This window comes from Lactuca sativa, chromosome 5 (genome assembly GCF_002870075.4).
Source record: "Lactuca sativa cultivar Salinas chromosome 5, Lsat_Salinas_v11, whole genome shotgun sequence".
In the NCBI taxonomy this organism is placed as follows: Eukaryota; Viridiplantae; Streptophyta; class Magnoliopsida; order Asterales; family Asteraceae; genus Lactuca; species Lactuca sativa.
In genome coordinates, this window is record NC_056627.2 from 367,050,620 (window position 1) to 367,122,708 (window position 72,089).

The 72,089-nt window shown below is 34.8% G+C and overlaps 3 protein-coding genes across 5 annotated transcripts; 2 read left to right on the forward strand and 1 right to left on the reverse strand.

Moving 5' to 3' along the window:
• The first annotated feature begins 19,453 nt into the window (after positions 1–19,453).
• Positions 19,454–23,589, forward strand: LOC111917622 (sugar transporter ERD6-like 7). 3 transcript variants are annotated; one of them, XM_023913285.3, is made up of 19 exons: positions 19,454–19,619; positions 20,022–20,191; positions 20,319–20,381; positions 20,461–20,550; positions 20,641–20,700; positions 20,779–20,844; positions 20,934–20,999; positions 21,103–21,178; positions 21,263–21,327; positions 21,405–21,497; positions 21,598–21,678; positions 21,789–21,873; positions 22,208–22,251; positions 22,334–22,396; positions 22,469–22,528; positions 22,646–22,699; positions 22,788–22,847; positions 22,941–23,055; positions 23,244–23,589. In XM_023913285.3, the coding sequence occupies exons 2-19, from the start codon at positions 20,033–20,035 to the stop codon at positions 23,357–23,359; spliced, it is 1,416 nt and encodes a 471-aa protein (XP_023769053.1). In that variant the 5' UTR covers positions 19,454–19,619; positions 20,022–20,032; the 3' UTR covers positions 23,360–23,589. The 3 variants fall into 3 exon arrangements, 2 of the variants coding, with proteins under 2 accessions (XP_023769053.1, XP_023769054.1); XM_023913286.3 differs by having other exon boundaries at positions 19,471–19,619; positions 20,048–20,191; XR_002858954.3 differs by lacking the exons at positions 22,941–23,055; positions 23,244–23,589 and having other exon boundaries at positions 22,476–22,528; positions 22,788–22,853.
• An 8,435-nt stretch (positions 23,590–32,024) lies between these two features.
• LOC111917595 (sugar transporter ERD6-like 7) lies at positions 32,025–41,676 on the forward strand. The gene is made up of 18 exons (XM_052763948.1): positions 32,025–32,177; positions 32,328–32,390; positions 32,480–32,569; positions 32,660–32,719; positions 32,828–32,893; positions 32,996–33,061; positions 33,154–33,229; positions 33,447–33,511; positions 33,598–33,690; positions 33,778–33,858; positions 33,956–34,040; positions 40,045–40,088; positions 40,152–40,214; positions 40,613–40,672; positions 40,831–40,884; positions 40,977–41,036; positions 41,116–41,230; positions 41,295–41,676. Exons 1-18 carry the CDS (start codon positions 32,025–32,027, stop codon positions 41,411–41,413), a joined length of 1,413 nt encoding a protein of 470 aa, XP_052619908.1. The 3' UTR covers positions 41,414–41,676.
• Positions 41,457–45,284, reverse strand: LOC111917620 (uncharacterized). Its single transcript, XM_023913284.3, has 4 exons — positions 44,124–45,284; positions 42,660–42,867; positions 42,372–42,501; positions 41,457–41,970 (listed from the first exon to the last, which is right to left on the reverse strand). Exons 1-4 carry the CDS (start codon positions 45,035–45,037, stop codon positions 41,690–41,692), a joined length of 1,533 nt encoding a protein of 510 aa, XP_023769052.1. The 5' UTR covers positions 45,038–45,284; the 3' UTR covers positions 41,457–41,689.
• Positions 45,285–72,089: the final 26,805 nt, after the last annotated feature.

Here is a 72,089-nt window from a genome sequence, read left to right on the forward strand (position 1 = left end):
ATGGAAACACACGAATGGGCCGAATCTCACCTGGGAGACGGAGAGTGACATGTTGAGTCGCTATCCGCATTTGTTTGTTGATGTGTGATTCCGGGGACGGAATCATTCTAAGGTGGAGAGAATTGTAACGCCTGTGTTTCCGGGCTTGCCATTTGTAGCAATATAATAGTCTAGGTTAACCTTTGTAACCCGTTTTGAAATAATAAGATTGTATTATTTGAGTATTATGTGTTTTGTGCTTAATTGCTTAATTATGTGGTTTGATTAATTAAGAATAAAAATAAGCGTCAAAATTTAAGTGTAAAATAAACTTAATATCTTTGGTTAATGTTGTAGTAGTTGAAACGAGGTTTCCGAATATATATACAACGCCCAAATCTGACTTCGTATGAGGAAGTTATGATTTATCGAAGTTCCGGCTTAGCGATATACAGCCTGAAATACTCGATTTGAGATCGAGCGGTTTTTAGCCGAAGCAATCTAAATGAGAATCGAAGGTCTCGTTGTTGGTATCGAAGCGATAAAAAGTTAGGCGAGAACGGACGTCAAACGAAGAAGTTATGAATTTATAACGAAGTTTTTCTGTCGCGGCCTATTAAAAATAAATAATAAAAATAAAGTCAAAATTAGCCGACGGAGTCTAAACGAAAGTTGTAGAGCGTGGTCTCACCTTTCCGAGGATATAAAGAACGTCGAAAACGGAGTTCGTATGAAGAAGTTATGAATTTCCGAAGTTTAGTAATCATTTAGTAATTAAATTTAAATCAAAATTCGGAAGCATTATCCGAAGGAGTCACCAATCTGATCCGAGGTACGCCCCGCGTACTCGAGTACGCCCCGCGTACTCCGAGGGATGTCGACACTAGCACTCGAGCACTTCGGATACGTAAGCAATGACGTTTTGGGCAGTACGCCCCGCGTAACGCAGTACGCCCCGCGTAACGCAGTACGCCCCGCGTACTCCGAGGCTCCAGCCTCTATATAAAGGATCCGAAGACAGCCTTCTTTGTTGTTCAATTTCTTCTCTTCTCTCTAGTCTTTTGCATCGTTTTTCGTGCCGAAGCTATCCCGAAGTCCCGGTATCATACTCTAGCCCCGAGGCAAGTCCCGAGACCCCGAAGATCCCGAGAAGTGCGGTTCCCGAGTCGAAGCTCTGCCCGCGAGAAGTTCGATTTTTGTGAAGATCTTCCAGATCTGCTGTGGATTACTACTTCTATAAGCCGTAGTGCTGTCGGATCATCTTCTGATCAAGTGAGTGTGTAGTTATTTTCTTCTAATACAATAATACGAAGTATTTTATATAAAAATACGTGCTATGTGTATATATTTGGTTGTGTTATGTGTGAATGAGTATTCACTCTCTTCTATCTTATAGATCTGCTTATTTCTTTATGAGATACATGTTATGTGTGTGTGTGCCTCATCTGTTATGTGATATATGTGTTGATTAAAGCATGCTATACAGGTTTTCTTTAAACTATGTATACAAATGTATATTTTTATCTACTAATATGTTGGGTAGAACATGGGTAGACAGTTGGTGTGTAATAAACAGATGAGAGGCCTCGTTGTTGTTTGATTGAGTCATCTAGCGGAGTTTAGATGACGACCACTGGCTATTCTAGACAGTCTTGTGGAAACATTAGCAGGTTCGCCACCTGTAGGTGTTAATGAACTTGGGTGTTCATTCGCTGTACTCCATCCCCCTCATGGTTGCCTTATTTGACTTATATTGCTGAGGTACCCCCGAAGCATGTGTTGTCGCCCCGATGAAATATTCTTAGACTAGGTCCCTTATGTTAGTTGTTTTAGGGACATTAAAGTGAGAATAACGGGAATGGGGTTGGTGAAAATTAAATATGATATTTATTGTGGGTTGAAAACCCTATATGCTCACCAGGCTCCCAAGCCTGACCCACTCAGTTTTAAATTGTATTACAGGTAGTGGCGGAAGGGCATGAGATGGATGAACCATCAAGTTGTTTTGTTTACAAGTCTGCATATGTTTATATTTGTTATATGACTTGTAATGTATTCGTTTATGCTTATTGGTCTGTATCGGAACATGACACCCCGAGTTTTGATTATACTGAAAATACATTTCTTTTATGAAATGCTTCGATAAACAATGTTTTATCATGTTTTGTTTTTGGGAACAAATTCCGCAAATCTTTCAAATCAAAAGGATTTACTCTGAAAATATTTAAAAGCATAAATGAAAATCGGTCTTTTCTGGCCGAGATTTTGGGGATGTCACAGTTGGTATCAGAGCATTAGTTTAAGCGAACTAGGAATTTGTAGGATTTCTAGACTTAAACTTAGAATGCTAAGTGAAGTTTGAGATGTGTGTCTGTTGTGATTTAGACACGAGCACTAGTTTATTTTAGGAAAGTTGCCTAAAATGCTTTTATGTGCTAAATGTTATATGTTGCCATATATATGATATTATTTGTTCGGATCTATGGTCTGTTGCCGACCGGATCTAGAAACCTTATGTGTGTAGGATTCTAAGCGTACGTCTACGATATTAGAATTAGGATGTAAACGTTTCGGAGTGATAAGGATGATTTGAATATCTATCATGATTGAGGATCTAATTTCACCTTATTCGGTGTAGATCAAAATGGTGAGAACAAGAAGTGGAGTTGGAAATGCTGACGAAAACAGGAATCAACCACCAGTGATTGAGCCAATACCTGTCGTAGCAGCAGCACCTGAGCCAATAACCATGGCTGGTGTGCAATTGATGATTCAGATGATGTTGGATCGTCAGATGGATGAAACTAGACGGTTGCTTCAACAAAATCGTGAAGAACTGTCGATTCGTGTGGAAGAGCCTGAATTGAATGAAGGGCACTCGGAAGGTGGAAACTTCAGTGGGTCTGTTGGTCCAGCCAACCCACCGATAGTTAGGCAAGATAACCATGATGGAAGGAATGATGGAATGGGATGCAAGTACAAGGACTTTTTGACTTGTAAACCATCGACCTTCAATGGAAAGGAGGATCCGATTGGGGTTATGGATTGGATCTCCGAAATGGAGCTAGCCTTCATGACGTGTGGCTGCAGAGGTAAGTTGCAAACTATCTATGTCGTGCGTCAATTCCAAGGTGGAGCTGTTCGTTGGTGGAACACTCTAGGGAAGACTTTGAGCCCTAACGAGCCACTGCAATTGTCATGGGCAGAGTTCTTGGTGCAGTTCAAGCGCAAGTTCTGCTCGGCTCAAAATCTGTTGGAGTTGGAGAATAAGTTTTTGACATTGACGAAGGGTAGCATTTCAGTGGATGAGTACACCAATAACTTCACCGATAAGATGGAGTTTGCCTTGCGTATCGTTCCAGACGAGCTGACAAAGGTGGATCGGTATGCGAAGGGACTTCCATGGGAGTACGAGGTGCCGGTACGTCAGGCACTTACTCTAGAGGAAGCTATCTGGGCTGCCAAGTCTGTGGAGAACATGATAAAGGGAAGAACCACCGTCAAAGTTGAGGTTGGTGAGAAAAGGAAGTTTGAGGGAACATCTGGTTCCGGTAAGAAAGGAAAATTTTCGAAATCTGATTCGAAAAAGTTTGGGGGAAAAGGAGGCGAAGCAAAGTGGTGTGATAAGTGTAAGAAAAGGCACTTTGGGAAATGTAGCGAGGATGTAACCTGCTACAAGTGTGGAAAGGTCGGACATTTTGCCAATGAATGTCCGAACAACAAAAGGATGTGTTTTGGGTGTAATGAAGAGGGGCATATTTTGAAAGACTGTCCGAAGAAGAAGGAGGCAGCTAGGCCCAACATTCCACCAAAGCCGAAGGCAAGAGCCTTCCAGATGACACTTGAGGCTGCTAAAGATGAAGCTGATGTCGCTTCAGGTACCTTTCTCATAAACGAATTACCTGCTCATATATTGTTTGATTCTGGAGCCAACTACTCCTTTATTTCGCATGAGTTTGGTAGAAAGCTAGCTTTGCCTATTGATAGACTAGATGATGCTTTATTAGTCGAAGTAGCTAGTGGCAAGTTTGTACCTGTTAGTCATCGTATGAAAAGCATCTTAATTGATCTGAATGGGAATAAGTTTCACGAGGAATTATTGCCTATCGAACTAAATGGTTTCGACATCGTGTTGGGAATGGATTGGCTTAGCGCCAATGATGCCGAAATTTTGTGCAAGAAGAAGATAGTTAAAGTAAACCCGCTTGGGAAAGATTCGTTTATGGTGTATGGGGACAAACGCAGAGTGAATTCTGGAATCATTTCTCTAATGAAAGCCAGAAAGTGTTTGACCAAGGGATGTATATCATATTTAGCATTCGTGATTGATGCTAAGAAAGAAAAGAAGGTGATGCAGAGTATTCCAATGGTGTGTGATTATCCGGAAGTATTTCCCGAGGATCTTCCTGGATTACCACCTGATAGACAAGTGGAGTTCAGAATAGACTTGTTACCAGGAACCACGCCAATAGCAAAAGCACCTTATCGATTAGCACCGACGGAGATGAAGGAGTTAATGATGCAACTTCAGGAGTTGTTGGACAAAGGTTTCATTAGACCTAGTTCATCGCCCTGGGGAGCTCCGGTGTTATTTGTAAAGAAGAAAGATGGAAGTATGAGAATGTGCATCGATTACAGAGAGCTGAACAAGGCAACAATAAAGAATAGATATCCGTTGCCGAGGATTGATGACCTGTTTGATCAATTGCAAGGTTCGAGCTATTTCTCGAAGATCGATCTTAGGTCAGGATATCATCAGTTGAAAGTAAGAGAGCAAGATATCGAGAAGACTGCATTCAGAACTAGATATGGACACTACGAGTTCTTGGTTATGTCGTTTGGACTAACCAATGCTCCAGCAGCGTTCATGGATTTGATGAATAGGGTTTGTAATCCTTTCCTTGATAAATCCGTGATAGTGTTCATAGACGACATTCTGATCTACTCGAAAAGCCAGGAGGAGCATGGCAGGCACTTGCGAGAAGTGTTAGAAGTTTTGAAGAAGGAGAAGCTTTATGCGAAGTTCTCCAAATGTGATTTTTGGATTCGTGAGGTCCAATTCTTGGGTCACATGGTCAACCAAGAAGGGATAATGGTTGATCCAGCGAAGATCGAAGCTGTGACGAAGTGGGAACAACCGAAAAGTCCCACGGAGATTCGAAGCTTTTTAGGATTAGCCGGATATTACCGAAGGTTTATCCAAGGTTTTTCTTCGATTGCTACTCCATTAACAGCTTTGACCCACAAAGGAGCTACTTATGCTTGGAGTGAGAAGCATAAAGAAGCATTCGAGAAGTTAAAGAAGAAGCTATGCGAGGCACCGATACTTTCTCTACCCGATGGAGTTGAAGACTTCGTTGTTTATAGCGATGCGTCTGGTGTTGGATTGGGTTGTGTTTTGACCCAAAGAGAAAAGGTGATAGCATATGCGTCTCGACAGTTGAAAGAGCATGAAAAGAATTACCCGACTCATGATTTGGAGTTGGCAGCGGTAGTTTTCGCTCTGAAAATATGGAGGCATTACCTCTATGGCACGAAGTGCAAACTTTTCACTGATCATAAGAGTCTCCAATACCTCTTTAATCAGAAAGAATTGAATATGAGGCAACGACGCTGGCTAGAATTACTTAAAGACTACGACTGCGAGATACTTTACCACCCCGGTAAAGCTAATGTTGTTGCTGATGCTCTCAGTCGGAAGGTCAATCTTGAAAGGAAGAGGCCAAGAGCGTTGAGAATTGAAGTTGTCTCGACTATTGTGGAAAGTATAAAGAAAGCTCAAGAGGAAGCTTCTGAGAAAAATGACCGAAAGGAGGAACGTTTGAGTAAAACGTTGGTGTTTGGTACTAACGGTCATGGACTGAAGGTATTCCAAGATCGTATTTGGGTACCTAAGTCAGGAGGAATTAGGGATCTTCTGATGGAAGAAGCTCACAAGACCATGTACTCGATTCATCCGGGTAGCACTAAAATGTATAGGGACCTGAAACCCTACTACTGGTGGCCGACGATGAAGCTTGATGTTGCAAAGTATGTGGCCGAGTGTGTGACTTGTGCGAGAGTCAAGACACAACATCAGAAACCGTACGGGAGTTTAGAACCTTTGCCTGTGCCTATGGGTAAGTGGGAAGACATTGCTATGGATTTTGTCACTAAACTGCCCAGAACAAAGAATGGTCACGACATGATTTGGGTGGTCGTTGATCGATTCACTAAGAGTGCGCATTTCATAGCGACCAGGGAGAAATGGTCTATGGAAAAGCTTGCGAATTCTTACGTGAAGGAAATTGTGAGGCCTCACGGTGTTCCGTTAACGATTGTATCGGATCGTGATAGCCGTTTCACCTCAAGGTTTTGGAAAAGTCTACAAGAGGAAATGGGTACCAAGTTATGTTTAAGCACAGCTTACCATCCGCAGACTGATGGTCAGAGTGAAAGAACAATACAAACACTTGAAGATATGCTGAGAGCATGTACCTTGGAATTCCTAGGTAATTGGGATGAACATTTACCGTTGGTAGAGTTTTCCTATAATAATAGTTTTCACTCGAGCATTAAGATGGCACCTTATCAAGCTTTGTATGGACAGAAGTGTCGTATGCCGTCTTGTTGGCTTGAGGCTGGGGAAAAGCAGTTTATGGGACCGGAGATGGTTCATCAAACTGCTGAAAAGTTGAAAATAATTAGGGAAAGAATGTTAGCAGCTCAAGATCGTCAAAAGAGCTATGCTGACAAGAAGCGAAGACCGATGACTTTTGAGGTTGGAGATTCGGTTTTGCTTAAAGTCTCGCCGTGGAAGGGACTTATAAGATTTGGTAAAAGGGGAAAGTTGAGTCCAAGGTTTATTGGACCTTTTAAAGTTCTTCAGAGGGTTGGGAACCAAGCTTACAAGCTCGAATTACCCGAAGAACTGAATGGAATTCACAACACCTTTCATGTGTGTTATTTGAGGAAGTTCACGGGAGAAGTTCCCGATATAATTCCAATTTCTGAATTGAGAATTGATGAGAACAAAAGGTTGATTGAAGAACCAGAGGCAATTGTTGACCGAAAGACTAAGAAGTTGCGACGCAAAATGGTTGGGTTAGTGCTTGTCCGATGGAAACACACGAATGGGCCGAATCTCACCTGGGAGACGGAGAGTGACATGTTGAGTCGCTATCCGCATTTGTTTGTTGATGTGTGATTCCGGGGACGGAATCATTCTAAGGTGGAGAGAATTGTAACGCCTGTGTTTCCGGGCTTGCCATTTGTAGCAATATAATAGTCTAGGTTAACCTTTGTAACCCGTTTTGAAATAATAAGATTGTATTATTTGAGTATTATGTGTTTTGTGCTTAATTGCTTAATTATGTGGTTTGATTAATTAAGAATAAAAATAAGCGTCAAAATTTAAGTGTAAAATAAACTTAATATCTTTGGTTAATGTTGTAGTAGTTGAAACGAGGTTTCCGAATATATATACAACGCCCAAATCTGACTTCGTATGAGGAAGTTATGATTTATCGAAGTTCCGGCTTAGCGATATACAGCCTGAAATACTCGATTTGAGATCGAGCGGTTTTTAGCCGAAGCAATCTAAATGAGAATCGAAGGTCTCGTTGTTGGTATCGAAGCGATAAAAAGTTAGGCGAGAACGGACGTCAAACGAAGAAGTTATGAATTTATAACGAAGTTTTTCTGTCGCGGCCTATTAAAAATAAATAATAAAAATAAAGTCAAAATTAGCCGACGGAGTCTAAACGAAAGTTGTAGAGCGTGGTCTCACCTTTCCGAGGATATAAAGAACGTCGAAAACGGAGTTCGTATGAAGAAGTTATGAATTTCCGAAGTTTAGTAATCATTTAGTAATTAAATTTAAATCAAAATTCGGAAGCATTATCCGAAGGAGTCACCAATCTGATCCGAGGTACGCCCCGCGTACTCGAGTACGCCCCGCGTACTCCGAGGGATGTCGACACTAGCACTCGAGCACTTCGGATACGTAAGCAATGACGTTTTGGGCAGTACGCCCCGCGTAACGCAGTACGCCCCGCGTAACGCAGTACGCCCCGCGTACTCCGAGGCTCCAGCCTCTATATAAAGGATCCGAAGACAGCCTTCTTTGTTGTTCAATTTCTTCTCTTCTCTCTAGTCTTTTGCATCGTTTTTCGTGCCGAAGCTATCCCGAAGTCCCGGTATCATACTCTAGCCCCGAGGCAAGTCCCGAGACCCCGAAGATCCCGAGAAGTGCGGTTCCCGAGTCGAAGCTCTGCCCGCGAGAAGTTCGATTTTTGTGAAGATCTTCCAGATCTGCTGTGGATTACTACTTCTATAAGCCGTAGTGCTGTCGGATCATCTTCTGATCAAGTGAGTGTGTAGTTATTTTCTTCTAATACAATAATACGAAGTATTTTATATAAAAATACGTGCTATGTGTATATATTTGGTTGTGTTATGTGTGAATGAGTATTCACTCTCTTCTATCTTATAGATCTGCTTATTTCTTTATGAGATACATGTTATGTGTGTGTGTGCCTCATCTGTTATGTGATATATGTGTTGATTAAAGCATGCTATACAGGTTTTCTTTAAACTATGTATACAAATGTATATTTTTATCTACTAATATGTTGGGTAGAACATGGGTAGACAGTTGGTGTGTAATAAACAGATGAGAGGCCTCGTTGTTGTTTGATTGAGTCATCTAGCGGAGTTTAGATGACGACCACTGGCTATTCTAGACAGTCTTGTGGAAACATTAGCAGGTTCGCCACCTGTAGGTGTTAATGAACTTGGGTGTTCATTCGCTGTACTCCATCCCCCTCATGGTTGCCTTATTTGACTTATATTGCTGAGGTACCCCCGAAGCATGTGTTGTCGCCCCGATGAAATATTCTTAGACTAGGTCCCTTATGTTAGTTGTTTTAGGGACATTAAAGTGAGAATAACGGGAATGGGTAATTGGGTTATTGTTGGTTGGTGAAAATTAAATATGATATTTATTGTGGGTTGAAAACCCTATATGCTCACCAGGCTCCCAAGCCTGACCCACTCAGTTTTAAATTGTATTACAGGTAGTGGCGGAAGGGCATGAGATGGATGAACCATCAAGTTGTTTTGTTTACAAGTCTGCATATGTTTATATTTGTTATATGACTTGTAATGTATTCGTTTATGCTTATTGGTCTGTATCAGAACATGACACCCCGAGTTTTGATTATACTGAAAATACATTTCTTTTATGAAATGCTTCGATAAACAATGTTTTATCATGTTTTGTTTTTGGGAACAAATTCCGCAACTCTTTCAAATCAAAAGGATTTACTCTGAAAATATTTAAAAGCATAAATGAAAATCGGTCTTTTCTGGCCGAGATTTTGGGGATGTCACACCATAACACCTTTCATGTTTGCTATCTGAGGAAGTGCTTGGGAGAAGAACCCGATATGACTCCACTTTCCAAATTAAGGATCGATGGAGATAAGAGGATGGTCGAAGAGCCTGAATCAATCTTTGATTGTAAGACAAATACGCCATAAGATGATTGGCTTAGTGCTAGTGCGATAGAAACATTCGGTAGGGCCAAACCTCACGTGGATGACAGACAGCGACAGGAAGAGTCGATATCCACATTTGTTTGTTGATGCATGATTCCTGGACGGAATCATCCTAAGGGGGGAGGGGGAGAATTGTAACATCTGCATTTCCTACTAGGCATAGTTATCAAACCTGTAACCATGTTGGTTAAGAATTGTAAATTTTTTAGAATAAATAAATGTAAATTATTCAAATATCTATGTGTTTATGTGGATTCTATAGATATTAGGATTATATGATATATGTGTAAGATCTTACGTCAAAACGTAATAAATAGGGCTAAAATATAAATTAAAAACAAAAGATAATTTAGGAAAAATAATCTAAACAAAAGTTGTAGTAAACAAAAAAGAAAAACCATGCATATAAAGAACAACCAAATCTGATTTCTTATGGAGAAGTTATGATTTTTCGAAGTTTAGACGCGATTCAGTACATCAGTGTACAACATAGAAACTGAAATGGAAATCTGTCGATTGTTAAGAAAAACAATCTAAACGAGAGTTTAAGATCTCTTCCATACATATATGTCGTTATAAAGACAGTCGAGAACGAATATCGGGGGAGAGAGTTATGATTTTTACACGGACTTTAACAGTCTAAGCATGTAAAAATATAACTTTAAAAATAAAGTCAAAATTAGCAGACATGATCTAAATGAAAGCTTTATATCTCGTCGATAGCTACGCGTTGATCTAAAACTCATAAAAAACAAAGCCCATATGAAGAAGATATGTAATTTTTAAGAAAACAGGAAATTTAGCGCACAACCGCGCACACCGACAAGGTGCGCGACGCGTATCTAAATCTTCATGGGAATCGCGACACGTGGCACCACACAGAAAGAGACAAGACATCTGGCCGACCACATATACGGCTCGCAGGGAACATAGTGCACAACGCGCACTCGATTTTCAACTATATATAGACGCGATTTTTTAGCATTTTATTCACACCACTTCTCCAATTTTCTCTAGATTACCTCATAGCCTTTTAACCCCATTTACTCCCGAGTTTCCGGTTAGTTTAGCGAAGCCTTGCAGTGTCAGGTAGCCGATGAATAGAAGCTCCTAGATCAGAGTTCTACCTGTATATTTCCCGATTGTTGTTAGATTACTCTGTAAGTCAGGCTACACTTACTTATTTTAAGTGTAACTTTTAATTATAGTCATAGTCATTATACCGATTGATCTATAATTAATATTTACAGTGATTTCAAGTCGTTATACTGATTGATCTACTTACGGGAGTGATGTCTTGCCTGGATTTACCGAGGTGTTTAAAGTAAGATTTGTAAACAGTATACTTTGTATACCAAACGGACCCTACCTTTGATATGATCCTACCTAGTTATTACTTACTTGATATATCTTTATGCAGACATTGGGATTGTTGAGGAATCTAGACTATCGTTATATAGTGGCCAAGATTATGAAACTAGACTAAGACTTAGTACTTTATACGTTTAGATCTTTGAGAAGTGTTAAGGTGAAGTGTTGCCTTAATCTCTAGTCGCCTACTTTTGTCAAGTGAGTGTGTAGTTACTTTCAAGAGTAGAAATTAATAAAAGTATTTATTAAATGTTAGTTGTTTTTATTATTCTCTATGCTACTTGATACCTATAATAATACTGCTTATTAGGAACTATATCAGAATCAGAATTGCCTTTAGATATAGTCTGGGTTATTTATGGAATTATAAAAGGTACTAGTTCTAAATAAGTTGGACATTGATTTGGTCTCATTCTGAGTGTAGAGTGTGAGATCATATCGGAGTGTAGTATTCCTCCTCTTTCTTGGATGACCAGAAATGATGAGTCCAGATCAGACAACCGGTAGGTATGTCTGGGTCATCGACCAGAGTAAATGACAACTCTTGACTATTCTAGGCATTCTAGTGAATTACGCTGCTAGTATGGACTTATAACCCACATACGAAGATAAAATATTTATCAATAATTATGAACATTGGTTTCCTTTATATGACTTAAACTGGCCATGGATCCCCTTAGCTGTTTAGTCAACCAGATACTCAAACGGTTTATCAGGTAGGGTAATTCCTTTAGGTAATCGTTGACTTAGGATTCATGAGAATTAGTTGGGCTGGGTAGAATGTCTTAAGGATATTTATGTTAGATTTTATATACCTATATTATCCTTGAATGATTGTTTTGCAGGAATGATACTATGATTTATTAACATTAAATAATTATTGGCTTGAAAACCCTATGCATCTCACCAGGTTTCCCAAATCAGACCCACTCATTTTATGTGCATCATAGGTAGTGTATGTAAGGCCACTGAAGCTTAGTTAGGATACTGAGTGAAATAAGAGGTGAGTCTGTTATAGTATTTCAAAACCTTTCATATATTTACGTTGCAATGTATGTTTCGATATGAACGATGACATCCTCAATATTTAATATAACGAAATAACTTTTGTTATCTCAATATTTTTTATATAAATAGGAATTTTCGCATCTCAATTATTAAAGCGTAAGTAAAAGTTTTAATTGGTTCTGAAAATAGGGGATGTCACATTTAAGCTCATAACTAAATTGGTATAAACTTGTAATTAGAAGCAAAGTCCTTTGTGGGTTGCCCTCATAACAAAAGTAACAAGAAATGATATTAGGAGATAGAAAGATAATTTATTAGATTATTGTATGATTAATGAACTAATTGTAAATTATGACAAAATGATTTGTGAATATATTATGTGATTAATATATTAATTAGAAATAGATAACTGCTTTGTTAATTTATTATGTGATTAATAAATTACGTGACATCAACAGATAAATAATTGATTTGTTAATTTATATGATTGATATCAAGTTTAATTAGAATTAATTTATAGATTATTTGGAATTAATTAAAGGTGCAATGGGTGAATTGTAATTGTTCAATAGTTGAACAAAAGAGACAATTCTAGAATCATCCAAGCATGGAGGGTTTTGGGAGCTGTTCTATGGTTTCTGGACGCCTCCTGGTTGCATAAAAGGAAAATATTTGAATTAGGATTAAATCTATTATTTAATCAATTCAAATTTTGTTTTGCCTGCAAGTTACCTAAACTATAAATATGACCCCTTAGCTTGCAAATTTAGTTCATGACATTACCTATAAGCATATGAACGGAAATTTCCTCATATCTCCTTTTTCCTCCTCATTCTAGGATTTTTGGTTTTGGGTGTGATCCATTAGAGACATCATCATTTTGGTGCTTAGCTTTCCAAGACAACATACACTAAGGATTGAAGTGGTTGTTTACTACAACAAATTAAATGCATGTAACCCTAATTCTTATATTTCAATTATACTAGGGTTTCAATTAGGGTTCATGTTAGTTTTATTGTTCGTAGTATGTTGCCCTCAAAGTGTCATGAAATAGATCCTTTAGGTTGCATGTTCCCTTAAGTGTTAAGTGAAATTCCGCAAGCACGTTGTTTTTGTAACATACAAAACCCATCACTATTATTATCATTGCCTAAAAGTTGGTCAGGAACAGTGACAAGAGTCAGCAACTTAACTAGAGGTGCCAAGCTGACATTCGAAGGCATATGCGACTTAATCCTTGGTGAGATGTGCACAGACGAAGTGCTAGATAATCCTCTAACAGTCTTCTTAATACTAAGGAAAGAGGAAGGAAGTTCAACAGAGGGAGTTGGGGTAGTAGAAGATCAAAGTCGAGGAAGAGAGGTGTATCAAATAACAGGAAGGACATCACCTGTTGGAACTGCAAAGAAAAGGGTTACTTCAAGAATCAATGTCCGAAGCCTCTTGCACACAAAGAAAAGAATGAGATGAACATTACATTAGACTCTGAAGGAGATGCTCTTATATGTGCATTTTAAAACTTAATTGAATCCTGGATCATGGATTATGGTGTGCCATTCCATGATAGTCACTCTAGAGAAGTAATGCAAAATTTTAAGCGGTACGAAGGAAATGTCAAACTAACAGACAACAAGAGCCTTGATATTACATGTGTTGGATATGTGGTCCTCAAGAATTCCTTGGGGTATGAAGTGGACTTTAAAGAATGTCAAATTCATTCTGGAATTGAAAAGAATATGAATATTAGTGAGGCAACTTGATGATGAAGGTATGTCACTTTTAGTGATCATTAATGGAAGGTGACAAAGGGAAACTTAGTGGTTGCTAGAGGTTAGAAGCTGGGTACACTTTACATGGTGAAAGTTTCTCATAATGAGGCACATGTTGTTAAAGAAGTCGGGGCATCCACTATATGACACCAAAGACTTGGGTATATGAGTGAGAAGGGAATGAAGATGCTTGCCTCCAAAAGAAGACTTCCAGATCTAAAGAACGTGACAATGGATTTCTGTGAGCCATGTTTTCTTCGAAAATAGAAAAAAGGTCACTTTCCCAAAGATGGGACATCTGCCTAAGACAGAGAAATTAGAGCCTGTTCATTCAAATGTTTATGGTCCCACCTCAGCTGCTTCAGTGGGAGGATCCCAATATTATGCTACTTTCATCGATTATTGCACAAGGAAAGTTTGGGTTTATTTCTTAAAGCAGAAGTCTAAAGTTTTTAGTGGTTTAAAGAAATGGAAAGCGATAGTGGAGAATGAAACTAACTTGAAAATCAATTGTTTCAGACCCGACAATAGGGGGCGAATAGAATAACAAAGATTTTGTTGATTTTTGTGTTGAAAATGGAATCAGGATGTAGAAGAACATTCTAGAAACACCTCAACATAATGGAGTAGTTGAGAGGATGTTCGATTCGGTTCCGATTCTAGTTCCAGTTTGGGTATTCGGTCCAAACACTCATCCTTACTCTACAATTTTGTTATGTCATTTCTCACTGACTTAATATGAATCTTAATCTATTAAGCTACAAACTTGGCCCAAAAAGAATAAAAATACTCATTTTACCCTTTTGGCCAAAATACATATTCTAATGCATTCTTTCTCTTGAACTTACTCATCTAACTTCATCTTACTGACTTAAACTTATCTTGACCATTTACATGAATTCACAACTTTATAAACTTACTAAACTCTCATGTTTTAAAAACCGGATCGGACAGACCGGTCCAACCGGGAATTGGTCCCATAACCGATTCTTAGAGGCCAAAAATCCGCTCGTTATGTGAACCAATAAAAACCAGTGAAAACCGGTCGAACTGGTAAAAACTGGTCCGGTTGAACAGGCAAAACCGGTAAAAACCGAGAATTTAAAAAAAAATATTTCTTTTTTCATTTTTAAAATTTTGTTATATAGTTCAAATTAATAATAACGTAATTATGACATCATCCGATTTTTCCGTTTTTGAGACCCGTCCAACCGGTTGGACCAATTGAACCATCAAAGCGGTAAGACGGCCGGTTCGGTCTACGGTCTGGTTTTCAAAACCTTGCTAAACTCTCATTAATGACTATTTTGCCCTTTTGGTCAATAGTTGACTAAAAGCAACCTCTCTCTAAATTTCATGTTCATACACTTTTGATATCTTATGAGCTTTTATGCTTTAACTTCTATGATTTATGTCATATACATATTTCAAAAGATTACAATTATTTTTTTGAACGCTTCTACACAAATATTAAGCTATATATTCCAGATTCTATCAAGTTTTGCAAAACACACCCTAAGAACATGTTTGACAAAACTAACTCGTAGACGGAAGTTGTTAGTTAAAAGCTTGAAGTTGTATCTTTTATTTGTGTGGAAATATTTGGAAAAATAGTTGTAAGCTTTTGAGATGTGTAAAATAACATAAAATATAAATACTAGAAGCTTTCAAAAGCTATTTAAAATAGTTTTGGATTTGAACATTTTTTTGTTTAAACCAAGGTTTTGAAAATCAGACCGGACGTCGAATCGGCCGTCTTACCGGTTCGATGGTTCAGTTGGGTGAACGGTTGGAACGGTCCTAAAAACCTGAAAATTCGGATATATATATATATATATATATATATATATATATATATATATATATATATATACACACACACACACACACACACACACACACACACACACATACACACACACGATGTGTGCTCGTGCAAAACATCGACGATAAATAGTTTTTTTATGGGAAAATAATTATTAGATTTTGTTATTAGTTATTATGTAATAAGAAAAATTACCATTTTTAATTAAAATATTTATGTTTAGAACTTATATTTATATTATATGTTTGTACATTTGATGTAAATTAATTATTATCTGTATCTAGTTTAAAAAATGTAAATTAACTTATATTGATGAATTTAATATTTCAAAATTGTTATTTTGGTCCAAATTAGTTTTTTAATTACCTTCCTTAATTCAAGTATTCAAAATTTTGGTAAGTTTTAATGGTTTTGTTATGCGTAATTGATTTGTACAAAAAGTTTTGTATCTTGTACCTCTTAAAATTCAATATATATATATATATATATATATATATATATATATATATATATACATATATATATATATATATATATATATATATATATATATATATATATATATATATATATATATATATATAACCCTTTTGGTATGAATAGTTTATCAGTTTGGGCATGGATGTTTTTATTTGGACATCTGGTTTGGGCATATATATATATATATATATATATATATATATATATATATATATATATATATATATATATATATATATATATATATATATATATATATATATATATATAAACTATCTATTGTGTGAATGTATGATTGATTCTGGATAAATCATTTTAGTTATTTTAAATAAAAGTAATTAATGCATATTAGATTTTGAAGATATAACGAATATTAATTAAATCTTCAGCATTTAATATGTATTAATTATTTTTTTAAAATAACTAAAAGGATTAGTTCAGAATCAATCCTACGTGCAAACAATAAATAATATAAACATTTGAACCTAACTTTATATATATATATATATATATATATATATATATATATATATATATATATATATATATATATATATATGTAACTGTGTGTTTTTCATTTGTATTTGTATAATAAATATATGAAGTGTAGATATTTAGATATACGTATGTAAAAAATAAATAGTTTAAATAATAAAATATATGTAATGTGTGTATGTTGTGTAGAAAATAGTTTGTGTAAGATAAATTTAATATGTGTTGTAAATTGTAAATGAAATAGGTAAAGGATTGAGGAAGTGCATCCTAAATTGTTCATTAAACCAGTTTTAATTCCGGTTTTTTATTGTTCTAAGTAAAACCGGCGGTTTTTAACGGTTTGGTTCACAAATGGTTTTTGGGGGTTTAAAAACCGGTAACCTTGTCGGTTTCCTGTTGAACCGGTCCAACCGACCGGTCCGGTCCCGCGGTCCGGTTTTCAAAATGTTGGTTTAAACTAAATAACTAGAAAAAAGTTTTTGTTTAATTTGAATTTTTTTTTCTTAGCTCTCGAAACATCATTGTCGCACATGCCTTAAAACACCTCCAAATCTACTATAAATTTCATCTTTTATTCTGTTGTAGAGTTAGACATATAAACCATCTCCAAACTCCATTCATCTCCAAGTCTATTTTGGAATATATAGACAAAATTGCAAGAATGGTATATGTGTTGGGCCAAAATTGCCATTTTGATATCAGTCCAAAAGTTTTCAATTTCTTACTACATTTCCTTTAAATCTTTTTATAATGATCATTTTGCCCTTTCTTTATACTTTTTCAGTTATTTATTTATTTATTCACATACTTTTATTAAAGGAAAAAGAAAAAAATTTATTTATTCACATACTTTTATTAAAGGAAAAAGAAAAAAGAAATTACATTTCTCTCTTCTCTCTCTCTCTCTCTCTCTCTCTCTCTCTCTCTCTCTCTCTCTCTCTCTCTCTCTCTCTCTCTCTCTAAAGTTGTCTTCCACATCTGTGTTCTACCGTTCTTCTTGTTTTCCTTAAATCTAAAAATTGAAACCTCAATTTCTTCAATAATCGCCCCCCCTTAACCACATTGTTGGTATCTCCCATCCTTTCCTCAACCATCCAACCCCACTGATGGTGTGAAGCACGAGTTTTTCGGATTAAGAAAGAGGGAGTGATTTCTGAGGTAGAGGTGACCTAATCTTGTGCTTCCATGGAAAATCGAATGTCTAAGGTATTCCTCTTCGATATTGTCGTTAACTCCAGTGGTGTTCCTTTTTGATTAAACGATGAAGTGGGTGGAGGAAGATGGAACATCAATGGGCCGATGAACACCAAATTCAACATCGCAACTTCCCCCCCCCCCCCCCCCCCCCCCCCCCCCCCCCTTGTTATCCCGATCTGATCAAGATTAGATCAACTCCAAAAGAAAGACTCCCCGTTCTCTCCCTTCTCTTTCCTTCTTTCTATTTAGTCGGACACCAAATTCAAGATCCATCTGTAAATTTTTTCTCTTTGTAAAATCATATCCAACACCCGTTGCTTAATGTTCAGACTTTGGAGGCATCTGGTTATTTTCAAGCTAGTATTTAAGAGCTACACCCCAACAACTACCTTTACCTCCTATGTTGTGAGGGACGATAATGAGGAAGAAAATCTAGTGGTGGCTGTGGAAACTACGGTGGAAGCTGGAGTGGTAGGATGGTGAGAATGGTTATGATGTAAGGTGAAACGATGATGAACATGAAATGGGGTCGGAGATGGAGAGATTGCGTCTCAACGATTTTTTTTTTCTTTCTAAACTCACCAAAACCAAAATCTATGTAATTTAATGTTGCAATTATGATTTGTTTATTTGTGGAGATTTGTTTTGATTCTTGTGTGGATTTACAAATCTTGAAAATCCAAATTAGTTTGTTCATGAGTATAAATCCGAGTTCTTTTGACAGAGAGAGATGTATTTTTTTTTTCTTTTAATAAAAGTATTTGAATAAATAAAAATAAATTGAAAAAGTAAAAAGAAAGGGCAAAACAGTCATTATTAAAAAATTTAAATTTAAAGTAAATTAGACCAAAATAGCAAGAAAATGAAAACCTATTTGACCCAAAATGTCAATTTCGACCTAACCAATGGAACCATTCTTGCAATTTTGTCCACTAAATAAATAGTAATACTCTAAATACGGAATTAAATATTATTTTTTAATAAATGAAGTGAGAACTTTCACTTGTCAACTTTACTCCCTCACATTCTAGGTTTACAAATGTCTAGTTTGTTTTAATTAACTAACTATAATTTAAATGATATCATATATCAAATTTATTATCTATGTGGAATTCGTATAAAATTTAATAAATGTGTAAAAAACTAATAAGTTGAAAGTCTATGATAATCTTTGTAAGTTTAAAAATAAAAATAAACTAGAAATATATTTTTTGGAATAAAAATAAAATAAGATAATGGAATAAAGTCTATGATAATCTTTGTAAGTTTAAAAATAAAAATAAACTAGAAATATATATTTTTGGAATAAAAATAAAACAAGATAATGGAATAAAGTTTGAAAGTCTCTTCATTTTTTACTCTGTTTTGGAGTATAAAAATGGAGATGGTCTAAAAGTGTGGCTTGACTTTCAAAGGGAGTCAAAATAAAAGTGTGTTTTAACAGGAGAAAGAGTCGTGGAAGTGAGAAAACAGCAAGTGGATTGAAGAATATACTAAAGTACAGCAAATACTTGAAGTTGAAGAATTATAGTTATGAACAAGTTTTTGGTTGTAAATTCACGAAAAAGTTATAATCTTGAAATGAATTGATGTAAGAACCCTTGGTTATGGTTGTTGTGATTTGTGAAGTTTATCTCAAAGGGGTATTGAATTCTTCATTTAAGTTACAAGTCACAACTAATTCTTAAAATTAATATACAATTGTATCTTATAAAAAAAATCATATAATCCAAATATTAAATGCTGTCACGTCCTACACTCCTACTAGGCTACTACTGATGTGACTTTCTTAACATGTACAAAAATATCGTATACAAGTTGTCAAAGAAAACGTCAGTCGACTCATCATTTCTGCCACAATTCCACAAACACTGGCTACGTAGTCCCGAACGTTTCCTGCTTCTCCTACCGTTGCTTCCTTCCTGCTGATTTCGATATCGCCGGAGGCAAACGAAGGTATGTTGACTACGGATTATTCTGCTGTTTTTTCGTGTTTGTATCTTCTCTATGAATGATTTCAAGTTCAACATGTTTTGATTTCACATTTGGTCACGATTTCACTTTCTTCATATCTCTCGCCTGAAAGTTGAGATTTGATCATGATTAGTAGTTCAACCAAAACGGAAGAAAATCAATGGTGAACTGTGTAATTTTGCTGCTTTTTATGGTTTGACATTGATGAACGCCTAACAACGAGGCCAACCCTACCTAATCAGGACAACTGGAATTGTTTGAATAAATTGCTTGCAAAAAGGAAGCTCCCGGGGAATAATGGATCTCAAGAGCTCTTTTTAGCTTAATCAACTTTATTTATGAGTTCCTTGAAATATAATTTAATTTTTATATGATAAATTATAGATTCTATACTTATGGCCATTGAAAAGGATATGGAGGAAACGGAAAACACGGTTCAGGATGAGATCAGAGCTCCATTGGTGCTTCAAGATGAGAAACACAAGGACAACAATTTCATGGTTTACCTAAGCACTTTTGTTGCAGTTTGTGGTTCTTTTGCATTTGGATCATGTGTAAGTGCTCATTTCATCAGAATTCAGCTCACTTTCTTCGAACCTATAACATTAAGAAACATGTTCAAGTTATAGCAATCTTATTGATGCTAAACACTTTCAAGCTATAACATTAAGAAACATCCAGGCAGGTTATTCCTCTCCTACTCAGTCTGCGATCAGGGAAGATCTAAATTTGTCACTAGCAGAGGTTAGTCACATTCACATAATCTCTACATATCAATCAACTCAAAGTATAATATATAAAACTTTATTTTGTTTCTTTGTAGTATTCACTGTTTGGCTCAATATTGACATTCGGTGCAATGATTGGTGCAATCGCGAGTGGGCCCATGGCTGATTTCTTTGGTCGCAAAGGGGTAAGTTAAACAAAGTTTGCACATTATCAACCATCATCTTTTAGAGAAAACTTCAAACAACCAAATGCTTCACTTTGACAATGGCAACAGGCACTGAGAATATCAACTGTTTTCTGTACAGCCGGGTGGCTAGCTATTTACTTTGCTCAGGTACATAAGCTTTTATTCATTGAGTTTGTTGAACAAATCCTCCAATTTTAATTTTATTTGTTTTAATTATTATGAAAGGGTCCTCTGGCTCTAGACATTGGAAGGCTAGCAACAGGATTTGGAATGGGAGTCTTTTCCTATGTGGTATGTTAGTTTTCCCAACATTTGAGTGCCAATTATTTGAATTTATATGATTTCTTTCTCTTTTACATCGTGTGTTTCTGTGTTGTAAGGTACCTGTGTTCATAGCTGAAATTGCACCCAAAAATTTAAGAGGGGCATTAACAGCAGCAAATCAGGTTGCCATTGCTAACCACTTTATATTATATAGATCTCATATGTTATTAGCATAATGAAAGTTGAGATACAGATAACTCTAAACTGTTCCTACCTACTCTGCAGCTCATGATCTGTACAGGAGTGTCTGTTGCCTTTATAATTGGAACAGTGCTAACATGGAGGACCTTGGCATTGACAGGTTTTAAATCAGTCTAACTTATGTTTATTTACTATTAGTGGCATTCTTATGGATAAAAGAAAATAAAGGGTGATGAATTTGCAGGATTAATCCCTTGTGCTGTTCTATTAGTGGGGCTTTTCTTTGTACCAGAATCTCCTAGATGGCTGGTATGTGAAGAAGTATCATGATTCATGAAGCTGTTTAATTTATCTTCAAGAAATTATGTTTGACATCATGCATGCAGGCAAAGATAGGAAGAAAAAAAGAGTTTGATGCAGCCCTAAGAAAACTTAGAGGGAAAGATGCTGATATATCTGAGGAGGCCGATGAAATCCAGGTATACATTACAAAGCTCTCAACTTTTTTTTTTGTTAACGAATAAAAATTATAGAATTCTTTTTATGTGTTAATCAATGGGGTCTTGCATATGTTGATAGGATTATATAGAAACACTGCAAAAGCTTCCGAAGGCCAAAATATTCGATTTGTTTCAGAGAAGATATTTGCGATCTGTCACTGTAAGTTTATCTTCTTGACAACTCCTGTTGGCTACTTTTTTTTTTTTTTTTAAAAAAAAGATTTTTATAATTGTAGTCTGAATCTTGTTTTGACCATATTTATTGAGAAGATTGGGGTTGGACTAATGGTCTGTCAACAATTTGGAGGAATCAACGGAATATGCTTTTACACAAGTAGTATTTTTGAGTCTGCAGGTAAACATTCTGGATTCACAATCATTGATGCTTCCAATTCCATAGAAACCCTACGGTTGCATTTGTTACACTGAACTGGATAAGCTTTCTAGGACTATTTTCAATTATGAGGATAAGGAGGACATTCATGTCTTTTGCACAGACAAAAGATCAAGAGCAAGTCCTTGTTCCATCTTTTTGGGTGGTACTTTTGTCCCATTCACATAAGTGTCAGTGTCAGTCTCAGCCTAATGCATGCCAAAGACAGTATAACCTGTTCTGTTTTGTCACATCATGTGTAACTGATGGGGCCTACGGAGCATCTTCATTAATATTTGATGCATGATCTTTTCAGGATTTCCTGCTGATATTGGAACAATAATCTACGCGATCCTTCAGGTTATTAAAAGATTTGAAAATAGAATTATCTTACTAGTTATAAAGTGCTCCTTATATATCTTCTTTCATATATTTTTATCAGGTCATAATTACCGCCTTAAATGCACTCTTTGTGGACAAAGCCGGTAGAAAGCCACTATTACTGGTAAACTTTAATATTTTTTACCACACAATCCATTAAAAATCTTCTTCAATTTAAATAAAAGTATTTTTCAAGGTTTCAGGCGCCGGTTTGGTTATGGGTTGTTTACTAGCAGCACTTTCATTCTACTTTAAGGTATTCATCATATATATTAACATCTGACTTGACACATAGTATTTTTCAAGATTCTTTTAGTATTCCTTCTAGTAATGAATTTTTTTTTATCTAATTAATAATTATTTTGTGCACCAGACTTATGAAATAGGACTAGCAGCAGCACCTGCACTGGCTGTAACGGGCATACTGGTAAATATACCTCATTTGCAAAACTTTTGTTATATAAAAGTAAATAAAAAATAAATAAATGAGTTTTAAAATCGTTTCTTGAATGCAGTTGTACATAGCATCATTTTCAGCAGGAATGGGAGCAGTTCCTTGGATTATAATGTCTGAGGTATATATTGACATGAATACAAATTTTTTTCATTATTTTTAAATTCACAAATGACCATAAATATAATTAAACACACAAATATGTTGTATGTAGATATTTCCTATTAACATCAAGGGTGCTGCTGGAAGCCTAGCAACACTAACAAACTGGTTTGGCGCGTGGGCAGTATCATTCACTTTCAATTTTCTATTGAGCTGGAGTTCCTATGGTAATTTTAACGCTTAAATTAGCATAACAAAATGGGGAAATTGAAAGAAATAGCAACATACTTTTGTTTCTTTGTATAATAACATTGCTTAAATTTGGTGGATTTTCAAAGTATAATGGAAGTAGGTTGCTATTTCTTGCATTTAACATATACTATAAGATTAACATGTTGTATATATGTTGTTACAGGCACTTTCTTGGTATATGCAGCGATAAACTTAGCTGGTATTGTGTTTATAATTATTATGGTACCTGAAACAAAAGGAAGAACTTTGGAGCAGATACAAGCTGCCATTAATAATTAAGACACCATTGTTCAAATCCCAGACAACTTGTAGCAATAAATAAATATACCATTGTTTAAATCCCATCTTCATGCATTTCAGTTTCACTTTGTTCATATTCATTGTATTCTAGTTCCACTTTATTTGTAACTACTGTAATTTCCCTTTTGTATTATTGTGTATTTGGATCCTTGTACCAATCAACATTAAGTTGTAATTCTGGTTTATTTGTTTAGATCAAACTTTTTTAAGTGTTTGGAATTTTATTTTAAGAATTATAGGTGATTTAATGAGGCATTTTCTTTTAATTTCATAAAATTAATAACAATATGTTTGTTTCCCGTAAAATTTATTAAATACAAGAGTAATTGATTTAAATTGTAAAAGGAAAAAATGTTTTTACACTTCACTGATCGTGTCGAAAATGTCAATGCATCCCAACAAATTAAAAAGGTTGAAAATACAAACACAACTTGATAAACGCTATGACATCAAGTTGACTTTTTTTTTTGTCTCAACCCAACCTCTAAATAAACAAGTTGAACCCGAATTGGATCCATTTAAATTTTAAAATATAAATAAAATAAAAAATTTATACAAAGCGAAATAAATTACAAATCCAGATAATTGTTCAAAGTTAGAAAAAACATCAAGGGCAAATTGCAAATAAGTCACTATATTACCACAAAATTTCGATTTTGACATCAAGTTGTTTTTTTTTTTCCAATTATGTTACTATATTTACAATTTTGTTGCAATATCAACAAAATGACCAGTTTTTCCTGTTCTATCGGTAACCACTTTTCCTGAATTACAATAAAGTTACAAAGTTTATAAAAAAATTTGATTTTGTCACCGAGTTTCAAATTGCAAGAAAGTCACTATATTACCACAAAATTTCGATTTTTTTTTCTCAATTATGTCATTACATTTACAATTTTGATTCAATGTCAACGGATTGACCGATTCAGGGTATATGTTATTATAGTTTAGAAGCTCGATTTGTACAACAAATAAATGAATGTCGTTCCAATTGTGATGTGACTTTGAACCACTGGATCGACCTAAAATGATTGAAATTGGGTTCGATGCAAACCCTATATTTGTAACATCCATAAATTTTGCGCCAAATTTAATCTTTTTCAGTCATAATTAAAAATCAAATAACATCGTTTACAAAAATGTTTTCAAATCAATATCCATCAGAGTGTCCCAAAAAATCATAACATAAGGATGGGGAGCGGCACGGTCACGCCTTCGCCTTGCCATGATCTCCTGAAGTACCTGAAACAATAAACTGAAAACTATAAGCCCGAGGGATTAGTGAGCTACCCCCAAAATACCAATACCACACTGACAATGTCATATCAGTAACAATCAATCAATCAATATGCATATTGGGTCATCGGCCTGACTGGACCGTCCTACTGGGCCTACAGTCTATCTAAATCTATCCCGAGCCTTCGGCATGACTGGTCCGCCACGTGGGCCTGCAGTCTCCCCGAACCGCTCATAGGGTATGTTGGCCTTCAGCACAAAGCAGGACCGCCTCAACCCAACCAACAAGCAAATAACCATGTGTGCATAACTATCATATACTGGCATATACAAACATCAAACATATCTATCTCACTAATCATCAATCATAGAATTCTCTCGTAACTAGAGTATCGACCTAGCAGGTCACTAACATACCAATCCTTACAGATCATAAGAGCATAACATACTGTCTACCCTGATTCCGATCTAACAGATCATAACCAAATGTAGCATACCATAACAATAACAACTAAAGGGCCGACCTTGGTGCCATAGATCCTATCGATATAGTGAGGATAACTCACCTTGCAGATGTCGACTCGGAAGATAAACTCCAACTCTCGGATCACTTGACACACACTCCACCACCTATGATCATAACACAATATACTCATAAGTCCTTAACCTTATAAGGTACTCCATAACCCACTAGTCAACCCCTTATCAAAGTCAAAGTCCTCAGTCAAGGTCAACAGTCCATGTTGACCCCCAACTCGCCGAGTACCCCCGGCTACTCGCCGAGTTCCTTTAAGCACATTCCAACTCGCCGAGTCATCGGGGTGACTCTTCGAGTTCCTTCGATTCTTGCCCAACCTTTAAGGTCACCCGTCGAGTTCCCTCTTTGCAACTCGACGGATACAAACGCATACATATCCTAGGGAAAACTCATCCGACTCGTCGAGTTGTTCTTCAACTTGTCGAGCCTTATGGTAATCTTCATCGGACTCGCCGAGTTGTTCATCCAACTCGTCGAGTTCACGACCATCTTCATGTGACTCGCCGAGTCCATTCAGTCCTTTTCCCATACTGTCACACCCCAAAACCACGAACGGCGGAAACGTTCTAGGGCGGAGGACGTCATGTATGCATCACAACAAATGTAAAGTAGTAAACAAGCAACAACATCATCCATTGCATTAATAGTATAATTTTAGTTACAAGTGTTTTCTTTCATAGTACAAGACATGATGATAACTTATCAAAATAAAAGACGAGTCTTGACTGCTCCGTCTTCTCTGAACCTTGTATCGACACCTGTCTATTTGTAACCTGAGAATACAAGTTATTTTGAAAGAGTAGATCAGCATTTAAGCTGGTGAGTTCATAAGTATTTAATGTCATTGCTTTGATTAGTTGATATGAAAGACTGGTAAATGAATGATGAAACATTTAGTATAAGTATGAAAATCTCTAGAAAATCCCATATTTCCTACTAGTATAAAAGTAGTCTTCTACCAAGACTCGAATGTTTTGAAAGTAGTCTTTTACCTAGACCTGACTGTTTTGAAAGTACGCATCTCTTGAAAATGTGATGGTTTTTCCTTGTTTAACTCTTATTAGTAGTCTCTTAAGTATACCTGAAATGGTATCAACCTAGAACATCCGTAGACTGTTCATTTACCTCTGTTGCTAACAGTCGGGTTTAGGAATAGTTAGTCCCTTATGTATACCCACGATGGTATCAACCTAAAACATCCGTAGATTGTTCTTTTACCTCTGTAGCTAGCAGTGGTTGTCGGAATGGTTAGTCCCTCAAAGTATGATGTGGTACTAGGAGATAAAGTCCCAGTCTATCTCGTCGATGATGTGATTGAATCACAAGGCAAAGATAGAAAGGCGAACAATATAACCGTATCTAGACATATAACATGTAATAGTAATTTGCCATATAATGTCTATGTAAAAGTATTCATGTATAAGTATTCATGTAAGAGTATTCCTTCATATAACATGCAGTAGTAATTTGCCATATAATGTCTATGTAAAAGTATTCATGTATAAGTATTCATGTAAGAGTATTCCTTCATATAGCATGTAGTAGTAATTTCTTGTAGTAGTGATAATGTTTTGTTTACTCTAAACTATTCCTATAACAGTTTACTAAAATGTAATTGATGAGTGTCCAAGTAGGTTTATACACCTTTGCTACCCAGGAGTATCGAAACTAAATTAACTGGTGGAACATTTATGACCATATATGTATACATGATATATAACTAATATTTAAACGACCTTCGGAGGAGTACCCGATATCCCACCAGACCACATCCAAATCGAGGAAAAGGAAACAGGGTGGATAGCCTTTCTAAGTCTTTTAAACATTTCTTATATAACTATACATATAGAGGCATGCAATTTATAATATAAAAGCATAAAGAAGTTTTGTAAAACCGTTGAAAAGTCTAATAAAGAATTTGTGACTTGATGTCAGTTTATAAAATGATTGAAAGTATTTTGTTTGATAAGACAGTTTAAGTACACGTAAAACCATTGTTTGAAACCGATTTTGAAAGGAAGCTTACAGTATGTAAGACAGTTTGATAAAGACCTTTAATCATGTAAATACGTTTAAGAAAGTCATTTGAAGTAATATGTTTAGTAAAACTGTTAAACTTGTAGTAAATCCATTTGTATACTAGTTATAAATCTCATATGATTGATTTATTAACAACAAGTATCTCAAAATATTAATGTTTTTCGTGCCAAAATAATCGTATGTTTGTAGTACCAAAGATGGACACATATACATACAATATAAGCAGAGTGTTTGATTTATATATATATATATATATATATATATATATATATATATATATATATATATATATATATATATATATATATATATATATATATATATATATATATATAAAACAACACTTTTCATTTCAAAAGCTATGATGTTATCGTGATACATTTTGTATACAAAGGTTTGCTACAAAGTTTATAATATCACATATGATTTCGTTGATAAAAAGCGTATAATGAACTTTATTATATAACACACGACAATAATCGAGTATTTAACTTGTATTCCCCCCCCCCCCCCCCCCCTTAAAAGCATATTAAAGTATTTATAAAACATTTAAAAGTGTAGTTTATAGGGGTATGAACTCACTTGTTTGATTGAAGAAAGCGTGACGAAAACCGAGCAGAACTTCTACTCGAGAAAGCGGATCTCTCGAGATTCTCGGGAAATCTCGGGAGTCTCGGGAGTGTAAAACTTTCTTCCCACCTTGGATATGAAAACCGGGCCTTTGGGATGATTCCGAGGGTTGAAACGCAGAGCTTCGGCGCGAGAAAGGAAGGAAATTAGCAATTTTGGCCGGCACCCTCGCATCCTTTATATAGGGGTCTGAGAGGTTGCGTTACGCGGGGCGTACTAGAGTACGCGCTGCGTACCCATGCGTCATGCATGAGCGCATCCTCGGTCGAAGCATTGGAGCGACGTGGACGAACCGGAGCCTAGCATCCGAGTACGCTGGGCGTACGACGGTACGCTGGGCGTACGAGGGATCGGACCGGTGACTCCTTCTTCGGATAATACCGGGATTTAATTTAATTTATATTTAAATTAATTAACAAACTTCAAAAATTCATATCTTTCTCATACGAACTCCGTTTTCGACGTTCTTTATATCCACGCGAAGGTGAGACTACGATCTACAACTTTCGTTTAGACTCCATCGGCTAGTTTTGAATTTATTTTTAATATTATATTTTTAATAGGTCGGGACAGGAAAAGTCCGTTAAAGTTCCATAACTTCTTCATCCGACGTCCGTTTTCGTCAGACTTTTTACCGTTGCGCTAGTATTGTTGAGCCCTTCGATTCTCATTTAGATTGTGTCGGCCAAAAGTCTCTCGATCTCTATTTCGAGTTTTTAGCTGTCTACTGCTATATCTGTAACTTAGAAAAATCACAAGTTCCTCATACGAAGTCAGATTTGGACGTTCTTTTTATGTACGTTTACGATTTGATGATATCTAAAACTTTCATTTAGATACCTAAGGCCAAAAACTATTGTATTGAAACTTCGCGTTTTACGTTTATCAGTATTGCCGGTTTTTGCCGAGAATCTTCGGTTGGTCATAACTTCTTCGTTATAACTCGGATTTTAGGGATCTTTATATGTATGAAAACCTTGACACGATTCCTACTACTTTATTTAACCCAAATAAGATTTTAGGAAAGTTAAATTTTGACCTAAATTTGACTTGCGTTCCATCATAATGCCTCGAAATATCGGGTTGTCACACATACAGACTTGATTTGAGCCATGCAGCGGCTCCAAATCACAAATCCAAGCTTCTAGGGCATGCTTATCACGTAAAGTTGCAAACTTTACGTGCATGCATGGCTATAAAGGCTCTAAATGCCCATTTTAAGTTCTTAATGGAGCTTCATGCTCAAGAGGGACCTCAACCATGACCAAAATTGTAACTTTATGCTTCTAGAATCCAAGGAGGGTCCAGATCTGAAGCTACAACCTCAGATCTAACCCATAACCCATCTTTCCAACTTAATATCTCACAAAAACCCTAAAAATCAACCAATAGAAGAGATTCACAAGGAAAAAGGTGATTTGGTTACATCCAGAAGATGATAACTAAGATAAGTGTTGATTCCCACACTCTACTTGCTCCAATCTCCTTCTCCTCCAAGCCTTCTCCCTCCAAAGATCCTCTTTTCAAGCTTCAAACACACAATGGGCACACACACACACGCATATTAGGGTTTCAAAGAGCTCTCAAAGACTGCAAAGAGGCCAAAGGAGGCTGAGGCTCCTTTAAATAGAGGTGTAAACCCCGGGATTTAGGGTTTCATCTGCCAGCTCCTACTCGTCGAGACCCAATATGGACTCGTCGAGTAGGTCACTTAACTCGCGATCCCACCCCACTGCTACTCGACGAGTAGGGCAACCAACTCGTCGAGTAGGGCCTAACCCAAAAAATCTTATTTAAACAATACCTGAGAATCGGGGCGTTACAATATTTAAAACACAATCCTACCACATAAGATCTTATATGGCTTCCACATCACAATAAGTCATTTATTTGTTATCTTGCTAGATTGATGATAATCGATCAATTGGTATAGAAGTGTGTTTGTAAGGATCTTCATTTACAGGGGTCTTCAATTATTTGTTGTACAAATAAATCGACCTTGTAGGGGTATTCATTTATTTGTTGTACAAATCGACCTTGTAGGTGTCTTCATTTACTTGTTGTACAAATTGAAATTCTAAACCTTAATAGTGTATCTTGAAAGGATGATTATGCCTTTTTCGGTGTCAAAATCAAAATTTTGTGGTAATATAATGACTTTCTTGCAATTTGAAACTTAGTGTCAAAATCGAAATTTAGGTAAGCTTAGTGACTTTATTGCAATTAAGGAAAAATTGTTACCGGGAAAATAGGGAGAACCAGTCATTTAGTTGATATTACAACAAAATTGTAAAAATAATGACATAATTGCGAAAAAAAATAACACGGTTTCAAAATCGAAATTTTATGTTAATATAGTGACTTTATTGCAATTTGCCCAAAAATCAACTACAAATACAAATAAATTGTTTAAATAACATTGGGAATTTCCAATGTCAATAATAAAATATTGATACAAATTAAATAGAAAATTAAAATAAGTATTATATTTAAATAGATCAGTGAAATCCAACCCTATTGTCCAAGCAAGTAAATGAAGGTAGTTAATTTGGGCCGGAAAGAATGTTCTTTGAATAGTGTTGTCTAGTTTTTGTTGCCAATGTCATTGCTTTTTAAACTTTTTTCTTACCATGCTTTTTGGGATATGATGTTTTGGTAACAACCTTATGTATTAGGATATGATGTTAAGGTACAATCATATGGTACTTTGTTTATGTCATGATGGAATGAATTGCTGCACCTAAAACTTGATTTTTGGTACTTTGTTTCCTATTAATTAAGCTTTTAGTAATCCTTTGTTTCCTATTAATTAAGCACTTAATAATTATAGAAAGAGCCAATAAGCCTGACCGTGCCAATATATTTACATCATACTTTGATCGCCATTAAACAAACACACAACAAACCATGCCAATACAATGAATATATCATTTGATTTTATTGACATCACACACACAGTCAATACATGCAAAGTTGCAAACACAAACATGATTAAACTTAAATTATAATTTCATTCTATATAAATATTTTAGAAATACATTGCTACCAAAATAACCACAAAGTTGAGTACACTGACTTTAGAAATTATAGTTTGTAAACTAGAATCGCCACAAACAAAACCCAATTTGAACACCAGCTAGTAACATCTTTAACTTCCTATATTATATCTTGAAGCTTGATTATTAACTTTAGCAAACCAGGGATGATAGTTCTTGCACAATCAGACATTGATCTTCAGCAACCCAACCAATAAACCCATATCTTCGTCCCTGAAATTTATAGAAATTCAGTTAGGGACCAAATGTGTAATTCTGGCCAAAGCACAGGGACAATTTTGGACAAACATGTAGGGACGAATCGTCTTCCTCCGATTCTTCTGGTGTTACTACCATGTCCTATGTAAACTCTTCCAACATACACTCGTAACACTCGGATCTACGATCCATTGATCCGATAATTTCTGCCAACTTCAAACTCACCATTACATGCAGTTCCAATTTCAACATAATAGCTGCGAAAGGAAGTAGCTACGGCCCTTAAGGATTTCGGTTCAAATCTCGCCGGAGGCAAACGCAGGTACGTCCAAATCGGAAGAACATGTGCCGTAAATCCTTCCCAATGTGCTTAGTTTCATGTTTATGACTTACGAGTCGAATCATATGATATAATATTGTAAAACAAACAGTCGTTGAACATTAGGTTTATTATGATGTCTCTGTTATTCATGCAATCATGCGTCTATAATGCGAAATTTAAGATATGAAGATTTGGAAGTTCAAAGGAGTTGAACAAATCTCTGCGTAATAGCTGGTAGCTAGCTACATTAGGTAATTTCAATCGTCAATAATCGGGTTAGCACTTAGCCACTTAACCGCCTAGCACATACAGCATGCAAAACAAGCAGTTTTTGATTGGCTTTATTCCGATCTCTCTTTTGTTCATACGTTTAGAATTCAAATTGTTTGAGATACGAAGATTTCTCAGTTAATTGAACGGATCTCCATTGAGTATTGAATCATTACCATAGCCAATTTAGTTAGCCAAAAGTCGGTTTAACCACATGATTGCAGACATTGAAAGACCCTAATCAGGAAGGCAAGCCTACCCTTTACTTTTTGACTCTCTCTCTGTCTCTCACGAGACATAATACTCATTGGAACTTTACAGATACTATTTGTAGCGAAAGAGGTACAAATAATCATGGCTAATAAAAAAGATATAGAGAGAAGAGACAGAGGTCAAGATGGGTTTAGAGCTCCACTTGTATCTCAAGATGAAAGAAAGGAGAACAATTTCATGGTTTACCTCAGCACATTTGTTGCAGTGTGTGGTTCCTATGCATTTGGAACAGGTGTAAGTGCTAAATTCGGTTAGTTGTTTAATTTATCTTCTCCAAACTTAGAAATCTAAAACCATGTTGGATTTCATATCAATATCTCACAAGTTTCACATGTGAAAATCTTGTTGGTGCCAATCATGATTTGATTGACATTTACTCTTCAGGTTGGTTATTCATCCCCTACAGAGGCTGGCATCAGGAGAGATCTAAATCTAACAATGGCACAGGTGAGTTTTTGCAACATTTATCCCCAGTGTGCCTTATAATCTTTTTGAAATATAAAGTGCTTAATTATTTGTTTTTGTTTTCTTTGTAGTATTCTTTATTTGGGTCAATATTGACATTTGGGGCAATGATCGGTGCCATTGCAAGTGGGCCCATGGCTGATTTATTCGGTCGCAAAGGGGTAATTATAAGTTAGCATTCTCATTTAAATTACCTTTCCATCTTTTTTACAAAATCAAAAAATTAAATCTTCTAATCAACTATTGAACAGGCATTGAGAATATCAAGTGCTTTCTGCATAGGAGGGTGGCTAGCCATTTATTTTGCTCAGGTAGTCACCATTTTTACTCAAAGAAGTCATTAAATCTTTAAAACAGAATATGACCAAATAATTTATTATTATTATTATTATTATTATTATTATTATTATGATGGAAAGGGCCCTATGCCTCTGGATATTGGAAGACTAGCAAATGGATTTGGAATGGGAGTCTTTTCCTATGTGGTAGGTACATCACTCTGTCTGAAATTATTAAACTTATATGACTAATTATAAATATTTGTTTGCATAAGATAATGAACATCTTTAAATCTTTAATGTTGTAAGGTACCTGTATTCATAGCTGAAATAGCACCCAAACAATTACGAGGCTTGTTAACAGCAGCAAATCAGGTTGTCAATGCAAAATCCCATTTTAGTATTTAACTTTTTATAATTCATCATGCAAAATTTAATTATTTTAAGTGTTTCTGATTACTTTGCAGCTCTTAATCGTTACTGGAGTGTCAGTTTCCTTTGTAGTAGGAACAATCCTACATTGGCGAACCATGGCTTTGGCAGGTTTCTGGACATCATTATGTACTTCCTTTCTTTCTTTCAATCAAGATTTTTCCACCAATGAATTTAATACATAAGAATTAATATAGTTATGTCTACAAGAGCTAAAGAATATCACATCCTTTTAAAACAAAGGGCGAAAAAGGAACAAAAAGCAACATCATCCACCTAAACCTTACTAACAGGTGATGAAATGTGAATCACAGTGATTTGGTTGCAGGATTGATTCCATGTGGTGTTTTACTATTGGGCCTCTTTATTATACCAGAATCTCCTAGATGGCTGGTAAGGTTTAAGTGAAAAAAAAACACAAAGTATTATAATTATATAGGTGAAGATTTAAGAAATGTTGATATGCATATTGCATTCAGGCTAAGATAGGAAAACAAAGGGAATTTGATGCTGCACTAAGGAAACTTCGTGGGGAGGAAATTGATGTATCTGAGGAGGCAGCTGAAATCAGGGTTTGCATTTCAAACCTTTTCTTTTTTTCACAAAATTATGAAAATTGAGAGGGGTATCAGTTAACAAGATGTTGCAATATTTCACAGGAATATATAGAAACACTGGAAAGGCTCCCAAAAGCCAGACTAATTGATTTGTTTCAGAGCAGATACTTGAGTTCTGTTATTGTAAGTTTTTTATATTGTTACTAGATCTTTTAGATGACACTCATGTAACATGAAAAGGTTTAATGCTAACCTTGTTTTATCCACTTCTAATGAGAAGATAGGAGTTGGGCTGATGATCTCTCAACAATTTGGAGGAATAAACGGAATTTGTTTTTATGCAAGCAGTATTTTCGCTTCTTCAGGTACTTACAATATCTATGTGCTCAACCCGAATTTAACTAAGTTCTTTTAAAAAAAATATACATGGATGTGATGCGAACATCACTATGTAAGGGGCACTAGGAATGTTAGAGGGCAAGGTGTCATCATCTGCTTACAAGTAGACATGTTGTTTGGTGCTGAAAAAATCCTCATTTAAGGAGCTATATATGTATGATGTAATTCAAAATTAATACCCAAAAGTGGCTAGTGTTTATAATGAAAGAAAAAGGGAAGAAAAATTACAAGTTCATACACAAGAATACATGAACATTATTTGGTAATTCGGTGGGGAAGAAAGCAGAAATAAAAAGGTGTACCAATTTTGTAAAAGATTGTGAGAAGTATGCTTTATTAAAAGATGCGAGAAGTATGAACGATTGTTGAAAAAAGTGAAACTAAAAAAAAAAAAGGTGTTTCTCGCCTTTTAAAAATCTTTGTAATTGGTAGAAAACTAGAGTTCCTCTTCTAAAAAAACGTACTTGAAGACTCTTTTGGTGTAAGGATGAGAAACGTGGTCGATTTGAAAGTTATGAGAGGTCTATATGCACGCGGTATCCATTTTAGCGTGTTGCACAATCCTTAGTTTCTTGAGATGGTAAACGCACTCAACAAAGAACCATCTAGGTTATAAACCCCTATCAAGCGAAAAAAAAAAAGTGAAAAGTTTTGAAAGAATCAGTCAAGATAAAGAAAAAAGATTTGACACTCATAAAGATATACATTATTCAGTAGGTGTTTCCATTGTATATGATGGGTGGCCAAACGTCAAGCACAATCCATTGATTAGTCATTGTTGTTGTGAATAGTCGTGGATCTATGTTTATCTACGTAGAGGTTTTTTTGGTTTAGATAAAACATGAATAGTAGCAAATTTTTGGAGTTATTGAATTGGTAGGACCAAACAATTCAACAAGTTGCAAAAATGCTGAAGGGATATATATATATATATATATATATATATATATATATATATATATATATATATATATATATATATATATATATATATATATATATATAATGGAGATATTGAGATTCAACCTCAGCCATATAATTCACATATGCCGTTCTAACCCTCCGTTGTACCGGCACGGCAGGTGAGTTATAATCATAAATGATTATGTAGCGCCGTCCGTTCCTTTGACCTCTGCCACCTTCCCCACCACCATAACCGCCACCACAACCACCACTACCACCACCTTTGCAACCAGTCAGCCCCACCCCTGCCACTTTCGACAATTATACCACCGCTATCTCTGCCACCACCACCTCTTTTGCCACCAATTGTTAAATCATATATGATTACTTAATTTGTGAATACACATATATGTATAATAATCTATGATTCGACATATACGTATAAACATGTATAATTATATATGATTATACTTCTCTGGCATATAATCATTTATTATTAGACATACCTCGTTGTTGCCGGTACGCTGGAGCGTTAGAGCGGCAAATAAGAAATATATGGCTGAGGTTAAATCTCAAAATCTCTATTTTTTTAAATATATATATATATTTCATCTCCTTGTTGTGTCCATACCATGAAACTAAAAACCTTGCAAATGAGTTTTATGGTTGATAAATATGTATAGGAGAGGGAAAGTGTTTGTTAGTTATTTTTTTAATCACAGTCAAGCCTTGGCAATGTTTACAAATAATTCAAAGTTAAGAGATTTTAAAAGTGGCCAAGACTATGTTTGTGTCTGATTGCACTTTATTGAAAATGTTAATGGATTATAGAGAGACTCTTGCTACAACCATTGTCCTTATTCTTAGTGGGATCGAGTAAAACAAGGGGATGAAAACACTACGAGAACTAGCTTGTTGGTTGTTCAAACCATTAGGAGTGAAGAATTTTAAGAAGATGTTAAAAGTATTCTAGCTATAACAAAACCTATATTACATTAGTTTTAAACAAAAACAGTACAGTTAAAATATTAAATTACTTAGTCCTCTACTTCCTTTTCCATTCCGCATCAACATCATCTCTATCTAAATTTTCCCATATCTTGATAATTTTCAAAAAATCATGATAGAAGACAAATGTATGAATGAATGGATACCAATTTGTAAGCTCTTTTACAATTCAAACGAAATCTCTTCACACTGTGAATATGAGTAAGTGCTCCAATTTTTTTCGATTAAAGAATTGTTAGTAGTTGTGATAGTTTTTTTTTTATTTTTTTTATTTTTTTTATTATTTTTATTTTATTTGATTTCATCTAGTTTTGGAGTTTCTCAACCATAACTTGTCCACCAATTGATTTCCTCCATGGTCACTTCATCTATTTGAGTTGCTGCATTAAAGTGAAGCCATTTTTTTCATGTGGAATGCTGTGAATTGCCCTCACAACACCCGTTCTTCTTCTTGATCAACAAGACAATAGGTTTTGTTATAACTAGAATACTTTCAACATCCTCCAAAAAAATTTCACTCCTAATGGTTTTAATAATCAATAATTTGGTTCTCTTAGTTTACATCTTCCTATTAAGGAAGATGGTTGTAGCAAGAGCATCCCTACATATCATTAATCTTTGCAACAAAAAGGTAATAAGACACAAACCTAGTCTTGGCCACTTTTAACAATTCTAACTTTGCATTATCTCTAAAAGTTGCCAAAGCTTGATTGTGATTAGAAAAAGAACATAATATAGGTTAAACTTTACAAGCTTAGTGAGTAATCTAATCAACATAAACATAACAATATACAATAATAATATACAATATTTAAACAAGGTTATATTCCACTCTTTAGTTTCAACATCAAATATTCAACTATGTTAGTTATAACCTTTAAGCTATTATTAGTTATATCAGTTATATTCAACTATACTTAATCATTGCTTTTCTACTATAAATAGCTTATGTTAGTTATAGTTGACTATAACTATGCAACCATACTCAATCATTGCTTTTCTGTTATAAATAGCTATGTCAGAGTTAAATTCAGCTAGAACTGTTCTGCTATACTCAGTCACTGCTTTTCAACCATTCTCGGCTCATATAATTTGAGTATTTTCGCATATCATGCTAGCATAAGATTTATCCTTCATTGGAGGTGTATGAGATTCCTCACCTTAAGATATATATGCTTGAAACTCTAGTTCTTGAGGCCCATATTTGTTTTCACCGTAGAAGCTATGAAATAACCTCACTTAAGCATCATAGCCTAAGGTACAACTAGTTAATGCATAAACTTAAACAAATACCTCCACCATGTTTATGGAGCTGATTTCATGATTAAAACTAAATATGATCCATGAATATCTTGTCATATGTCTTAAATCATCAAGACACGAGATTAATTTCACTTTGTTCGTCATTTCACCAAACTACGGTTTTTATCTATCTTCTTCATCTCAAGAATTTAATCATGCATTTCATTTATAATACTTGAAGTTATTATTAGTAAGCTCATTACAACATCATCATCGAGTTTTTATTTCCATGGAGGCATGTACGATCAAGGGTTACATCACCCATCAATTTCTACCTTGAAAACTACAACCAAGCTTAGTAAGAATGTGAACCTTACCTCTAATCTAAGAGATGAAGTTTAATTCTTGTTTTCTTGAAGTTCGTTTGCATCAAACTTTTTCTACAAGGTTTTAGCTCTTAAAAAAACCCTTAGTTAGCTCTGGATATGCATGTGTGTGTGAGAAATGAGGACCACTAACCAAGTTGATATTTTAAACAATCCCCTAGGGATTTGAACTCGAGACATGGCACGTGTCTCCATAGACACAACCCGTGTCTCACTTAAAAATGTCCATAAAGGCAATATACTTCATTAAAACGAGTTTGGAGATGATTATGGGACTTTGATGCATACACATTGCCCGTTTCTACCCTGTTTCTTTCTCATTTCAGCAACGTACTTACTTCTTAACTTCAGATGACCATAACTTCTTCATACCAACTCAGATTTTGATTGTCTTTATATCCACACGTTCGTATTTGAGTCAACTACAACTTTCGTTTAGATGAGGTCACCTAAAAATGATTATATGTTTACTTATTAAGTCATAAATGAAGGGTTATACATCATTCTTCTTTATAATTATAAGTTAACCTATATTTTAAATTCATCTATTCATATACTCTAGCAAAATACATGTTTTAACCCCTTACTAACTTATAAATATATTACACCTCTCATAATGTCATCAACTACAAAGAACAGTGTTACATAAAGAGTGTTAAATCTTTTTCTACATCTATGACACATGTTCAATAAAAAATGTTCTCGCTTTTTCACTTAACAACGATTTATAACTTAGATGGTTCCTTGTTGATCGCGTTTGCCATCTTGAGAAACAAGGATTGCATAACACGTTAAAAGGATATCGTTTGTACATAAACCTCATAATTTTCAAATCGATCCTGTTTTTCTCTCCATTACACCAATAGAATCTTCAATAGGTTTTTTTAGAAGAGGAACTGTGTTTTTTATTAATTACAGAGTTTTTTAAGGAGAGAGAAACCACTATTTTTTCTATAGATTTCACATTGTTCAGCAAGTGTTCGTACTTCTTGCACTCTTTTAGGTGCTGTTTGATTTTCTGAAGCAAAAATTCATGAAGTCTGCGGACCACCTCTGCAACCCTCTGCAGTAGAAGAGGTGGACCAAACGGCTGCAGACTGTAATAAGAAGCGTGTTTGTTTTTTTTAACATCTGCTTATTGCTACAGATATTAAAAAATTAAAATAAACTAATTTTATAAATCAAAAATAGTTTTTAAATACGATTTTTTTTATAATGTATAACATTTCGACAAAAATTAATGATAATTCAGTAAAAAATAATGATATTTCAACAAAAAAAATAAAGATATTTAGTAAAAAAATAATGATATTTCATCAAAAATTGTCATTATTCAATATAAAAAAACGAAAAAAAAAAAATCAACAAGAATAAACAAAAAAAATGAAAAATAAAAAGTGAAATAAATTTTCAACAACATATAAGAAAAAATTCAGCAAGAAAAAAAAAAAAAGAAGAGGCTGGAAGAGGTTGGAAGAGGCAGTACAAGTGCTGCGCCAAACAGAGCACGCGCAGAGGTTTTTGACTCTGAAGACTTCTAAAAAACAAACAACTGCGAGATGAAAAGTGTTGCGCGTGTGCTACGCCGCACAGCAATAAGAGGTCTGAAGAGGTTTTTTCCAAAAAACAAACAACACCTTAGTAAAGTTGTACGTTGATTTATTTCCGCTTTCTTCCCCGCCGAATAACCAAAAAACTGTACATGTATTATTGTGTATGAACTTGTAATTTTTGTGGTTGTAATGCAAACAAATCAGCATCGTAAATACGAAAATCTCCTCATTCGAGTTTGTTTTTTCTGGGGCCACTGTCTTGATTCTCACTAAGTAAAATGTGCTGTGTAACATGACTATGATCTAACCTCTTTTTACCAAATACCATTTTTATTTTCTGAAGATTTTTTATGGTTGTAATAGCACTAAAGCATGTATGAAAATATATCTCTTTCTTCTTTCCATTCTTTGCGTTCTCTACATGCTCCCATCTTTTTCTTTGTTAACTTCCAGAATCATTTCACCATTGATTCCCCATATTTGCATCATATTGCTAAATGTTGGGAACTTCTTCACCCTTAGCTCAATTATTCTTCTCTGCATCATTTTGGGTTGCTAAACAATAATAACAAAAAACATTTCAGGAAATAATTGAAGATTAATAAATTTCATGATTCATGAATTTGTAACTGGGCCTGGACTAGTCATGCCTCAACTAGTCCTACAACTGGACCTAAACTGGTCATGAATTTGTAACTGAGCCTTTTATGTAAAAATATGGAACATATCAAGAGGACCCATCAGGCCTTGAAAACCAAGTTTTTTAGGCCTTTCATGGGCCTAGGCCCATTTGTTCACCTAGGTGTAAGCAACACCATCAAATCGATTATTGTAATACATTGAGTAACCTGATTTGTAGTTTGTTGTATGATTTTCAGGATTTCCTGCTGATACTGGTACAATAATCTACGCTGTTCTTCAGGTAAATCTAGAAATTCTTCTTGTTTGATGATATTTTATTACTTACAATGTCCTCTTCTTCCAGGTTGTGGTTACCACCCTTAATGCACTCCTTGTAGACAAACTTGGTAGAAAGCCACTCTTACTGGTAAGTTCAATATATATATATATATATATATATATATATATATATATATATATATATATATATATATATATATATATATATATATATATATATATATATATATATATATATATATATATATATATTCTATACCAACACCACATTTATAGGTAACTAATGTGTTAAATGTTGTTATTATATAAAAGTATATTATAATTACAGTAAAGGTTATATGCAGCTAAATATATTATGGCTGATTTTTTACTCATTTTGCTTGTTTCCCTTTAGCTCAATCTTTCTAATATTAGTATATTACACATTTGACCCGACAAAATAATACCCGATTCAACCTATAGCTAGGTAACCAAAAATCGATATATATAGTACCATTTTTAATAACATGTAATGTATATGTCAAGGTTTCTTTGGTGGGGATGACTTTGGGCTGTATATCAACAGCAGCTTCATTCTACTTCAAGGTAATCATCACACACTAAACCTTTACATTATCTTCTCTTGAAAAATCAAAATTTTCTTTTTTTATTTCATGTTATATATGCTGTAAAGGCTACTAATCAGGCAATTTAAGTAAATGTAGGATTTAATCATCTAATCTAACAATCTTCTTGTGCACTAGACTTATCAAATAGCTTTGGGAGTAGCACCTGCACTAGCTGTGACGGGCATTCTGGTAAATATTCCATCATAGCACTTGCAAAACTGAAACTACAAACATTTACTGTATATATTTTTGTTCTAAAATCTTTATTTTTTCCAACTCAGTTGTATATAGCAGGGTTTTCAATAGGAATGGGAGCAGTTCCATGGGTTATAATGTCTGAGGTATATTAATCATCACAATAATCACTTTTCAATATTCTTATCCGTTAATTAATCAGATGAATGTTTTGCATATATCTAGATTTTCTCTATTGACATCAAAGGCGCTGCTGGTGGGCTGGTCACGCTTGTAAACTGGGCTGGTGCATGGGCCGTTTCCTACACTTTTAATTTTCTCTCCAAGTGGAGTTCTTATGGTAAGCCCTTGATACCTAAATGTCATGTCATATCATTGACAACATTGTTTTTTATTTTTTTCAGGTACCTTTCTTCTGTATGCAGCAGTAAACGTATGTTCTATTCTGTTTGTGATGAAAACGGTACCCGAAACAAAAGGAAAAACTTTGGAACAGATACAAGCTGCCATTAATGGCTACTGACACAAATGTCACTCATTACAAGTTTTTGCTATTTTACATTACATTGACTTGAGAATAAATCTTTTATCATATCATATAATATATCAAAAGTCGCTCACAGTTCACAATACGTAATCAAACTACACAAATGCATCAAATTTTTACATGGACAAGTTACTCTCCTGTAAAAGTGTAAATCACATACCAAAGCGTATTTCAACTCAAAAAGAAAGAAGAACAAATATATGTATATAATAGTAATATAGTAACTATCTCAATATTAATTTATCTATATATCTATGATCTATCTAACGTTTGCATCTTCCATACACCTTTTGATGAATTAGAATTTGTTATTTTCACAACTTTTTGTTTAGAATGTCGATGATGCCTTGATCTAACGTATTGTTGTGGAGGTGGCACCTCTACCTTTGTTACATCGACTTTGACTATATGATGGTCAGAAGTACCTTTTGATGATAAAACCATATATGAACCCGGAACAAATTTATATGGAGAGTCGGGTGACACCAATATGTAATCTACCCTTGTACCATACTTACACGTGCCTTGTACATCTGCATTAAATCATTAAAAAAGGTTACAAACTTTCAAATTAATTTCTAAATAGAAACAAATTGACATATTAAAAAATTAAATACTTTTTAATAAATTAAAACATAAATAACATATTAAATAAAAAAACAAAATTGACGTATTTATTGCAATATAAGGGGTATACAAGTTAGAAAAAATATACACAATTGACAAATTATTTATAAAGTTTTTGTAACAAAAAAGATGTAAGAGAAATTTGTAGAAAGTGAAAAAAATATAAGGGGTATACAAGTTAGAAAAAATAAATATAATTGGAATAGTCCTTTTGGTATTAAAAGTTATGTATGATGAATCACTATTTGCAATAAATATTGCACGTTTTTGACCAAAAAGTTGTGTTATGATAGTTAAGGATTTGTACTTTGGCCTTTCGCGATGATGACTACCGATTCATATTCTCCTGCAAAGTCCTTAGCGTCGGTGTATTGTTTGTTCTTCAAGTACTTCATCACTTCAACTTTTGGTGTCGGTTTTCCCATTTCTTCATAATACTGGGAAAAAAAAACACACACACACACACAAGTTAGAATGTTAATTAAGCCTCGATTTTCTCTCGACACTGTGTGTGTAGCTAGTGTGAGACTCGTAACAATATTCATGTGGTTTCGTGATATTTAGAATAAAAAGATTGGATTTTTTTTTTATGTACCTTTACAATGTCTGTCCATCTTTCGGGTGAGTAATCAGTTTCATCAAGAGAGTTGATACCTCCGGCTAAAATATGTGGTCTCTCATTAGATTCAATAATGGCATTTATCTGCTTCATACGCCATTTTTCGTCAAGATGATCAAGAAGTGTACAGTGGAAATCAACTTCTCCAGTTTGTGGAACATCAATTGTTGCCTTTAATACGTTCCTACATCCATTTCAACAACCGTTAACTTATTATGTTTCTTTCATTTATCTATCCACCATCCAACCACACAAAGAAAAACATGGACCACCTAATGCAAAATCACCATATATATAATTATTTGCAGAAAATTTAATGACATGTATATATAAATGGAAAAGGATTGGAACCCTTGATGTGTACAAATTATAATTGAAGTATGGGCTTTTAGTAGCAATCAAGCGGTGAAAATTTGCAATCACATCCCACAAAATAATCTTTAAGATTACTTTTAGTAGTTGTTGAACTTTTTAATAGCATACAGCTGTTCCCAAACATGATATACCAAACAGCACTAATCTTCAACTTGTTATCTGGATTTTATGAATTTTTCAGTAGAAATAAAGATTGGTGTCTAATATTTGTAACCCCACCCCCGTTCCATATGTTAAGAAGTAAGAACCCTCTCCAATCTCATTTTTCATATTTAAGTAAATGAAATCGATATTTTATATGTGAAAACTTCAATTTTGATTGAGCCAAAATAAATTGAAAAGAGTGCAGACAGACAAAATGGTATGGACAAAAATGGGTTGATTTGGATTGAATATTCGAAATGTCTACATTTTTTTATTTATTAATTTTCATGAATAAATAATACATTAAACATGGCTACGAATATAATTATTAAAAGAATGGTACATTTCTTTTGAATAAAATAATTTAGAAAGTTAAAAACGCTTTAATATACTTTTATAGCTTCTAGACCATTCAATATATTTCTTTCTAACGAATTTTTTTCTAATCGTATACAGATCTATCTATTTTCACGTAAAATAGGTCGAAAATATCCCTTTTAATATCTTTTGCTATATCTTGAAGTACTATTTGGTCCATTTATAGCTTTTCACAATTACTATTCTTTTGTACTATATGCCCTTTTCCTTACGGAATTCTAATCCCCTTTGCTTCTTCGAAAAAAGGTTACATTAAGTAATGGCCCCATCAATTGAAGACATGATTAAACCCAAAAGTATTTATATCGTCGTTTTTATTTTAAAGACAAGTAATTATAGAAATCCACAAGATCATTTAGTTAAAACAACATTAATGCAAACAAGAAAACAAGTAATAATCACACAAGAATCTCTGATGTTTGCAACTTTGCATTAATGTGTCGAGAGTGATAATACGATATTAAGTTGTCATAATTATATAACTAATGTTCGTTCATAAGAAAGAAATATTTATAAAATAAGGGTATAAAAGTAATTTTGAACCTGAAATCGGAATCATCAAAAATCTTTTGAACTTTGGATCGTTTAATCGGCCATTTTGATAAAACCGCGTTGCCGTATTCCGGTGCCCAACTCTCGGCAAAAACATAATTCATGCCCAAAGCAGCAGCCAAATCCGATAATGGCTTCATATCTTTCTCTTCTTCTGCTTTAACATCCTGTAAAGCTAATATATCTGCATCCAATTCTTTCAAAACTTCAAGAACAGTTTTCGTTGACCTATAACCTTTCCCTCTTTGATTTTCAGATTCTTTTGAAGAAAAACTGTTTTGTGATCTTAAAACACCTTTCCCTTTTAAAATCCTACTTATACCCTTCGAATTAATAGTTTTTGAACTCGGGCCTTCTTCCGTTTCGTCTATGGCGAAGCTTAACTGCCCACTTCGCTTCAGTGAGATCTCGTTGTCGGGTAAATTGATTGAAACTCTTAGCTTTGATTTTGCGAATTTCTGCTGTTTTGATACAGTTTCTGAACTGCTCATGGAGCTGCTTGAATGCAATGGTGATTGCTTTAATATACTTTTGGGACGATCAATCATTGATTTTGATCTTGAATTGGTGTAAGAAACAGAGCAATTTGATGGTACCCTACTACTGTAATCTTGTTCGTCTTCGCCATAGTCAAAGCTTGAAGCTTTTTCAGTCAACTCTGGAACTGCTGGTGCCATGGAGAACAAAGCGGCATTAAAAGTTGCGATTCGGATTGGGGTTTCTGATTTCCCCAAATGATTATTTGGATGAATTGTGGCTGACCCATTTGTGTTTGATATATCTTGAGTTCTGGAATTAGATTTCCCGAACCTTTTGATAATGACTTTCGGTTTTGAACGGCGGCGCACCGGCCACCGGAACTTTGAGCAGAGTCGCCGGAGGTTTTTGTTGAAGATACTAAGCATTTTTCAAGAGGAAACTTCACCCTACTTGAGGGCTCTGATTCCTCCTTTCAGTTCTTGATTGAAAAACTGAAATCTTTGATGATAATCAATAGTTGAAGAAGTGATTTTTGTGGGTATCTAAGAGTGGAATGAGTTGTTTAAGGAATTGGGAAATTTAGTTCGGTTTGATGTTTGTTTGTTTGTAGGTTTGTTATTAGTAGTGAGAGAGGCGCAGAAAAGGTTTTAATGAAGGGAGAGTCTTCTCGGAAACAAGCTTGGTGACATTTGGCAATAATTAAGAGGTCCTCTGTCAACTTTTTCTTTTTGTTTTTTTTATTTGGAAAATTGAGAAAACTCAATATATATATATATATATATATATATATATATATATATATATATATATATATATATATATATATATATATATAGAGAGAGAGAGAGAGAGAGAGAGAGAGAGAGAGAGAGGGAAAAATGAATATGTGGCTGTCATGTATGTAAAATTAGGTATAGAACCATTAAAATTGACTTCATTTTGATTAAAAAAACACAATTTTTTTTCATTGTTAGTTTCTTCCTATTGATTTTGAACTCATATTATTTCCAATTTCATAATTCTTCCCCTACATCTATGTATTTCGAATGTGTTTTTTATATTAGACCTCTAGTAGGCTTCATAAATTTCTTTGACACCAACCATATGTATATTTGCATTGTTCTTTTTTATGTATTATGAGAAGACGTTTATTGGGTTTTTAATGAATAATATCAATCTTTCACTATAGTTTTCTATTTTAAATTTGAATATGAAGATTTATATGTAGTCGATAATGTATTCTTATACATGCTTTGTGTTGCAAAATAAAAAATTTAAAACTATATAAAAGTATGTACAAAGTCTATCATCTAGTCTAATAGAGAATACAAAAAAGATGGTAGAGGGATTTGATTGTATTTCGTTAAAATTATGTAGTTTTTAATGGTTCTATACCTAATATTAGGTACATAACAGCCACATATTCCCTATGCCCATATATATATATATATATATATATATATATATATATATATATATATATATATATATATATATATATATATATATATATATATATATATAGGGAAGAGTTATATGGAAAATGAATGATTAGGGCAACACATATTTGAACCAATGAAAACATGACAACACATCACTTCTACAATAACTTCCACAATACATTACTTGTGAAGAAAGAAATGGACACGTGTCATTTGATTAGTGGTTCCGGTAGATGTTGTCCTAGTTATTTGTTTTCCATAGAACTCATTCCTATATATATATATATATATATATATATATATATATATATATATATATATATATATATATATATATATATATATATATATATATTCTAGCCAGTCATTTGAAATATATAAAAAAAATATTTTTAAAATGTAAAATAATTGAAAATTTTCGAAATTTTTTTTCCAAATATTATTTTCAGAATTTATATTTTCCAAAAATAAAAAAATTACCAAAAAAATAAAAAATAAATAAATAAAAATCACATTACAATAATATTTACAGTACAATATTCTATTATAATATTTCACGTATTTTTCAAAAAAAATGATAATTTTTTTATTTTATTTTTTTAGGTAATTAAAGTGACGAAAATAATAATTAAAAAAAGAATTTTCGGATTTTTTCTTTTATTTTGCATTTTAAAAGTATTTTTTGATTTGGTCTCACGGTCTCACAAAATTAGCCTTGTCTCAAATGAACCTGAACATATATATATATATATATATATATATATATATATATATATATATATATATATATATATATATATATATATATATATATATATATATATATATATATATATATAGAGAGAGAGAGAGAGAGAGAGAGAGAGAGAGAGATGAGAGTTCAATTGAGAAAAAAAACTCAGCCACACATTTATTATGCCGCAAAAGACACTTAGACGTACCGGCGAAAATGAATAACGATAAACATGTGTTTTCTAAATTCTAACCAAACATGTTTCCTTAAACTATTCTAATCATTACTTTAATATATACAAAAATATATATTTTTTTGTTAATTTTATTTTTAGAAAACCATTTTTATCAAAAAATTATTTTAAATATATCAAAATTCATAATTTTTTATTTTATATAAATAGACATCCATATTGATATAATTTTAAGATAAATTTTTTTTTTTTTGAGTTTTAGCCCTCGTTATTAATAAGTGAATAAAAATGTATTAGATTTTTATTACAATACATTCGTTATTCACGTATGAATAAAACGTATGTTTATTTTTTTTATAGCTTAAGTATCGTTTATATATGAATATGACATGTAATAAAGTTTTCTTACTTAAAATATATTTTTTACATCATCTTTTGTCATATATTTTATTTATATATGAATAAAATGTGTATTAGTTGTCGTCATATTTTATATTCATATATAAATAAAACATTTATCAGATTTTTGTTACCGTTAATTTGTTATTAATATATGAATAAGTAGTATATAAATGATACTTAAACTGTAAAAAAAATTAATTATATATTTTTATTCCTAAGTGAATAACGAATGTACTGTAGCAAAAAATTGATGCATTTTTATTCACTTATGAATAACGATAGCTGAAAATATAAAAACAATAAATTTTTTATTTTATCTTAAAACTATATCAATATGGATGTTTATTTATAGAGAATAAAAAACCACGAATTTTGGTATATTTAAAATCATTTTTCAATAATAATAATTTTTTGAAAATTAAAAAAATGAAAAAAAAAACTATGTTTTTGTATATATTAAGATAATGATTAACATAGTTTAAAGAAACATGTTTTGTTGGAAAACACATGTGTATTCCTTTTCAATTTCCGCTGGTAGGACGGATGCGTATGCGTCAAAAATAAATGAGTGGCTGGGAATAATTCTCCCATTCTCAACCTTTTTTGTTTTCTCAATTGAACTTAACTCTCTCTATTTCTCTCTCTATCTCTCTCTCTCACCCTCTCTCTCTCTCTCTCTCTCTCTCTATATATATATATATATATATATATATATATATATATATATATATATATATATATATATATAACGACTGATGGTAATGTACTTGTGTAAATGATTCTAAACCAATCATTTGTGTTAAAAAAACAAATTAATAGGATTTCATTAAATGACTGGGCATCGAAGGGTAGTCTCGTACATTACCATCGTCATTATAATAGGAAACGTTCATTCCTTTTGTAACTGAATCACTCGTCACAAATATCTCGCAAACAATCATAATCGAAAACCCATTTGTATCGGAGATTAAAACATATTTTTGATTTTGTATATTCAATCTTCAAAATCGGAAGATTATGTGAAGTATTTCATATAAATATCGACAATAAACCCTAGCATACGGGGAAGGCATTGGGGTTTTCTGTCAATTGTATTCTTGAAGAATACGGAGTACAAGATCGACTTCATTCAAGTCCAAGTTCAAGAACACAGTAGAGACGATGTTGAATCTTGATAATGACGATGATGATTTATGTTCGAAACCTAAGGGTATGAATTTTTTTTTATTAAAGTGGATGTTTATTGAGTTTAAATATGTATTATACTCTAATAAATATAGTTAGACTAATTTATGTGTGTATGATTTGTGTTTTGCGACCAAAAGGTATGATTTTGGTTTAATTTCTTAAGAAAGTTAACTTTCGAAATGAAGGGTTTGATTATAACGATTTTTTTGCTGTGATATTTACAAAAAAAAAAAACTAATAATCTGATAGAATCAATTAATTATGGATTTTGTTCTGCTAGAATGTTTGATGCATGTAAAAGTGTTATGTTTGAGATTCTGTTAGAATGAAGTCTATATATGTATGAGATTTGAGTAGAATTACAACTTATATAACTATTGATTTATGTTTCAGAATGATATGTGTATTATTCTGTTAGAATAACTTTTGTAGATGTATGGGTTTCGATTATAATGAAACTTTCTATGAATAAGGATTTATGTATCAGGGTGTAATGTTTTAAAATTTTGTTGGAATCAAAATGTGTATATGATTAATGAATTAAAGTGAAACATTTAAAATTCTTTCAAAATGATATACTTTATATGTAGGATATGTTGGTAGAATGCAACTATGTATATGAATGTGAGTATTTCAAAGGTTAAAGGCTTATTAATCATAGTGACATGTATGATATTCTGTTATAAAGGTTGTATATAGCATGTTCATTTTATGGTAGTATCTTTTTATTCTTGTAGAATGCAACTATGTATATGAATGTGAGTATTTCTATGGTTAGTGGCTTATGTATCATAGTGACATGTATGATATTTTGGTAGAATTAAAGGTTGTATATAGCATATTCATTTTATGGTGGTGTCTTTTTATTCTGGTAGAAGACAACTATGTATATGAATGTTAGTATTTCTATGGTTAGTGGCTTATCTATCAAAGTGACGTGTATGATATTCTGGTAGAATTATACGTTTGTATATAGGATGTTTATTTTATGGTATTATCTTTTTATTCTGGTAGAATGCAACTATGTATATGAATGTGGTTTATGTATCAAAGTGAGATGTATGATATTCTGGTAGAATTAAACATTTGTATATAGGTTGTTCATTTTATGGTAGTATGTTTTAATTATGTTAGAATAAAACTATGTGTATAGCATGTTCATGCTGTGGTAGTATCTTTTTATTCTGTTAGAAAAAAATATCTTTTATTTTAAAACATTAGTTGACATATTGTGTTTTAGTCATGCATTGAATCTATTATACTAGACATTCTAATATATAATCTGTATTATAGCAGGACAAGTACAATAACAACAACACGTGAACCAAGAAACAAGGATGATTTTTTTTTGAGAAATCAGTACCAGAAAAGCAAACTCCTACATCTTTAAATGTACTTCTCGTGGAAAGAGAGATAAGGTCAAGAGAAAATATGAGAAAGTTCCAATTGTAAACAAATGTAAAGAATAAGGGGATTAAAGAATCTGTGAAAGATGAAAAAGAAGATAAGGTTAGAAAAACAAGTAAGGAGTATCCACCTAGTTTAAGAAACCTTCCAACAAGAATGAAATGTGATAACATCACTGCAGCTGTTAAGGGGATGTCACCGTAACAAAAACAAGCAATCTTAAGAATGGGTTTTGGATCAATTTTGCAAGTGAATATAACAAGTTATTCGGGACAACTAAGCTACTATCTTTTAGATGTTTATGATCCAGATAGTAGAAGACTTGTCTTACAAAACTCTATGATTGAGATAACAAAAGAGATAATGCATGATATGATGGGGTTGCCCATTGGGGGACAAGACTTCAATGAATTGCCCTTGTGTGATAAAGGGAATCAAATTCTGGAAGAACGGAAAGGACAATATATTGGCAATAAGTTTAATGGTAAAGAGTGTTTAAGTAGGATTCATGCTACAACAGAAGATAGTTTGATGTTTAGGCTTAATTTTCTGACCCTTTTCATTTGTACTTATGATTTAATCGAGTATCTAATACGAGATCATAATTAAGAAAGAATTAAGAACATAGGATCTAAATATAATCTGGTTGGCTCGAATATGCTTTCTGGAAATACAAAGAAATATCAGAGAGTACAAGTTGAATGCAAAAGCTGCTCTCTAACTCTAGTATTCATCCCATATATAGGGATAAGGAAAGTGTACAAAAAATACAAGGGACTAAAACTCATAAGCTTCAATATAAAATGCCCTTATAATAAAGAAACATACAAACACACTTCGACACTAAGAATGACCTAGACAGACTTCGACACCTCACAACATCTTTCGACCTCAACATTCTCCCCCTTTGTGAGAAGTGATGAATCTAAGTCATCAGCATCTGAGCCGTTTGATGTATCACCCTACGAATTTTTGCATACCAGTTAACCACCTTGCGAATTTCAGCTTTGTCACCTTCATTGTTCTTTGTACAACAATTCATTCGAACAATAAGGTTTGTGTAATGAGGTGTGGTATATCTTTCAACATCACATGCTTGAAATACAAACTTCGTTATCTTCCCCTTCTTATTCTTTCCAACAAACACAATCCCCAAAGGCTTCAAACAAATCTCCCCATCTTCATAGCTTTTCAAACTAGCTTGACTTTTCAACATCGATTGAAGCACAATGATTTGTTTAGCAATATCCAAGGCTAATTCGACATCAGTTAAAGCAAGATATTCATAGTAATTGTCTATAAAATTTTGATGTGAGCAGATCCGATTAATAAATCTTCTTTGCTTGTTAACTGAAGCTTTGAAACACTGATTCCTTTAAAAATTCTTGTAACAGAAATCAAATCATGAACATTCATCAAAGGAAAGTCAGCCACTGAAAATTCAAATGCTACATTATTTTCTCTGAAAACATGATATCGATAATTTTGCAACACTACACCCTCGAACAAAATGTCTTTGGAAATGTTGAGAACTCGAATTATCTTGACCAATGACCAGATCTCCTCTTCGATTTTTCCGAGAACTGCATGGAAACGAATCTTCATTCTTTTATATTCTTCTTTATCTTCGAATTTATCAGCAATTTGATATTGTTCAACCATGAAAATCATCTTGTTGATTAGAATATATAATTGATTGAAATCAGAATTTTCTGTGGCATAACTCTTCTTGGGAATTTTCTCAAAGTCATGCATTTCACCAGTTAAAACTTGAGCTTCAATTTATTCATAACAAAAATGCTTTGAAGGATCACCCTTTTCAAGACCAAGAGGGTCATTTGCTCTTTGTCGAAGAATGCTTTGAATCTGCCTTTGCTTCTCCATTTCTTTTTCAACAACAACTTTCTTTTCTTCGTTAGTGGGTTCTGTAGAGATACCTTTCCCTTTGTTTTTCATTTCCTCTATTGATGGAGGTGGCTTCGATGAACTTGAACCTCCAACACCAGAACCAATCACAACCCCTTTTGTCAATGGTCTTGTTGTTGTTGTTGTTGTTGAAGTAATTGTAGATGAAGTCTTTGGCAACGAAGTGTGAATTTGAGTAGAGATGAATTTCACAACTACTTTTGCATCATCGTCACCTTTTGAAGAACCACTTCCTCCCATACTGGCCTTCGAACCCATGCTCATGCCAACACTTATTCCTTCTCCCCCTTGCACCCCTATGGGAACAGGTGGGGCATCTCTCGGCATCAAATTAATTAGCTTCGCAAGAGGATCTAATTCAGCCTTGAGTGTCGACTCTAAAGCCATAAAATTTTAAGACAAAGATTCTAGAGTAAGCAACGAAGATGATGAGGAACCAGTCTTCGAAACTAATTCCTTAAGATTATTCAACAACTCTTTAATTTTTCCAAAACTCTGAACATCAAGTTTAACCTTCTTATCAACCTTTGGAATTAACGAATGATACCACTTGACTACATTCATAACAACATCAACGATTATATCCACTTTGGTATGGATAGAATAATACGTGAGAAATAGCTGCAACTTCCTTTGCCATATCAACCCTCAGTTCCTTAATTTTCAGGTTGACATCTTCTCTAACTTTCTTGACATCTTGAACAAAAAAAATATGCCTTTCTTTTGCCATAGGTTTCAACTCCTTAAGCTCATGATTGAAAGATGAAGATTAAGCCTTTACACGTGACTCATTCATCCTGTCTATTTGATACAATTCATTTCTCAGACGAAGCTCTTGATCCTTGAGTATTACATCTACTTTAATTCCAAACACATAATTTCGACCCCCCTTCATCAGCTTGAAGCTGTAATAAAGAGTTAAGCTTCCTTTTGAGAGTCTTGAATTGTTTGCCAAACATTAAAATGTGCTCAGGAATATTTTTCTCCTCTAGATCAAACTGGATTTCTACAAAAGATCCCATAAACTCACCATCTTCTGTAGTGTCATCCTCTGGAATAGATTTATGACCTTCTGTGGATTGTAAGGAAAATAAAGAAGTGATTTGTTGATTGAGGGTGTTATCAAATGTTGGATAATTTGTAGATTGTGGCAATGTGATAGAAATGGTAGAATCGAATGGTGTTAGATAAGTATTGATTGAAATGGTAGATGTTTCTAAGGAAGATGAAATTATCACGGTAGAATTGCCTTGGGCTTCGTTGGTCGATAACTCCATCACCCATGTTGACATTTGCGTCCATATTAGATATGTTCGTAGTGATGTCTGAAGTCCGAACCTCCCCAGAAACTGATTCGGTATGCGAAACTTCAGGTGGTGTGACATTAGTCTTCTCAGGAGTAGATACTTTCAAAGGATCACCTTGATTAGTGGTTGTGTCCACATTAGATGTATTCACAGAGCCACTAGGACCTCTAGTCTCCTCGATATTTGACTTGATTGGAGAGCCCCTCAAAGGTGATGGAAAGACCATATTATCATCCTGTCGTGGAGAAGGAGATTTTTCAAAAACAGTCTCAGGAACCACCTCTTCCCGAGAATCAATAATCTTCTTCTTCTTCTTCTGATTCTGATTCTTTCACACTATGCCTTGAGCTCTTCGCTTCTTAGAAGCTGGAGAAACAGGGGTTGGAATCTCATGAAAAAGGACTCCCTTTTGATTAACTTGAGGCTTATGAATCTTCTTGGAGATAGAATCATGACATTCAGATGAATTACGAGGTCTGTGAGCCATTTTCTTTAACTTCTTAAGTACCCCAGACTTCGGAGGCATGGTTTCCTTGGCTGGAATAGACATCTCTTCATCAATCGGCTTAGCAACTGGCTTTTCAACTTACTTTGTAACTTTCTTTGGAGAGACAGAAAAAACTTTCTCAACTGGCTCAGTATTAGGCTTCGAAGGACTAGCCTTAGCTTCCTTCCTAGATCCTTTGTTCCTCTTTGATGGACCACCAGCAGTTTTTGGTAACAATACTCTAGTTTCAATCGAAGGATTGATAGTTGTAAGATACACCACCAAAACAGGATTTGTAGGATCAACTTTTCGAAGCATAACATCAGGAATGCGAGCAATCGGTGGAAACTCGGTCGGATTATCCTCCGCCGCCTTTAAATGATGATATAGAGAAAATTCAGCCTTAGGTTCATCTTCAGGAACAACAATACCTTCTTTGTCATACGCATACTGCAAGATTAAAATCCATTATTGAGCACACGAAATTCCATTCACCACATTCGTGCTACTGATGCTTTTTACAAATTCTTCCTACTATGGTGTCGCATAATCCACTTGTAAATCATAATAAATCCCTGCTACCATGGCATATATCTCTAGTTTGGCCTTATGAAGCACTTGTTCATTGCTACCATGGCATATATCTCTAGTTGGTTGATAACCCATTTCATTGAACATATGAAGCACTTGTTCATTCGAGACTTCATAGAAAAGGCCGACATTGGGAAGTTTCAGGATTTGAGCAAACGTCTTCTTGGTTAATGTGAACTTCTTCTCTGTAGACAATTGAAAGGTAACCAACTTGATTGTCTTGTTATACACCGCAGTGGAACCAGCAAGAGACAACCATGTCATCGGTTTAGAAAAAGATGCCGACATTGTTGTAGAAAAAATAGAGTGCTTCAAAGCAACTATGAACATCTTCAATTCATCAGGATATTGAGTAACATTCGGTTGAACACGGTAACTAGTGCTTTGAATCTTCATTAAAGGTTGAGAAGTAACATCGTTTGTTGTTTGAGATGGATCGACATGATCATGAACATCCACCATTGTTAGGGTTTTGAAAGAACTTGAGAGAACAGAACGTATTAGGCAAGAAAATATTTGGGAAATTTTTTATCGCATGAAGTTGGAAAGAGGTAACCCAAAACCCTTTTATACGTAAACCCCAATTTGAAGTTGAAGTGGTTTAGGCATTAAATGCATTCCACGTGTCACCTTGAAAATCGGACTAGTAGCCATAAAAGTAACCACGTCTGAAAGTGATGAGCACTTTTTCCTTGAAAACCACAAGGTAACCACAACGTCACACCAATCAGTCTATTCGTTTGCTCCAAGAAGATAGGAACCGTCAGTAACCCTTCGACATGGAGGCAAGGCTCTTTCTCTTTTAGGTTGAGAAGCAAAGTCATACGCCAGACTTTTCAAAATCATCAGCATGAATTGGTATTACTCAGAACTTCAAGGATTTCAGTGTGTGTGTGTGCCAAAAATTTGGATGAGATCGAGATAAAAAAAATAGATTTGTGATGTCAATGCAAAATCGACATAAAGCATTAAGATCCCAGGCAAATATCACTTCGTTCTACATCAAGAGAGATGTCGAACAGCTTGTGTGGTTTCCTGTGAATTACAATCGACTACTTATAGAAAAGTGTCGAAGGGCTTCTTTTATAAGACTTCGTGGGTGGACAAATTTTTTTGTTACATATCACAACTCAATATAAGTGTGAGAAATTGCAAACGAAATTACCTGTTTGACTAGTGTAGTCAGTGACAAGTATGGTTGGAAAAATATTTCAAGTAACAAAGTATTGAACTAATATTCATACGAAAATCATATTCCAAAAAAAATTAATCCTGGATCTTGTTGGGTAAAAATGTCGTGGGTTTCGAACATTTTAGCAAGACCACGCAAAAAGAAAGAATCTGATTTTGAATATCGAAATAAGGTAATGAAACAAATGTTTCGTTACATTTTAGAACAAAAGTTCCCCATCAATTCCTTAAATGTTTCGAAATATTGGGTTTCACCTTCATCACGGTCTCATGAATCCAGATCCTAAACACAAACTGTTTACATACCTATAACCTGCTTGGTTTGGACCATAGATGTCTTGGGTATGTGTCTTTGTGTGTGATCGTGTAAGAATATTTGATGAAAAAGATTGGTGAGAGAATCAAAATTACCTTTGCTATTAGTGGACCAAGCAGGAAACTCTTAACTCATTTTAGAAGAGCAAGGTAGCTCAGGGACTAATGTGAATATAGCATGATTGGGAAGGAATTCTCGTGATGAGAAATCCATTAAGGCTTCGAAACACATTAAGTCATGGAGGCTTGGGTCGACATGCTGCAAGCTGCTTCTAGGGACACCTAACTAGCGAAAAGTATCGAAAATTTACCTTTCCCTAGAGCTGCAAAACATGTTCCACTATAGATCTTCGATAGAAAGTTGTACAGGCATGTTAACCAAACAAAATATAAAATATTTTTGACTTTTTTTTGAAAGAAAATTACAAAAATAAGAAAATATTTTTGTTATTTTTGATTTTTGAATTGAAAGAATAAAAATAAGAAAATCTTTTTGATATTTCTGATTTGTGAATGAAAAGAACAAAAACAAGAAAATCTTTTTGTGATTTTTGATTTTGACTAAAAAATAACAAGAAAAGAAAGAAAAAATGCACCGAGCATGCGAAGTGTAAAGTGTCGACATAAGGAATGAAAGTATCGACGTTGTTGTAGGAATGAAGTAGGGAAGCGTGTGTTGAATCATTTAGAGGAATGTCAAATGCAAAGCGTGTCGAAACACTAACTGTGAACAATAACCTCTGAATGGATCAACGAGTGTTCGACGTCACTTAAAATTATGAGGAATTCAGACCAGGAACAACACTCGCATCTAGCATGCCTAATCCCGATAAAATCCTTAGAAAAGTTTTCTCATCCAAAGGTTTTGTGAATATATCAGCATGTTGATCAGTTGTTTTCAACAAATGAACTTCAATGTTGTCTTCCTCAACATGATCTTTGATAAAGTGGTAACGAAGTGCAATGTGTTTAGTCTTCGGATGTTGTAATGGATTATGGCAGATGTGAATAGCACTTTGTGAATCACAATACAACGAAATTTTCTTCATGTTGATTGCATAATCATGTAATTGACTTTGAATCCATATGATTTGAGAAGTGCAAGCTGCAGTAGCAGCAACATATTCTACTTCTGCTGTGGAAATCGAAACATAAGTTTGCTTTTTCGATTGCCAGCTAACAAGCTTCCCATCCAAAATTTGACATCCACTACTTGTGCTTTTTCGATCAAGTTGACAACCTCCCAAGTCTGCATCTGAAAATGCTTGAATGAAAAATCCTATTTTCGAAGGATACCACAATCCTAACGATATTGTGCCCTTGAGATAACGAAAAATATTCTTGATAGCAGTGAGATGAGGTTCCCTAGGATTCAATTGGTACCTAGCACAATTGCACACAGTAAACATAATATCAGGTCGACTAACCGTTAGGTATAGTAACGAACCTATCATGCTTCGATACAAAGTGAGATCAACTGTTGGTTTGTCTAACGAAGGACCAAGCCTTGTTCCAACTGCCATCGGTACTCGCAACTTTGAATTATTCGTCATTCCAAACTTTTCATGCAGAGTTCGAGAGTATTTCTCTTGAATGATAAGAATTTCATCTTTGCTTTGACGAATGTTTAACCCCGAAAAATTATTTATTTTGCCCATCATGCTCATCTCAAATTGACTTTTCATCTTGTTCTCAAATTCCTTCGACATATTAGGATCAGTAAAGCCAAAAATAATATCATCAACATAAATTTGAACAAGCATGCGATGATTCCCAACTTTGTTTCGAAAGAGAGTGGGATCAATTGATCCTTTTTTAAATTTCGATGATTTTAAGAAATTAGTAAGAGTGGCATACCAGGCTCGAGGAGCTTGTTTAAGTCTATAAAAAGCCTTATCTAAAACATAACAATGATCAGGATATTGTGAGTTGACAAAACCTGGAGGTTGCTCGACATACACCGTTTCTTCTAGTACTCCATTAAGAAAATCACACTTTACATCCATTTGATATACATCAAAATCCTTGTGTGCTGCATAGTCTAAAAAGATTCGAACAGCCTCGAGTCTTGCGATAGGGGCAAAGGTTTCTTCATAATCAATACCTTCTTGTTGCGGATATCCTTTTACTACTAGCCTAGCCTTATTTCAAACAATGTTAACTTCTTTATCAGTTTTATTTTTGAAAATCCATTTTAAACCTATTACTGATACATCTTGAGGTTTCAGAACAAGTCTTCATACTTTATTTCGTTCTAATTCAGTCAATTCAAATTGCATGGATACAATCCAATCAGGATCATCCATAGTATTCTTGTCTGATTTTGGTTCAATTTTAGAAATAAACACATTGAACATACAAAATTCTTGATTAGCATTTAATACCTCATTCTTCGCACGGAGCCAGGCTCTCGTTAAAACTCCAGCTTGAGGATCACCAAGAATTTGTTCGTGTGGATGAATTTATGTCCATCTATCCATCGATGGATATGCAGAATCAAAATCTAACAATGCATCTTCGAATGTTTCATCTGTTTCGGAGCCTTCGCCTGCAGTGGACATATTATCAGGTATGTCATGAAAAACATCAGTATGAATATGCCAAGTATTTGGTAAGAATTCATTTTTCTCCCCCTCAACAATTGGATCAACAATAAGATGCTCCCCCTCAACATTATCATTCATTTGACCTTGCTCCCCCTCGAAATTATGCTCCCCCTCAACACTACTAGTTGAACTCAAGTGCCCCCCCCCCCCAAATGAGCATTTGGTACCATTGGTAAACTTTCTTTGTTCATTGGAGAAGTCGTTGAAGAGTTCATATCAACCATATCCTATGTGATAGTCTAATCATCAGTGTGCTTCGAAGCTTCAGATACGTGATTATCATTAGCATGAACTTTAGCATTAATAGCCCTATCGGGAACACCAAAAATTAAATCATAACCAAAATCTAAGGAATTAAAACTTTAAGTATCATCATTCGATTCATTAATGATTGGATTTTGTTCAAATCTCTTTTCAACTCTCTTAACATAATAATCATCAAATGTAAGATTAAAAGTTTCTTCGATTTTCATGGTTCGTTTTTTAACATCGTGTATGCAACAGAATTATGAGAATATCCTGGAAATATTCCTTCATCAGCTTTTGACTGAAACTTTGAAAGGTTATCCTTGAGATTCATAATGAAGCATCTACAACCAAAAACATGGAAAATTTTAACATTTGGTTTCCTATTGTTAATGATTTCATAAGGGGTTATATTAAAACGACGATGAATGAAAGATCGATTATGAGTAAAACAGGTTGTCGAAACGGCTTCAGTCCAAAGATATTGTGGAAGATTCGCATATGTAAGCATAGTTCGTGCTGCTTCGCATGTTCCTCCTTTCGACAACACCATTTTGTTGAGGTGTGTAAGGAGAGGAAAAATTATGCGAAATTCCTTTGTCAGTTAAGAACGTATCAAGAACCTTGTTCTTGAACTCTGATCCATTTTCACTCTTGATCTTACGAACCTTTTTCTTTAAACTCACTTCGATGTGCTTGATAAAATCAATCATTGCTTGAGCTGTTTCTGATTTTAAGTGAAGAAAATACACCCAAGTGAACCTGTAAAAGTCATCAACAATAACCAAGATGTACCTCTTCTTGTTGAGGGTTTTAATAGTCGAAGGACCACAAATGTCAATATGAAGTAGTTCCAAAGGTTCAAAAATCTTCGAATCAATGAAAATCGGATGACCTTGTCTGTGTTGCTTCCCTTGTTCGCAAGCTGCACATAAAGTATCATTATCAAATTTTGATACTGGCAAACCACGAACAAGATCATTAATAACTAATTTATTCAAATTCTTGAAATTCAAGTGAGAGAGCCTTCGATGACATAGCCAGCTGATGTCTGAGGATGCTTTCGAGAGTAAATTGAAGGAACACCTACAATAGGTTTGATATCAAGGGTAAACATATCGCCTTTTCTCTTGGATTTGAGCAAAACTTCTTTTGTTTCTATGTTCGAAATCACACTTCCTTCTTCATTATAAACCACCTGATTACTATTGCCCACAACAAGTTGTGAAACACTTATCAAGTTATGTTGAAGACCTTTGACATATGCTACCCTGTTAACAGTAAATTTTCCATTTGTTACTTTTCCATATCCTTTGACTTTGCATTTGTTATTATTTCCAAACTTCACCACTCCAACATTTTCCAAACTTCGAAAATCTCTAAGATTTTCCTTTTTACTAGTCATGTGATGAGAGCAACCACTATCAATGTACCACTTGTCATCATAATACTCATCACACAAAATCTACAATCAGTAAAAGAATTTAGGTCCCCAAGGCTGTTTGGGTCCATGGTTATTAGAACAAAATGCATGATGAAACGAATATCCTAAAACCCAATTACGAACTTTTGATTTCAAACTATCAATGAAGTCCACTTCGTTAGATGAGGTTATTGAAATTAAATCATTCGTTGGTTTGGAATCAACAATGACTTTCCCTTTAACATTCTCGGTACGTTTCACATCAACTTTCTCTTTTGGAACAGCTTTCCACTATCGAACAGATGGATTCGACTCTTTGGATGATGAACTTCCATTAGAAGACTCATTCAAGTAACTTACATACGCAAACTTGATTTCTTTTTGTGAAAGCTTCCCATTTTGTACAACTTTGCCTTTCCCTTCCAACCAGTGATTGATGTTTTTGACATTGGTTGTTCCTTTTGAAAATGAAACATTAATTGGATTCTTCGAAGATGGATTGGGAAAATGAGGTTGTGTAGGTTTAAACTTCACATTTCTCTTTGCGTTGACATTTACCTTTTGAAAATGTTGTTTTGGAAAGTCAGATTTGACTTGTGATTGAAAACGATTTTGAAAATATTTTTGATAACCAACATTTGATCGATGAAAAACTTGTGGACCATTCAAAAATCTTCGTTGGTTAGAAAATTGAAAGAATTCCTTTGTTCATTTGGTTGAAAACCATTTATTTGAAAATTATTTTGTGAAAATCTTTTGTTTTGAGAATAATGAAAAAAATTATGTGCATGTTGATGTTTTAAATTTTCTCTTTGTTTGAGTTTTGAAAATTAGGTTTTGAATTGGACTTTGAGACTTGTGGTTGACTTTTTGACAACACTTTTTGATTCTGAGCGGGTGTTTTCTTAACAAAATACTTGTTCTGAGAATTTGTCTGAATAGTTTTAGGCTTAATTGTTTCAGATGATTTATTTAACAAAACACTTTTTTTCTTTCGAGACTCAATAATTTTAATAAACCTTCTTCCTCGCTTTAGTTATTGAAATTCCTTATTCTTTTGAAATCATTTCAATTTGTTCATTGAAATTTTTAATTTTTTGTTTTGACTTTTGAAAAACTGTTTCTTTTGATTGTTTTTCTTCTTTTGGTTTGGCAGTTTTAACAACTCAGGTTCTTTGAGGTTTTTGTCTTTAAAAGTGGATGAGTTCTTGTTGAGATTATTTTCAACAGTGCTTTGATTTGAGAAAAATCCTTCTTTCGAAGCTTCCTTGTTATCTTCTTCAACCATTTTGTTAAATTCAGGTTCAACTTTATCACCATTTCCTGAGGTAACAAACACTTGATTTGGGAAGATAACTTCATCTGAGCATTTGAAGTTAGGATACACAACCGTATTTGATTTAAGATAATGAGGACCCTTTTCTTTTAATTTTTTGTCGAACTTCTCAGTTTCCTCATAGACCTAATCAACAACAACTCGGGGTATGGTTGTTTCTTTTGAAACATCATCATTATCATCGTCACTGTCTGTTTGACTATCTTCGACAGTCACATGGTCAAGATCATAATCTTTCGAATTCGAGGGTTTGTTAGTGTCATCTTTAACCGAAGAATCATTACATTTTTATTTACCCTTTTCTAGAGAAGTGTCATTAATGACAGATAACAAAGAACAGTCAACAACTTCCTCCGCCTCAATTTCACTCATATCATCATAATTATCTTTGATATCAACAAAATTGTTTTGAGAGTTAGATGTAGAATTTTCAGTTCTTTTCAGAATTTTGATTTGTTAGTTTTTGGCCAGGGTCTCATTTACAATGTCAACAAGATCATTTGCATCTAAACATTAATCAATTTTCACAACACCATATGCATAAGAATCTATTGGGACCTTACCATATGCACAACACCATATGTATAAGGGTTGAATTTTAACTTTTAAAACTCTAAGGTTTGGAATTAAAATTTCATTTAATGAGACTTTGCAAATTCCAAAACTTGAGGGAAAGTTTTGAAACTTGTCAAAACTCTTCACATTCATAACCTATGAGTTTAATTTGATTTTAATGAAGAGACCTTTCATTTTCCATAACTTGAGGAAAAGTTATGGAGATCATTAAAATGCATTTAGATCATTATTCTAACAACTAAAATTATCACATAATCTATGATCTAACTAAAATTATAATCAAGATAATCTCTAGTCAACAATTTGAAAGCAATTTTGGTTATCATATAAAAACAACAATTATTTTAAAACTTTGACAATTATCTTGTGGTTGAATGAGTACAAGCACTACCATATCATAAAAAACATTTCCAATGATCCAAAACAGTTTGTGGTAGTTTTCCAAATCCAAACAAGGCCAAGAAATTCGAAATTCTACACACAGATCCTTCAACTCGTCGAGTACATGAACTGGACTCGACGAGTTGCTCTGTTACTGAGTGGACTCGTCGAGTCTGTTCATGTACTCGGCTAATTCACCAGTCAGAGGCAAAAAATTTGACTTTTTCTGCTTTGAAAAACTAGTAAGTATAAAATATAATAGAAAACAATCATAGGCTCTGATACCACTGTTGGGTTTTGAGAACTATAACACTCCTATGGTGCGCATGCAACCCTAAATGCTTTGGATCTATGTTTTCTCTATTATACATGCATATTTTCAATTTTTCCAAAGCATTGTCCTAACTAGCATACAAATTTCTAGTTGAATAAAACATCTAGATAGATGACATACCTTTCAAAGGACTTGTAGTTCTTGACCCTTGAAAGCTTGAGCACCTCAAGTGTGATGCCTCTAATGGTTCACAAACACCAATATCCAAGAGGATGATTTAAGAGAATAATCTATTTATCTCAAAGAGAAGAGGAAACCGATTTTGATCTATGGAGGGTTCTATTTATAGTTTTGGACATGCTAGGGTTACACTTGGTAAACCCTAATAACCCATGACTTTCCACATTCTCATGCTCCATGGGTTTAACCTCCATGGACTATCCACGGATTAGTTTAGCCCATAATCATGAATCATTAGCCCACACTACAAGAATGATTGATTTACATAATAAATTAATTAAATATTTCTGTATTAATATATTATACTTTTAATATATTAATAAACTATAAATAACCTTATTCTCAAAATTCATACTATCAAATTGCACTGGTGAAGGCAACCCAAAAGGACCATGCTACAATCAGGTCAAGTACATACCGGTTATGGTTATGGGCTTAGACACGAAATCCAACAGTTATATGTTTCCAGACTTCGTTCTGATGTCGGGGAAAGCCCGAGGAATGTTTGTATGCTTGATGTCGTCATGATTCTTGCATGTACTTGTTTATATGTTCCAGGATTTGGTCCAATGTCGGGGCAAGCCCGAGGAATGCTTATACGTTATGTTTATATGTTTCGGCCTTCGGTCTGATACCAAGGCAATCCCGAGGAATGTTTATACGTTTATGTTATGTGTTATGTTATATACTTGTTGATATGTTATATGTATACCAGACTCTGGTCTGATGTCAAGTGAGGCCCGACGTAGGACTTCGGTCCGATGCCGAGCGGGGCCTGATGTCGGACTACGGTCTGATGCCGGGCGGGGCCCGATGTAGCAGGCAAGGCCCAGTGTATGTTATTATGTGAATGGTATGTGGTAGTTTGGGGAGACTCTCTAAGCTTCGTGCTTCATTTTTCAGTTTTGGTTTTAGGTACTTCCGCTAGTAAGGGGAAGAGATCGGGATGACTGCATTGCACACACCACAACGTTTAGCATGGGATGATTTACTCTGATATTTGGACATGTGATTTTGATATAGTGTTTTGATAAGATGTTTTAAGATATTATCACTTATGTTTTATGAGATGATTTGGTTACTGTGGTTTTATTTATAATTTAAAACAAAATTTTTGAATCGTATTTTTGGGATGTTTCATGTTCCCAGAGGATTTGCCTGGGGTTCCTCTGGAGAGCTAGGTAGAGTTCAGGATTGACCTAGTTTCTGGTGCGGCTCCAATAGCCAAGGAACCATATCGGTTGGCTCCTTCCGAGATGCAGTAGTTGTCTACACAGCTGCAGGTGCTATTAGACAGGGGATTTATCAGGCCGAGCAGTTCGCCATGGGGAGCCTCGATCCTATTTGTGAAGAAGAAGGATGGGTCCCCTCGGATGTGTATAGATTACTGGGAGCTTAATAAGGTAATGGTGAAGAACCGTTATCCCCTCCCGAGGATTAACAATTTATTTCACTAGCTTCAGGGTGCATCTTGGTTCTCCAAGATTGATATGTGATCGGGTTATCATTAGATGCGAGTCATGGACGACGATGTGCATAAGAGAACCTTTCGGACTCGCTATGGTCACTATAAGTTCATGGTGATGCCGTTTGGGCTCACCAATTCTCCTGTTGCGTTAATGGATCTTATAAACCGCATTTGTAGACCAATGTTGGACCGGTCTGTGATAGTCTTCATCGATGATATCTTGGTTTACTCCAAGTCTTAGGAGCAGCACGAGGAGCGCCTAAGGGAGGTGCTAGAGACACTGAAGAAGGAGAGACATTTCGTAAAGTTCTCCAAGTGCGAGTTCTGGTTGTGCGAGGTGCAGTTTTTGGGGCACCTTGTCAACCAGAAGGGTATTCTGGTCGACTCGGCCAAGGTAGAGGTCATGATGTGGTGGGAGGTTCCGAGGTCTCCATCCGAGATTCAAATTTTTCTTGTTTTGGTGGGTTACTATCGGAGATTCATCCAGGATTTCTCCAATATTGGTGTTCCATTGACCCGACTGACCAAGAAGTCGGTGACATTCCACTAGGGCCCTGAGCAACAGGCAGCTTTCGAGACTCTCAGACAGCCGTTGTGCGAGGCACCGATTCTGACTTTGCTAGAGGGCGTCGATGATTTCGTGGTTTACTGTGACGCTTCAATCACGTGTATGGATGCAGTGCTGATGTAGCGGGGTCGCGTGATTGCATACGCGTCGATGCAACTAAAGCCTCATGAGGCGAAGTATCGGACACATGATCTGGAGCTGGGGGCTGTGGTTTTCGCCCTCAAGATTTAGCGACACTACCTCTATGGGGTTCATTGTACCATTTACACGGACCACAAAAGCTTGAGGTACCTGATGGATCAATTGAATCTGAACATGAGGCAGACTTGTTGGTTGGATGTGGTGAAGGATTATGAATACGAGATCCTTTATCACCCGGGAAAGGCCAATGTAGCGGCCGATGCTCTCAGCCGCAAGGCGGTCGCGACTCCTATTCGGGATATATGCCTGAGGATGACAGTAATTAATTCATTGCTGGAACGGATTCGGGAGGCTCAGGTCGAGGGTATGAAGGAGGAGCGTCGGAAGTGTGAGCGGATCATAGGTCAGGTGGCTTCATTTGACTACAACATTCGTTGGTTGTTGACCCTGCATCGAAGGGTCTAGGTTCCTGACTGAGGCGGAGTACGCCAGGTTCTGATGGAGGAGGCTCACAAGTCGAGATTCTCCTTTCATCGCAAGGCGAAGAAGATGTATCGGGATATTTTCCTTGATTATTGGTGGCCCTGCATGAAGCAGGACATAACTTGGTATGTAGAGAGATGTTTGACTTGCAGGAAAGTTAAGATCGAACACCAGTGACCTCACATGGAGTGGATTCGATTTGGGTTATCATGGATCGGTTGACCAAAAGTGCACACTTCATACTGATCCAAGAGAGTATATCGGCTGAGAAGCTAGCCAAGATCTATGTACGCGAGGTGGTGGCACATCATGGAGTGCCGGTTTCGGTTGTGTCAGACCGAGATGTTCGCTTCACTTCCAGATTTTGGAAGCAGTTTCACGAAGAGATGGGTACTCGTCTTCACTTCAGTATAGCTTTTCACCATCGGCCGGATGGGCATAGTGAGAGAACGATTCAGACTCTAGAGGATATGCTACGTGCATGCATATTAGATTTTGGTGGCAGTTGGGATACGTATCTTTGGTTAGCAGAATTTTCGTATAACAATAGTTATCATGCTAGAAAAGATCGACCTCCCTTCGAGATGCTCTACGAGAGGAAATGTAGGACCCCAATCTGTTGGGGAGAGGTCGGTCAGAGAGTCATGGGGAGTACCGAGGTGGTACTCAAGACCACTGAGAAGATTCAGTAGGTCCGGAGCAGGCTCCAGACTGCTTAGAGTTGGCAGAAAACCTCTGCCGACAAGCGTCAGTCAGAATTGGAGTTTCAGGTGGACGACATGGTTCTCCTAAAGGTGTCACCTTGGAAAGGTGTCATCCACTTCAAGAAGCAGGGCAAGATGTGCCCCAGGTACATCGGTTTGTTCAGGTTTTTGGCTCGGGTGGCCCGGGTTGCTTATCGTTTGGATCTTCTAGCAGACCTAAGTCGTATTCATTGCACCTTTCATGTCTCTCAGCTGTGGAAGTGTTTATTTGATGATCCCGTAGTTGTACACTTGGAGGATATTCAGGTGGACAAGCGCCTGAACTACATTGAGAGGTCGATAGTGATTCTCGATTAGAAGGAGAAGACCTTGAGGAACAAGCTCTTGGGGCTTTTCAAGGTACAATGGCAGCATCAGAAGGGTTCATAATGGACATGGGAGCCCGAGGATGAGATGAAGGAGCACTATCTGGAGTTATTCAGGGCAACGGACTTCAAGGACGAAGTCTAATTCAAGTGGGGGAGAATTATAACGCTCGATATTCTCCAAGGTATTATTTATTTATATATTGGGTTAATTAATTGAATTGGTTTAGGATTGGACCCATTGGGCCCTTATGATTGGGCTGAGGAGTGCTGTACGAGGGACGTGCGACTCTAAGTACGCCCAACATACTTACGAGATATGGATGCGGATGCTATGCGCGTACGCGTAGCGTACCAAAGGGTACGCACAGCGTACGCATGCAGTCCCCATAACCCTAAAATTTAGGGATGATTCCTATATAAAGAACATTATGCCCTAAATCCCAGCCACCCTCTCATCCTCAAGCTACTCCCAAGAAACCCTAATCCATACTTTGTGTGTTCTTGTTCTTGGAAGGCCTTTTGAGAGCATTTTGGTGTTTTGGATCCATTCTCCAAGGAAGTGAAGAACAAAGCAAGGTGGTGGTTCAAAGGAGAAGTTGTAAATCTAGGATTGTTTCTTCATTTCAGAGCTTTTCAAGGTATAAAGTCTTAAACTTGATCCTTGAGTGCTTAGATCTCTTATGTTGAGTTTTTGGATCTTTTTAGTCCCAAGAATGGAGCTTTATGATTCCAAATCCATTTCTAGGCTTAGGTTTTCCACCCTTGGTTCTATTTGAGTCCTTAAGATAGAAAGTTGCCATCTTGAAGGTCTTAATGGGTTCATGCAAGAGTTATGGCCATTTTCATGGAAGAAGATTGCTATACTTTGACTTTGGGTTCATGTGGGTCATATAAAGTCTCAAAGTCGATGACTCTATGGATTAAGACGTGGAAGAGGACTTGGATCTGTGATTTTAGCCTTTCGAATAAAGTATTCAGTGCTTAATGATATAAGTGGCTTAACAGAGCAATACATTGGGCGTACAAGCCCGTACGCATAGCGTACAAGCCATGTAACCTGTACGCCACGCGTACTCACTGGATTTGGGCTTTGCGTCATTTGGGTCATAGTGGGCCATCAGAAAATCAGTTATTTTGGGCTAAGAATATGTTGGGCTTAAGAGAATGCCTATTTAAGGACTTGGGCCCAATTTAGAAAATTGGGCCATTAGTGGGCCACTAGTAGGCTTGGGAAGGCTATCTAGATTTGGGCCTTTCATGTTATGTATTTAGGCCTTAGGCATGGGCCAAATTAGATCAGGGGTAAAATGGTCATTTGACCCTAAGAAGGATTATTGGTTTTTGACTAAGCGTTACTTTGGTAATGATAGCTCGGGGAGTCGTCGGAGCAGCCGTTAGAGATTCCTTACCGTGAGATTCTGCATTCAGCTTTGTGATGTGACTTTCCTCCTATAGGAATGGGTCGAAGGCACCAATGTCGGCCTGTATGTATGATTATATGTTCCGGATTTTGATCTGATGCCAGGCAGTGACCAATGAATGTTTATATGCTTTTCGGACTACAGTCCGATGTCGGGCGATGCTCGAGGAATGTTTTTATGCTTGATGTCTTCGTGATTCTTGCATGTGTCTGTATTTGTATGTTCCGAATTACGGTCCGATGTCAGTCAATGCACGAGGAATGTTAGTATGCTTCTGGATTTCAGTCTGATGTCGGGAGGGGCCCAAGGAATGTTTATATGTTTAGGTTATGTGAATATTTTATGTGTATTTGTTTATATGCTATTATGTATACCGAGCTTAGCTCGATGCTGGGCGGGGCCCGATATCGGACATTGTTTGATGCCGGGTGGGGCCCGATGAAAGGGCGAAGCCCATGATATGTTTATATGTGATTATGTGCTTATGTGTATGGTGTGTGGTAATTTGGGGAGACTCACTAAGCTTCGTGCTTACAGTTTTTATTTTTGGTTTCAGGTACTTCTGGTAGCAAAGGGAAGAGCTTGGATAATTGCAGTGCATACACCATTATGTTTAGCCTGGGATGATTACTCTGATGTTTTGATTTGGAAACTATGATAATAATGTTTGAGACATTTTGACTTATGTTTCGATGAAATGTTTTGATAACTATGGTTTTATTTAATGATTTAAAATGAACTTTTTGTTCATGATTTTTGGGATGTTCCAGTCCATCTCTCCTACTCTCTCAACCTACATGCCACATATGCTCCACATAAGCTTTTTTTTCTCTTTTTTGGAAATTCATCACTCCCAATCCACATATTTCAGTACAAGTCATGATGCATATGGTACAAGTGGAGATGACATAAAAGAAAGTGGGTTCATATGGTCAGCCAAGCCACTCAACCCATAAAAACCACGATAACACTCACAACGGAATGGTGGCGTTGACGGTACCACCTTTAACTTGCTTCCCATCTTGTGTCACTCTATCCACCCTTATTTCAAAAAGGTGATTAAAGACATGAAATGTTCTTGTCAATTGTATTAGATTGTGATAGTTCATTCAAGTCTCAATTTTGGAAGATGTTATAAAAAAACTAAGGAGTGATTTATGCCTGAGTACCACTTACCACAAACAAACAGATAAACTAAGTGAAAGAATGATGCAAACCTTGACATGCATGCTTCAGGCGTGTATTTTGGAATTTTCGGGTCATTAGGATGAACATCTTCATCTGATCAAGTTATTTTCTAATAATATTTACCACTCAACTATTAAGATAGATCCATATGAGGCATTATATAAAATAAAATGTCAGTCGCCATCACGTTGACTACATGTGAGAGATAACTTTTACCGAACCAAATTCATGAAACAATGGAAAAGGTGGAAATGATTCGTGAAAGGATGTTGGTGTCCCAAAAATGACAAAAGAGTTATGCAAACTTAAAGAATCGACCTAAAACATTTGAAGCGGGAGAGCAAGTTTTGTTAAAAGGATACCATCGGGAGGAATTTTTCGTTTCGGTAAAAGAGGAGATTAAATCCAACATATATTAGATTGTACATTGCTTTAGAAAGAATTAGAAAAAGTGTACAAAATTGAGTTGCCATTCAATATTTATGTCATTCATAATGTTTTTTTTATGTATGCAATTTGAGGAAGTTGGCTTGGAGAAAAGATCGATTAGTATGTTGAAATGAGATTAGGGTGGATGAAAAGAAGCGATAAATTGAAGAACTTGGAGAAATAGTTTGACAAAAAACCAAGAAGTTGAGGACAAAAATGAACGAAGTGGTTCATGTAAAATGGAAGCATTCGGCGCAACCAAACCTCACTTAGGAGACGAAAGAGAATATGAAGAAGCATTATCCGCACCTTTTTGTAGAGTTCGTGATTTTGTGATAGAATCATCCTAGGAGGGAGGCAATGGTAACGCCCACCATCATGGTAAATTTAAAAAATTTATAAAGTAACTAATAAAACAAAATAAATAATTAAAATACAAAAGAATAGTCATAATAAAAGTGAGATTTAGAGAAAATAATAATATGGTTAAATAAAGTCCACTACGAAACTTTCCTTAAAATACAAAACAATAAATTATACTCCTTTCGTCCCAAAATTATTGTCTAAAGACAAAAATCACATAGATTAAGAAAAGATTAATTACAACTAACTTTATTAAATGAAATGACAATTGTAACCTTTATTGTATTTAATTCCATAATTTTGTTGCATTTAATTCAATGGTAGGCTAACTAATAATTATGGGTATTTTGGTAAAAGGGATATTTATTTTTTGAAGTAGGCTATTATTTTGGGACAAACCAAAATTGAATCATGGACTATTAATATGGTACGGATGGAGTATATAATTAGAGTCAAATGTGAGAAAACTACATGTTAACTTTAGTGTTTTAGCAAAATTCCGTACTTGACCTTATTTAACCAAAATAATCCTGGGTGGAACTATTTTAGTTAGAAAATTGATTAGTTAGTGTGAATTTAGCAAATATGGAAGTTGGTCAAGAGTAAGAAACATAAGGTGGCTAAATGAAAAAAAGTAAGAAATAAAGGGACTAAATGTGACAAATGCTAAAACTTTAGAGCATAAGCCCTATTTCCAATTTCTCTTCCATTTTAAATTATTTTGAGAGATTTAGTAGTGGTGTATGGTTATTTTGAAGACTTTGAGATTTTTTGGAGCTCATTGGAAGTGTAGTTGAGATTTGGAGGCTTAAATCCACATCTAACTTGGAAATATGTAAGTAAATCTCCTCATCTTTCTAAAATCTCATATATATATTTATGTGTACCCTTCATAAATTTGAGGTAAATAAGGGGTAGTGTTAAGGAAGAAGGTATAGATGTTGATTATAGGTTGATAAATCAATTATAGCTTCAATTCCTCTTTTGTAACCTTGATTTTCAATAAATTTGTGATTTGAGAATTCTAAACCCTATAAAATGGTGAATCTCGAATTTAAGCTTCATTATATGTGTTTGATAATAGATTTATCTTGTGTTTGAGTTTCATAAACTTATATTGAGCTAATGAATCAAATATATACGACCATTATCATGTATTGATCTAACCGAGGCTTTCAAATTGTGATAAAGCTTCAATAGAGTTTTAAGTTTGGTTCGTCACTTGAAGTAGTTCCAGATATATTAGAACTTCAAATATACTCATAAAACTAGCTTACATAGTCATTTTGAACCATAATTAGTGGTAATATAGTGCCAATTAAAGGTTATGTCTCAATTTGAAGTTCATATGACATCTAGTGAATATAATCAAGTTTTTCGATCAACAAATCAATCATTAAATCATCATATAGAAATCGTAGATCATTGTGTTATTAATGTATTTAATAGGTTTAATATATGTAATCGGAGGTTTACATGCATCTAGAAATCAGGATCATTAGAAGTTGTTTGGAAGGGATTAACACTATTTTGGATAAGTATGGACAAATTGGGAACAAAATTTGCCTGAAGTAGGTAGCTTAATGGTCTACTTAATCAAATGAAATTCCTTTGGAAACTCCACTTGGTCAAATAACATTCTTCATATAAGAGAAATTCATTTTCGATCCAAATCAACTTCAGTTGCTCTCATGACTTATTTATTAGTTCCATTATACTATGTAAGGTATGCAATAGGTTAATAAAGGTTGGAAAGCTTTTTAGGATGGTTTGAATACAATTAGTCACTGATTACTTGAACTATTGCTAATTTTAAGCAACCACTAAGTGTCCAACCCACATAGGAAGTGAAGTAAAGTGTGACAACTAGTTAAAGTGAGTTATCGCCAGAAATACATGTCCCTATCTTCTTTTGATATTTGATGAGTTCTACTCCTTTTTATGACATATTTGTATCTATGTTATGTGAATATCATAAGTATGATTATTTTTATTCATGAAATAGATTTTAAAATGTTTTCTTATAAATGGGAATAATTATGATGCTTTGCACTTGATTGTCTTCACGGACTAGTGCATT

Coding starts and splice junctions, on each gene's coding strand:
- LOC111917622 (XM_023913285.3), top strand. CDS start 20,033: ATGGCCATTGAAAAGGATATGGAGGAAACGGAAAACACGGTTCAGGAT. Junction 21,328..21,404: donor CAGAATCTCCTAGATGGCTG/GTATGTGAAGAA, acceptor TCATGCATGCAG/GCAAAGATAGGAAGAAAAAA. Junction 22,529..22,645: donor CACTTTCATTCTACTTTAAG/GTATTCATCATA, acceptor TTTGTGCACCAG/ACTTATGAAATAGGACTAGC.
- LOC111917595 (XM_052763948.1), top strand. CDS start 32,025: ATGGCTAATAAAAAAGATATAGAGAGAAGAGACAGAGGTCAAGATGGG. Junction 33,512..33,597: donor CAGAATCTCCTAGATGGCTG/GTAAGGTTTAAG, acceptor TATTGCATTCAG/GCTAAGATAGGAAAACAAAG. Junction 33,691..33,777: donor AGGAGGCAGCTGAAATCAGG/GTTTGCATTTCA, acceptor AATATTTCACAG/GAATATATAGAAACACTGGA.
- LOC111917620 (XM_023913284.3), bottom strand. CDS start 45,037: ATGCTTAGTATCTTCAACAAAAACCTCCGGCGACTCTGCTCAAAGTTC. Junction 42,868..44,123: donor TTTGATGATTCCGATTTCAG/GTTCAAAATTAC, acceptor AAATGGATGTAG/GAACGTATTAAAGGCAACAA. Junction 42,502..42,659: donor GATGGACAGACATTGTAAAG/GTACATAAAAAA, acceptor TTTTTTTCCCAG/TATTATGAAGAAATGGGAAA.